Source organism: Triticum urartu, chromosome 5A (genome assembly GCF_056163025.1).
Source record: "Triticum urartu cultivar PI428250 chromosome 5A, HENAU_Tu73, whole genome shotgun sequence".
In the NCBI taxonomy this organism is placed as follows: domain Eukaryota; kingdom Viridiplantae; phylum Streptophyta; class Magnoliopsida; order Poales; family Poaceae; genus Triticum; species Triticum urartu.
In genome coordinates this window covers 629,566,548-629,638,636 of record NC_141877.1, presented here as the reverse complement: position 1 = coordinate 629,638,636, position 72,089 = coordinate 629,566,548, and the positions used below count along the sequence as shown (strand labels likewise).

Here is a 72,089-nt window from a genome sequence, read left to right as displayed (position 1 = left end):
GTAGAGGATACTGTGATGCTTGTAGAGGACAGGATTCATTTAGTGGAGCTGGATCAGAAGAAATGTAAAACAAGTGGCAATCTTGTTTTTCTGATTGCAAAGTCGGTGGCACCGAGTGGCACATTTCGGTGGTACCGAAAGGATTCGGTTGGACCGAAAATGGCAAGTCGGTGAAACCGAGTTTACACAAAGAAAAACACTTGTCACCTCAGCTCACTAGACATGTAGGATCTCACAAAGATTTGCAATGAATTTCCTGATGGATTTGCAAGGAATTAAGTGCAGAAAATGCAGAACAAAAACACAGAGAAAAGAGTGAAAGTTTCTAGATGAAGTTTTTTTTGATTGAAAAAGAAAGACACAAATATGCAAGGGACAAATGCAATAACTCAGAAAAGAACACAAGAGAACTTCATCTAGAATTGGGCGGTGACATAGTCACCTATGTTAGAGTATATTGACTTAGGAGTCAAGTGAGAACACTTGATCATAGGTCATACTCATCGTTTAAGCTCAAAATGGGGTTACCATTTTTCGTTTAAGCATCTTGATGTATTCACATCTGGTTGAGTTGCTTTGACTCATGTCTTGGAGTAAAGCTTCTCTAAGATGGAATAACATACCTTGGGTGGTGATGTGGTTCTTGCTCATGTAGTTGAACTTGTGTGGGTGCTCAAGGTTGATGTAGCTCATCGAGAGTTGGGAGCACCATTTGATGTTTGAGTTCATCTACCTACATGGGTTAGTTCTTGCAAGGAAAAGCACATGTGTATCCAAAAATGACAATCATGAAGCTTAATATAGAATTTGTCAAAGGATATGTTTGAATGGTTTTGTGCTTCCTTGTCTTCAACCACTATTGTGTAGAGTCTTGGTGATGTAGAGATCGCTCAGGATATGAGTGAGTCGCAATCTCATGGAATTAGATTCAACCAAGCACCTACATGGGTTAGACAACATGCAAGGTGCAAATATATCCAAGACATAAGATAGTTATCATAAGAGATATATCATGGATTAGTCATAAGCTCATGTCTTGCATGTATCCAATGGAGTTTCTACTCCAAGTTCGAAGCATCAATGATGTTCAATTCTCCTCTCAACCTGCAAAACACTTTCTCATCAAGTGGTTTAGTGAATATATCCGCTAATTGCTTATCGGTGCGAACATGCTTAAGATTGATGTCACCCTTAGCAACATGATCTCGAATGAAATGATGACGAACTTCAATATGCTTAGTCCGAGAATGTTGTACAGGAATATGACCAATTTTGATAGCACTTTCATTGTCACAAAGCAGTGGAACATGTTTCACATAAATCCCATAATCTTTAAGAGTTTGGGTCATCCAAAGTAATTGAGCACAACATGAACCAGCGGCAATGTATTCAGCTTCGGCGGTGGATAAGGATACCGAGTTTTGTTTCTTGGAAGACCAAGACACAAGAGATCTACCAAGAAATTGACAAGTACCCGAAGTGGACTTTCTATCAACCTTGTCTCCGGCATAATCCGAGTCGGAATAGCCAACAAGATCAAAAGAAGACCTCTTAGGATACCAAATGCCAAAATTTGGTGTATGGATTAAATATCTCACTATCCTTTTCATAGCCTTAAGATGACAATCTTTAGGAGCAGCTTGATATCGTGCACACATGCACACACTTAGCATAATATCGGGACGTGAAGCACATAGGTATAACAATGAACCAATCATAGAGCGATAAACCTTTTGATCAACCGGTTCACCATCTTTGGTTAAATCATTATGTCCACTAGTAGGCATGGGTGTAGACATACCTTTGCATTATTGCATATTGAACTTCTTGAATAAGTCCTTGGTGTACTTTGTTTGAGAGACAAATGTACCTTCCTTAGTTTGCTTGATTTGCAACCCGAGAAAGAATTTGAGTTCACTCATCATAGACATCTCAAACTTCTCTGACATTAGCTTTCCAAACTTTTCACTAAAGAGAGGGTTAGTTGAACCAAATATGATATCATCAACATAAATTTGGCATACAAATAGCTCTCCATTAACCCTTTTAGTAAAAAGAGTGGAATCAATTTTACCAATTTCAAAACCACTTGTAGTAAGGAACTTGGTCAAGCATTTATACCATGCTCTAGGAGCTTGTGTAAGACCATAAAGAGCTTTGTGAAGTTTGTAAACATGATTTGGTTTCTTAGGATTGATAAAGCCGGGAGGTTGTTTGACATAAACTTCCTCCTCTATTTCACCATTTAGAAAAGCACTTTTAATGTCCATTTGGTACAAGGTGATATTATGGTGATTAGCATAGGCAAGTAAGATGCGAATGGACTCAAGTCTAGCAAGGGAGCATACGTCTCACCATAGTCCATACCTTCGACTTGTGTGTACCCTTGGGCGACGAGACGTGCTTTGTTGCGAACCACTTGTCCATCTTCATCTTGCTTGTTGCGAAACACCCATTTGGTACCAATGATGTTGTGGTTGTTGTCGGGCTTCTCAACCAATGTCCAAACTTGGTTTCTCTCAAAATTATGTAGCTCTTCATGCATAGCGTTTATCCAATCCGGATCTTCCAATGCTTCTTCAACCTTCATAGGTTCAATGCTAGAGATGAATGAATAGTTTTCACAAAAGTTAGCTAAACGAGTTTTTGAGCGAGTGATTCTCCCAGTTTGTATATCATTGAGGATTTGCTCGACGGGATGATCTTTGGCAATCCTTGCTCGAACTCGTGAGAGCTTTTGCTTGGGTCTTCGTTGAACATCTTCTTCATCTTGTTCTTCTTCTTGGCCTTCTTCATTGTTGACGTCGTCGTTCTCTTGTCGTGGTGGAGAAGGAGGTTGTTGATGTTCGTCTTGACGTATTTCCTCGTTTTCTTCATCTTGATGTGTCCCACTTGTGGATGCTTCCGTGTCTATTCTTGGTTCACCTTGTCGTGAAGTAGAAGCTTCCACTTGGACGGATGAAGTACTCTCCTTCACCTCCGTTGGACGAATTTTGGCAATGGACAAGTCTTGAATTGCTTCTGAAGGGTCTTTGTCTCCTACATCAATTGGCAATTGCTCTACTTGCGAGCCATTAGATTACTTACAACTCGATATTACAACTCGATACTAGAACAAAGATATGACTCTATATGAATGCCTCTGGCGGTGTACCGGGATGTGCAATGATCTAGCATAGCAATGACATCAAAAAACGGACAAGCCATGAAAACATCATGCTAGCTATCTTACGATCATGCAAAGCAATATGACAATGAATGCTCAAGTCATGTATATGATGGTGATGGAAGTTGCATGTCAATATATCTCGGAATGGCTATGGAAATGCCATGATAGGTAGGTATGGTGGCTGTTTTGAGAAAGGTATAAGGTGGGTTTAAGGTACCGGCGAAAGTTGCGCGATACTAGAGAGGCTAGCAATGGTGGAAGGGTGAGAGTGCGTATAATCCATGGACTCAACATTAGTCATAAAGAACTCACATACTTATTGCAAAAGTCTATTAGCTATCAAAACAAAGTACTACGTGCATGCTCCTAGGGGGATAGATTGGTAGGAAAAGACCATCGCTCATCCCCGACGGCCACTCATAAGGAAGACAATCAATAAATAAATCATGCTCCGACTTCATCACATAACGGTTCACCATACGTGCATGCTACGGGAATCACAAACCTCAACAAAAGTATTTCTACTAATCCACAACTACACACTATCATGACTCTAATATCACCATCTTTATATCGCAAAACTATTGCAAGGAATCAAACATATCATATTCAGTGATCTACAAGTTTTATGTAGGATTTTATGACTAACCATGTGAATGACCAGTTCTTGTCATCTCTGTAAATAGATATAAGTGAAGCAAGAGAGTTTAATTCTTTCTGCAAGAGATATGCCCACGCTCTAACAAATATAAGTGAAGCAAAAGAGCATTCTACAAATGGCGGTTTTCTATGTAAAGAGAAACAGGCAATCCAAACTTTAAATGATATAAGTGAAGCACATGAAGCATTCTATAAAGCCATACTCAAAAGATATAAGTGAAGTGCAATGAGCATTCTATAAATAAACAAAGGACTATCTCATACCAGCATGGTGCATAAAATAAAAATGAAAACTAAATGCAAAAGACGCTCCAAGATTGCACATATCGCATGAACGAAACGAATCCGAAAACATACCGATACTTGTTGAAGAAAGAGGGGATGCATTCCGGGGCATCCCCAAGCTTATACGCTTGAGTCTCCTTTAATATTTACTTGGGGTGCCTCGGGAATCCCCAAGCTTTAGCTCTTGCCTCTCTTCCTTCTTCTCACATCGAGACCTTCTCGATCATCAAACACTTCATCCACACAAAACTTCAACAGAAAACTCGGTAAGATCCATTAGTATAATAAAGCAAATCACTACTCTAAGTACTGTTGCAAACCAATTCATATTTTGTTTTGGCATTGTAGCTAATGTAATATAACTTTTTATGGCTTAATCCACTGATATAAATCAATAGTTTCATCAAAACAAGCAAACTATGCATCAAAAACAGATTCTGTCTAAAACAGAACAGTCTGTTATAATCTGTACATTAACCATACTTATGATACTTGAAAAATTCTAACAAAATTAGAAAAAATAAAAAATTTGTATATAAAGACAGTGCAAAAAGAATCAGAACCATTTGACGTTCCAGTAAAAAATGTAAAATCGCGCACTACAACCAAAGTTTCTGTCCTGCACCGTACAAACCAACAAGCATTGTAAACATCCTAAAGGCAAACCTTGGCACATTATTTTTACAATACAATGGAATTGTACAAGGGGATAATTATTTTTGTTGAAAAGTTTCTGTAATCAAGATTCACAAAGTTTCTGTGAGCATGAACAAAGTTCAAGGGTAGCTCCCACTTCAACAATGCTTGTCTCTCTCACTTTCACTTTCCTTTTTGAAAAAGTTTTGGGTTCCCCTCTTTATTTTTGTTGTTTTTAAACTATATGAAAGCACTAAACAGAAATAAATGACTCTCTAAAACTTCCGGGTTGTCTCCCTGGTAGCACTTTCTTTAAAGCCATTAAGCTAGACATATAGTGCTCAAGTAGTGAATTCACCCGGATCCCAAGGTATATCAAAGCCAATTTTAATTAGCAATGATTTGTAATTTAGTAGTGAGCACAAAGTAACATATATCATGTAACAACGAAGTCTAACTCTCTTCCTATGCATCGGCATGTCATAAAAGAACAATTCATGCACACATAGTGAAGGCCAATGCATAGTATAAACAGTTTCTTGCAATTTTGTCGTTTTGGAAACATAGAGAGGCAGAGATGTAGTTCCTCTCTCATAATAATTGCAACTAGGAGCAGCAAGCACATGCATATTATATCTATCAAAATCATCATGTGTAGTAGTAAAAGGCAACCCGTCAATATAATCCTTAATAAGCACAAACTTCTCCAATATAGTGTAGTTTGGAGAATTCAAAAAGATAATAGGACTATCATGTGTGGGTGCAGTAGCAACAATTTCATGGTTAACATAAGGAACTATAGCAAGTTCATCTCCATAAGCATAATTCATATTGGCATCTTGGCCACAAGCATAGCAAGCATCATCAAAAAGGGATATTTCAAAAGAATCAACGGGATCATAGCAATTATCATAGCATTCATCCTTTGGTAAGCATGAAGGGAAATTAAAAAATGTATGGGTTGAAGAGTTACTCTCATTAGAAGGTGGGCACGGGTGATCAATCCACTCTTCCTCCTTTCATTCTTCGCTCTCCTCCTCATCTTTTTCATCCAATGAGCTCACAGTTTCATCAATTTCTTCTTCCATAGACTCCTGCAAAATATTAGTCTCTTCTTGGACAGCAGAGACTTTCTCAATAAGTGCATCAATATAGGAATTGTATTCATAATTCTCATAGCAATATTTCAATATAGAAAAATTTTCAGGCCTATAAACATCATCATCAAAAGCTTCATACTTTTCAAACAAAGATTCAATTTCATAAACACCCTTAAAAGCAACAAATTCTTCTATTTGTTCCACATCATAGTAATCATATATACCTCTAGCGTAAGAAGCCAAGGTTTCATTATCATTAAATTTGCATGAAAAGGGAAGGTGTGGAGCCTTCATCCTAGAGCAACAAGTATAATCATATCTCAAGCATAGTTGCCTAGCATACCACTTCAACATATAAATTTGACCCCACAATAGTTTCCCTTTTTGAGTCAAGCGATAATCCCTAAGGTATTCACGTTGATCCAACGTGTCTCCCATTACCAAATTGAATGGGGTTTTCTCTGGATTATCAAAGTAGTACATAATATCTGTCACATAACGAGCATCGAGGGTTTTAGGAGGTTCCTCATCTCCATGAGAAGCAAGTACACCTAATTTTTTTTGGTATTTCGTGTTCCATATCCATAACTAAAGATAAAGAACAACTAAGAACAACAAATAAAAATTACTTAGTGATAAAGAAAACAAACACACACACACACGAGAATATTCACCCCACGCTATGACTCCCTGGCAACGGCGCCAGAAAAAAGTCTTGATAACCCACAAGTATAGGGGATCGCAACAGTTTTCGATAAGTAAGAGTGTAGAACCCAACGAGGAGCTAAAGGCAGAACAAATATTCCCTCAAGTTATATCGACCACCGATACAACTCTACGCACGCTTGATGTTCGCTTTACCTAGAACAAGTATGAAACTAGAAGTACTTTGTAGGTGTTGTTGGATAGGTTTGCAAGATAATAAAGATTGCATAAATAAAAAGTAGGGGCTGTTTAGGTAAAGACACAACTAAGTTAGTTTTAGTAAAGAGCTTGTTGTTACGAGAAAGTTATTTGTCCATAGGCAATCGATAACTAGACTGGTAATCATTATTACAATTTTATATGAGGGAGAGGCATAAGCTAACATACTTTATCTACTTGGATCATATGCACTTATGATTGGAACTCTAGCAAGAATCCGCAACTACTAAAGATCATTAAGGTAAAACCCAACCATAGCATTGAGGTATCAATTCCTCTTTATCCCATACGCAACAACCCCCTTACTCGGGTTTGTGTTTCAGTCACTCACGCAACCCACTATAAGCGAATCATGAACGTATTGCAACACCCTACAGTGGGGATCCCTCACGCTTGCGTGACACGGAGAGCACCATAGGACAGCACCAATAATAAAACATGCAACTCAAACCAATCACGATCATTAAATAGCCCATAGGACAAAACAGATCTACTCAAACATCATAGGATAGCCATACATCATTGGGAAATAATATATAGCGTTGAGCACCATGTTTAAGTAGAGATTACAGTGGGTGAGAGAGAGGTTACACCGCTGCATAGAGGGGGGGAGAGTTGGTGATGATGGCGGTGAAGTTGTTGGTGAAGATTGCCGTGATGATGATGGCCCCCGGTGGCACTCCGGTGCCACCGGAAGCGAGGGGGAGAGAGCCCCCCTCCTTCTTCTCCTTCCTTGACCTCCTCCCTAGATGGGAGAAGGGTTTCCCCTCTGGTCCATGGCCTCCATGGCATGGGAGGGGCGAGAGCCCCTCCGAGATTGGATCTGTCTCTCTGTCTCTCTCTGTTTCTGCGTTCTCAGATTCTTCCCTTTCACCGTTTCTTATATTCCCGGAGATCCGTAACTCCGATTGGGCTGAAATTTTAACACGATCTCTATCCGGATATTAGCTTTCTTGCGGCGAAACAAGGGTATCAACCGCCTTACGGGGTGGCCATGAGGGCCAGGGGCGCGCCCCCCTGCCTTGTGGCCCCCTCGGCACCGTCTCGCGTGGACTTTTCTTCCCAAAAATCACATATATTCCAAAAAAATCTCCGTCGGTTTTTATCCTGTTTGGACTCCGTTTGATATGGATATTCTGCGAAACAAAAAACATGCAACAAACAGGAACTGGCACTGGGCACTGGATCAATATGTTAGTCCCAAAAATAGTATAAAAAGTTGCCAAAAGTATATGAAAGTTGTAGAATATTGACATGGAAAAATCAAAAATTATAGATACGACGGAGACGTATCATTGCCCGTTCCAAATTACCTTATCACAAAACTATCTATTACCGATAATTTCAGTGCTTGCAGAGGATATCTTACTGAAAACTGCTTGTCAATTCCTTTTGCTCCTTGTTGGGTTCAACACTCTTACTTATCGAAAGGGCTACGATAGATCCCCTACACTTGTGGGTCATCAAGACTCTTTTTTGGCGCCATTGCCGGGGAGTGAAGCGCCTTTGGTAAGTGGAATTTGGTAAGGAAAATTTTATATAGTGTGCTGAAATTCACGGTCACTTGTTACTATGGAAAGTAATCCTTTGAGGGGCTTGTTTGGGGTATCTTCACCCCGACCAGTAGAGCAAAGAGTTGCTCCTCAACCTACTGAACCTACTGAAAATGTTTACTTTGAAATTACTTCGGGTATGATAGAGAAACTACTAGCTAATCCTTTCACAGGTGATGAAACATTACATCCCGATTTGCACCTAATCTATGTGGATGAAGTTTGTGGATTATTTAAGCTTGCAGGTATGCCCGAAGATGTTATCAAGAAGAAGGTCTTCCCTTTATCTTTGAAGGGAAAGGCATTGACAAGGTTTAGGCTATGTGATGATATGGGATCATGGAACTACAACCGATTGAAATTGGAATTTCATTAGAAGTTTTATCCTATGCATCTGGTTCATTGTGATCGTAATTATATATATATATATATATATATATATATATATAATTTTTGGCCTCGCGAAGGATAAAGCATCGCTCAAGCTTGGGGGAGACTTAAGTCAATGTTATATTCATGCCCCAATCATGAGCTCTCAAGAGAAATTATTATTCAAAAAATTTATGCTCGGCTTTCTCTCAATAATCGCTCCATGCTCGATACTTCTTGTACTGGTTCTTTTATGATGAAGACTATTGAATTCAAATGGGATTTATTGGAAAGAATTAAACGCAACTCTGAAGATTGGGATCTCGACGAAGGTAAGGAGTCAGGTATAACACCCAAGTTTGATTGTGTTAAATCTTTTATGGATACCGATGTTTTCCGTGACTTTAGCACTAAATATGGACTTGACTCTGAGATAGTAGCTTCTTTCTGTGAATCCTTTGCTAATCATGTTGATCTCCCTAAGGAGAAGTGGTTTAAATATAATCCTCCCATTCAAGTAAAAGTAGTTGAACCTATTAAAGTTGAAGAAAAGACTATCACTTGTAATGTTGATCCTATTGTTCCTACTGCTTATATTGAGAAACCACCTTTCCCTGTTAGAATAAAGGATCATGCTAAAGCTCCAACTGTGGTTTGTAAGAGTAACACTAGAACACCTACACCCCCTGAGCAAATTAAAGTTGAACCTAGTATTGCTATGTTTAAAGATCTCTTGGATGATAATATTGATGGGCATGTTATTTACTTCTGTGATGAAGCTGCTAGAATTGCTAGACCTGATACTAAAAATAAACATAGACTGTTGTAGGCATGCCTGTTATTTCTGTTAAAATAGGAGATCGTTGCTATCATGGCTTATGTGATATGGGTGCTAGTGCAAGTGCAATAGCTCATTCCTTATACAAAGAAATTATGCATGATATTGCACCTGCTGAGATGGAGGAAATTGATGTTACAATTACGCTTGCCAATAGAGACACTATTTCACCAGTTGGGATTGTTAGAGATGTTGAAGTCCTGTGTGAGAAAGTTAAACAACCTGCTGATTTTCTTGTTCTTGGTTCCCCACAAGATAACTTTTATCCCATTATATTTGGTAGACCCTTCTTGAATACTGTTAATGCAAGGATAGACTGCAAAAAGGATGTTGTTACTATTGGTTTGGGGGATATGTCTCATGCGTTTAATTTTGCAAAATTTCGTAGACAACCCCATGATAAATAATTGCCTAGTAAAGATGAAATTATTGGTCTTGCTTCTATTGCCATGCCTCCTAATGATCCTTTAGAACAATATTTGCTCGACCATGAAAATGATATGTTTACGAATGAAAGAAGGGAAATAGATGAAGTATTCTTTAAACAGGGACCTATTTTGAATCACAACTTGCCTGCTGAAATCCTAGGGGATCCTCCTCCACCCAAGGGCGATCCCGTGTTTGAGCTTAAACCATTACCTGATACTCTTAAATATGCATATCTTGATGAGAAAAAGATATATCCTGTTATTATTAGTGCTAACCTTTCAGAGCATGAAGAAAAGAAATTATTGAAAACTCTAAAGAAGCACCGTGCTGCTATTGGATATACTCTTGATGATCTTAAGGGCATTAGTCCCACTCTATGTCAGCACAAAATAAAATTGGAGAAAGACGCTAAACCGGTTGTTGATCACCAACGACGGTTAAATCCTAAGATGAAAGAAGTGGTAAGAAAAGAAATACTAAAGCTTCTGGAGGCAGGTATAATTTATCCCGTTGCTGATAGTCAGTGGGTAAGTCCTGTCCATTGTGTCCCTAAGAAGGGAGGCATTACTGTTGTCCCTAATGATAAAGATGAATTGATCCCACAAAGAATCGTTACAGGTTATAGAATGGTAATTGATTTCCGCAAACTAAATAAAGCTACTAAAAAGGATCATTACCATTTACCTTTTATTGATCAAATGCTAGAAAGATTATCCAAGCATACACATTTTTGCTTTCTAGATGGTTATTCTGGTTTCTCTCAAATACCCGTGTCAAAAGAGGATCAAGAAAAGACCACTTTTCCTTGCCCTTTCGGTACCTTTGCTTATAGATGTATGCCTTTTGGTTTATGTAATGCACCTGCTACCTTTCAAAGATGCATGACTGCTATATTCTCTGACTTTTGTGAAAAGATTGTTGAGGTTTTCATGGATGATTTCTCCGTATATGGAACTTCTTTTGATGATTGCTTAAGCAATCTTGATCGAGTTTTGCAGAGATGTGAAGAAACTAATCTTGTCTTGAATTGGAAGAAGTGCCACTTTATGGTCAATGAAGGTATTGTCTTGGGACATAAAATTTCTGAAAGAGGTATTGAAGTTGATAAAGCTAAAGTTGATGCTATTTAAAAGATGTCGTGTCCTAAGGACATCAAAGGTATAAGAAGTTTCCTTGGTCATGCCAGTTTTTATAGGAGGTTCATTAAAGACTTCTCTAAAATTTCTAGGCCTCTGACTAATCTCTTACAAAAAGATGTTCCTTTTGTTTTTGATGATGATTGTGTAGAAGCATTTGAAATACTTAAGAAAGCCTTGATTTCTGCACCTATTGTTCAGCCACCTGATTGGAATTTACCCTTTGAAATTATGTGTGATGCTAGTGATTATGTTGTAGGTGTTGTTCTAGGACAAAGAGTTGATAAGAAATTAAATGTTATCCAATATGCTAGTAAAACTCTAGACAGTGCCAAGGAAATTATGCTACTACTGAAAAAGATTTTTTAGCAGTTGTATTCGCTTGTGATAAGTTCAGACCTTATATTGTTGATTCAAAAGTATCTATTCACACTGATCATGCTGCTATTAAATATCTTATTGAAAAGAAAGACGCTAAACCTAGACTAATTAGATGGGTTCTCTTGCTACAAGAATTTGATTTGCATATTATTGATAGAAAGGGAGTTGAGAACCCCGCTGCAGACAACTTATCTAGGTTAGAGAATGTTCTTGATGACCCACTACCTATTGATGATAGCTTCCCTGATGAACAATTAGCTGTCATAAATGCTTCTCGTACTGCTCCATGGTATGCTGATTATGCTAATTACATTGTTGCTAACTTTATACCACCTAGTTTCACATACCAGCAAAAGAAAAAGTTCTTCTATGATTTAAGAAATTACTTCAGGGATGAACCACACCTTTATAAAGAAGGAGTATATGGTGTTATTAGATGTTGTGTACTTGAGCATGAACAGGAATAGATCCTACGCAGTGTCACTCCGAGGCTTATGGAGGACACCGCGCTGGAGATAGAACTGCACATAAGGTATTGCAATCCAGTTTTTATTGGCCTACTCTCTTCAAAGATGCTCGTAAGTTTGTCTTATCTTGTTATTAATGTCAAAGAATTGGTAATATGAGTAGACGTCAAGAAATGCCTATGAATTATTCACTTGTTATTGAACCATTTGATGTTTGGGGATTTGATTAATGGGACCGTTTCCTTCTTCTAATGGTTATACACATATTTTAGTTGATGTTGATTACGTTACTAAGTTGGTAGAAGCTATCCCAACTAGTAGTGTTGATCATAACACCTCTATTAAGATGCTTAAAGAAGTTATGTTTCCGAGGTTTGGAGTTCCTAGATATCTAATGACTGATGGTGGTTCACATTTTATTCATGGTGCTTTTTCGTAAAATGCTTGCTAAGTATGATGTTAATCATAGAATTGCATCTCCATATCATCCACAGTCAAGTGGTCAAGAGAACTGAGTAATAGAGAGCTTAAATTAATTTTGCAAAAGACTATTAATAGATCTAGAAAGAATTGGTCCAAGAAACTTGATGATGCATTATGGGCATATAGAACTGCATATAAAAATCCTATGGGTATGTCTCCATATAAGATGGTTTTTGGAAAAGCATGTCACTTACCTCTCGAACTAGAACATAAGGCATATTGGGCCATTAAAGAGCTCAATTATGATTTCAAACTTGCCGGTGAGAAGAGGCTATTTGACATTAGCTCACTTGATGAATGGAGAAACCAGCCTATGAGAATGCCAAACTGTTTAAAGAAAAGGTCAAAAGATGGCATAACAAAAGGATACAAAAGCGTGAGTTTAATGTAGGTGATTATGTTTTGCTATACAACTCTCGTTTAAGATTTTTTGCAGGAAAACTCCTCTCTAAATGGGAAGGTCCTTACGTTATCCAGGAGGTCTATCGTTCCGGTGCCATAAAAATCAACAACTTCGAAGGCACAAATCCGAAGTGTTGGGTTTCGTAGTAATTTCAAAAAAATTCCTACGCACACGCAAGATCATGTGATGCATAGCAACGAGAGGGGAGAGTGTTGTCTACGTACCCAACGCAGACCGACTGCGGAAGCGCTGACACAACATAGAGGAAGTAGTCGTACGTCTTCACGATCCAACCGATCAAGCACCGAAACTATGGCACCTCCGAGTTCGAGCACACGTTCAGCTCGATGACGATCCCCGGACTCCGATCCAGCAAAGTGTCGGGGAAGAGTTCCGTCAGCACGACGGTGTGGTGACGATCTTGATGCACTACAGCAGCAGGGCTTCGCCTAAACTCCGCTACAGTATTATCGAGGAATATGGTGGCAGGGGGCACCGCACATGGCTAAGGAATAGATCACGTGGATCAACTTATGTGTTTCTGGGGTGCCTCTGCCTCAGTATATACAGGACTAGAGGGGGAGGCTGGCCGGCCATAGGAGGCGCGCCAGGAGAGTCCTACTCCCTCTGGGAGTAGGATTCCCCCTCCCCAATCCTAGTTGGAATAGGACTCCTTGAGGGGGGAAAGAGAGAGAGGGGGTTCGGCCACCTCTCCTAGTCCTAATAGGACTAGGGGAAGGGGGGAGGCGCGCGGCCACCTTGGGCTGCCCCTTTCTCCTTTCCACTAAGGCCCATCAAGGCCCATATGGTTCCCGGGGGGTTCCGGTAACCTTCCTGGTACTCCGGTAAAATCCCGATTTCACCCGGAACACTTCCAATATCCAAACATAGGCTTCCAATATATCAATCTTTATGTCTCGACCATTTCGAGACTCCTCGTCATGTCCGTGATCACATCCGGGACTCCAAACAACCTTCGGTACATCAAAATGCATAAACTCATAATATAACTGTCATCGTAACCTTAAGCGTGCGGATCCTACGGGTTCGAGAACAATGTAGACATGACCGAGACACGTCTTCGGTCAATAACCAATAGCAGGACCTGGATGCCCATATTGGCTCCTACATATTCTACGAAGATCTTTATCGGTCAGACCGCATAACAACATACGTTGTTCCCTTTGTCATCGGTATGTTACTTGCCCGAGATTCGATCGTCGGTATTCCAATACCTAGTTCAATCTCGTTACTGGCAAGTCTCTTTACTCGTTCTGTAATACATCATCCCGCAACTAACTCATTTAGTTGCAATGCTTGCAAGGCTTAAGTGATGTGCACTACCGAGAGGGCCCAGAGATACCTCTCCGACAATCGGAGTGACAAAACCTAATCTCGAAATACGCCAACCCAACATCTACCTTTGGAGACACCTGTAATGCTCCTTTATAATCACCCAGTTACGTTGTGACGTTTGGTAGCACCCAAAGTGTTCCTCCGGCAAACGGGAGTTGCATAATCTCATAGTGATAGGAACATGTATAAGTCATGAAGAAAGCAATAGCAACATACTAAACGATCGGGTGCTAAGCTAATGGAATGGGTCATGTCAATCAGATCATTCAACTAATGATGTGACCTCGTTAATCAAATAACAACTCATTGTTCATGGTTAGGAAACATAACCATCTTTGGTTAACGAGCTAGTTAAGTAGAGGCATACTAGTGACACTTTGTTTGTCTATGTATTCACACATGTATTATGTTTCCGGTTAATACAATTCTAGCATGAATAATAAACATTTATCATGATTATAAGGAAATAAATAATAACTTTATTATTGCCTCTAGGGCATATTTCCTTCACGAAGGTGGTGAACGGTCAAAGAATCAAACATTATATCTCAAGTACTCCCATAAATGTTGAAACCAATGTTATTGAAACCGTAACCCCGGAGGAATACATAAGGGACACTTTCCAGAATGTTTCAGACTCCGAAAAGGAATAGGTATGTGGTACGGTAAGTAAACCGACTCCAAAACAGTTCCAATAGCAATTTTCTCCGTTTTGGAATATTTAAGAAAATAGGAAAATAAGAAGCAGTCCGGGAAGGACACGAGGCATCCACGAGGGTGGAGGGCACGCCCTACCCCTGGGCGCGCCCCCTTCCTCGTGGGCACCTCGTGAGCTCTCCGGACTCCGTTTTCTTGCACGATACTTCTTTTGGTCGGTAAAAATTCATTATATAATCTCCCGAAGGTTTTGACCACCATACACGCAAATATCCTCTGTCTTTGTTTCGAGCTGTTTTCTGCCAGAGTTGTCAAAGGCCAGGAATCATGTCGCCCCCTCCTCCAACAATGAGGGCAACGATGCTTGGGTAATGAAGATAGAGCTGAAGAGAGAAGAACCCGGGGAGATCAACAAGGATGATGGGATCAAGAAGGCCATGGAGGATCAAGCTCCGGCAACAGAAGACGAAGACATCCTCCAATCTCATTACAATATTCTTACCCCAATGGATATTGAAGCTTTCAAGATGATTGAGTTAGCTCGCATACAAAATAAGTATCTCACACGTGAAAATATTTTGTTGAAGGAGCATATCACCGCACTCAAGGGCATTATCCGCAAATTGGAGGATCTCCTACGCTCGATGTGCGACTATCCATCATCACCACCATCTTCTTCACCAGCAAAGGAGAACTAAGTATTTGGTATGGGCACTCCCCTTGGCAACTGCCAAGCTTGGGGGAGGTGCCCCGGTATCGTATCACCATTACACTTTTATCTTTACTGTTTTCTTAGTTCGATCCTTTTGGTTATATCTTGATCTAGTAGAATAAAGTTTTAGTATTATCTAGTCTTGTGTTTTGCTTTATGATCCTTCTATGTAATCGAGTCCGTGAGCTATATATAATAAAGATTAGTTTTGAGTCGAGGGCTTGGTTATCTTGCTATGATCTTAAGGGAATAAAAGAGAAAATAAAGTATAAAAATAAATAAAGAGATCATATTGATCTTATGAAGAGTAATGACTTCACATATAAAGAGTATGATGAATAAAAGTTGTTGAGAGTTGACAAACATAGTTTTGGTCATCGTTGCAATTAATAAGAAGTAATAAAGAAAGAGAGGTTTTCACATATAAATATACTATCTTGGACAGCTTTTATGATTGTGAGCACTCATTAAAATATGACATGCTAAAAAGTTTATGTTGGACAAGGAAGACAACGTAATGGGTTATGTTTTCTTATATCCGAAATAAATTATATTGTCATGGATCATCCAACATGTCGAGCATGCCTTTCCCCCTCATGCTAGCCAAATTCTTTGCACCAAGTAGAGATACTACTTGTGCTTCCAAATATCCTTAAACCCAATTTTGCCACGAGGGTCCACCATATCTACCTATGGATTGAGTAAGATCCTTCAAGTAACTTGTCATTGTTGCAAGCAATAAAAATTGCTCTCTAAATATGTATGATTTATTAGTGTGGAGAAAATAAGCTTTATATGATCTTGTGATGTGGAACAAATAAAAGTGACGGACTGCATAATAAAGGTCCATATCACAAGTGGCAATATAAAGTGACGTTCTTTTGCATTAAGATTTTGTGCATCCAACCATAAAAGCACATGACAACCTCTACTTCCCTCTGCGAAGGGCCTATCTTTTATCCTTGTCTTTTACTTCTTACAAGAGTCATGGTGATCTTCACCTTTCCTTTTTACATGTTATCCTTTGGCAAGCACAATGTGTTGTAAAGATCCTGATATATATAGCTAATTGGATGTGAGTTTTCATGAACTATTATTGTTGACATTACCCTTGAGGTAAAAGGTTGGGAGGCAAAACTATAAGCCCCTATCTTTCTCTGTGTCCGATTAAAACTTCATACCCATAATTATTGCGTCACTGTTAGCAATTGTGAAAGACTAAATGATAGTTGAGTATGTGTACTTGATGAAAAGCTCTTATATTGACTCTTTCCGATGTTATGATAAATTGCAATTGCTCCAATGACTGAGATTATAGTTTGTTAGTTTTCAATGAAGTTTTTGATTCATACTTGAAATTGTGAATGAATTGTTACTTTAGCATAAGAAATCATATGACAATATATATATATGGACAATATATGTTGTTGTTCTAAGAATGATCATGATGCCCTCATGTCCGTGTTTTATTTTATCGACACCTCTATCTCTAAACATGTGGACATATTTTTCGATATCGGCTTTCGCTTAAGGACAAGCGAGATCTAAGCTTGGGGGAGTTGATACATCCATTTTGCATCATGCTTTTATATCGATATTTATTGCATTATGGGCTGTTATTACACATTATGTCACAATACTTATGCCTATTCTCTCTTATTTTACAAGGTTTACATGAAGAGGGAGAATGCCGGCAGCTGGAATTCTGGACTGGAAAAGGAGCAAATATTAGCGACCTATTCTGCAAAACTCCAAAAGTCCTAAAACTTCACGGAGGCACATTTTCGAATATATAAAAAATACTGGAGAAAGAATCAACCAGATGTTGGGTTTCGTAGTAATTTCAAAAAATTTCCTACGCACACGCAAGATCATGTGATGCATAGCAACGAGGGGGAGAGTGTTGTCTACGTACCCAACGTAGACCGACTACGGAAGCGATGACACGACGTAGAGGAAGTAGTCGTACGTCTTCACGATCCAACCGATCAAGCACCGAATCTACGGCACCTCCGAGTTCGAGCACACGTTCAGCTCGATGACGATCCCCGGACTCCGATCCAGCAAAGTGTCGGGGAAGAGTTCCGTCAGCACGACGGCGTGATGACGATCTTGATGTTCTACAGCAGCAGGGCTTCGCCTAAACTCCGCTACAGTATTATCGAGGTATATGGTGGCAGGGGGAACCGCACACGGCTAAGGAATAGATCACGTGGATCAACTTGTGTGTCTAGAGGTGTCCCCTGCCTCCGTATATAAAGGAGTAGAGGGGGGAGGCTGGCCGGCCAAGGAGGGAGGCGCAGGAGGAGTCCTACTCCTTCCGGGGCTAGGACTCCCCCCCCCCCAATCCTATTCCAAGTAGGATTCCCAAGGGGGGAAAGAGAGAGAGGGGGCCGGCCACCTCCTCCTAGTCCTAATAGGACTAGGGGAGGGGGAAGTGGCGCAGCCACCTTGGGCTGCCCCTTTCTCCTTTCCACTAAGGCCCATGTAGGCCCATATTGCTCCCGGGGGGTTCCTGTAACCTCCCGGTAACCCGGTAAAATCCCGATTTCACCCGGAACACTTCCGATGTCCAAACATAGGCTTCCAATATATCAATCTTTACGTATCGACCATTTCGAGACTCCTCGTCATGTCCGTGATCACATCTGGGACTCCGAACAACCTTCGGTACATCAAAATGCATAAACTCATAATGTAACTGTCATCGTAACCTTAAGCGTGCGGACCCTACGGGTTCGAGAAGAATGTAGACATGACCGAGACACGTCTCTGGTCAATAACCAATAGCGGGACCTGGATGCCCATATTGTCTCCTACATATTCTACGAAGATCTTTATCGGTCAGACCGCATAACAACATACGTTGTTCCCTTTGTCATCGGTATGTTACTTGCCCGAGATTCGATCGTCGGTATCCAATACCTAGTTCAATCTCGTTACCGGCAAGTCTCTTTACTCGTTCCGTAATACATCATCTCACAACTAACATATTAGTTGTAATGCTTGCAAGGCTTATGTGATGTGTATTACCGAGAGGGCCCAGAGATACCTCTTCGACAATCGGAGTGACAAATCCTAATCTCGAAATACGCCAACCCAACATCTACCTTTGGAGACACCTGTAATGCTCCTTTATAATCACCCAGTTACGTTGTGACGTTTGGTAGCACCCAAAGTGTTCCTCCGGCAAACGGGAGTTGCATAATCTCATAGTCATAGGAACATGTATAAGTCATGAAGAAAGCAATAGCAACATACTAAACGATCGGGTGCTAAGCTAATGGAATGGGTCATGTCAATTAGATCATTCAACTAATGATGTGACCTCGTTAATCAAATAACAACTCATTGTTCATGGTTAGGAAACATAACCATCTTTGATTAACGAGCTAGTCAAGTAGAGGCATACTAGTGACACTTTGTTTGTCTATGTATTCACACATGTATTATGTTTCCGGTTAATACAATTCTAGCATGAATAATAAACATTTATCATGATTATAAGGAAATAAATAATAACTTTATTATTGCCTCTAGGGCATATTTCCTTCAGTCTCCCACTTGCACTAGAGTCAATAATCTAGATTACACTGTAATGATTCTAACACCCATGGAGCTTTGGTGCTGATCATGTTTTGCTCGTGGAAGAGGCTTAGTCAACGGGTCTGCAACATTCAGATCCGTATGTATCTTGCAAATCTCTATGTCTCCCACCTGGACTAGATCCCGGATGGAGTTGAAGCGTCTCTTGATGTGTTTGGTCCTTTTGTGAAATCTGGATTCCTTTGCCAAGGCAATTGCACCAGTATTGTCACAAAAGATTTTCATTGGACCCGATGCATTAGGTATGACACCTAGATCGGATATGAACTCCTTCATCCAGACTCCTTCGTTCGCTGCTTCCGAAGCAGCTATGTACTCCGCTTCACATGTAGATCCCGCTACGACGCTTTGTTTAGAACTGCACCAACTGACAGCTCCACCGTTTAATGTAAACACGTATCCGGTTTGCGATTTAGAATCGTCCGGATCAGTGTCAAAGCTTGCATCAACGTAACCTTTTACGGTGAGCTCTTTGTCACCTCCATATACGAGAAACATATCCTTAGTCCTTTTCAGGTATTTCAGGATGTTCTTGACCGCTGTCCAGTGATCCATTCCTGGATTACTTTGGTACCTCCCTGCTAAACTTATAGCAAGGCACACATCAGGTCTGGTACACAGCATTGCATACATGATAGATCCTATGGCTGATGCATAGGGAACATCTTTCATATTCTCTCTACCTTCTGCAGTGGTCGGGCATTGAGTCTTACTCAATTTCACACCTTGTAACACAGGCAAGAACCCTTTATTTGCTTGATCCATTTTGAACTTCTTCAAAATTTTGTCAAGGTATGTGCTTTGTGAAAGTCCAATTAAGCGTCTTGATCTATCCCTATAGATTTTAATGCCTAATATGTAAGCAGCTTCACCGAGGTCTTTCATTGAAAAACTTTTATTCAAGTATCCCTTTATGCTATCCAGAAATTCTATATCATTTCCAATTAGCAATATGTCATCCACATATAATATCAGAAATGCTACAGAGCTCCCACTCACTTTCTTGTAAATACAGGCTTCTCCGAAAGTCTGTATAAAACCAAATGCTTTGATCACACTATCAAAACGTTTATTCCAACTCCGAGAGGCTTGCACCAGTCCATAAATGGATCGCTAGAGCTTGCACACTTTGTTAGCTCCCTTTGGATCGACAAAACCTTCCGGTTGCATCATATACAACTCTTCTTCCAGAAATCCATTCAGGAATGCAGTTTTGACATCCATCTGCCAAATTTCATAATCATAAAATGCGGCAATCGCTAACATGATTCGGACGGACTTAAGCATCGCTACGGGTGAGAAGGTCTCATCGTAGTCAATCCCTTGAACTTGTCGAAAACCTTTCGCGACAAGTCGAGCTTTGTAGACAGTAATATTACCATCAGCGTCAGTCTTCTTCTTGAAGATCCATTTATTCTCAATTGCTTGCCGGTCATCGGGCAAGTCAACCAAAGTCCATACTTTGTTCTCATACATGGATCCCATCTCAGATTTCATGGCTTCAAGCCACTTTGCGGAATCTGGGCTCACCATCGCTTCTTCATAGTTCGTAGGTTCATCATGATCTAATAGCATGACTTCCAGAACTGGATTACCGTACCACTCTGGTGCGGATCTTACTCTGGTTGATCTACGAGGTTCAGTAGTATCTTGTTCTGAAGTTTCATGATCATTATCATTAACTTCCTCACTTATTGGTGTAGGTGTCGCAGAAACAATTTTCTGTGATGTACTACTTTCCAACAAGGGAGCAGGTACAGTTACCTCGTCAAGTTCTACTTTCCTCCCACTCACTTCTTTCGAGAGAAACTCCTTCTCAAGAAAGTTTCCGAATTTAGCAACAAAAGTCTTGCCTTTGGATCTGTGATAGAAGGTGTATCCAATAGTTTCCTTTGGATATCCTATGAAGACACATTTCTCCGATTTGGGTTCGAGCTTATCAGGTTGAAGCTTTTTCACATAAGCATCGCAGCCCCAAACTTTAAGAAATGACAACTTTGGTTTCTTGCCAAACCACAGTTCATATGGCGTCGTCTCAACGGATTTTGATGGTGCCCTATTTAACGTGAATGCGGCCGTCTCTAGAGCATAACCCCAAAATGATAGCGGTAAATCAGTAAGAGACATCATAGATCGCACCATATCTAGTAAAGTACGATTACGACGTTCGGACACACCATTACGTTGTGGTGTTCCGGGTGGCGTGAGTTGCGAAACTATTCCACAGTTTTTCAAATGTACACCAAACTCGTAACTCAAATATTCTCCTCCACGATCAGATCGTAGAAACTTTATTTTCTTGTTACGATGATTTTCAACTTCACTCTGAAATTCTTTGAACCTTTCAAATGTTTCAGATTTATGTTTCATTAAGTAAATATACCCATATCTGCTTAAATCATCTGTGAAGGTGAGAAAATAACGATATACGCCACGAGCCTCAATATTCATCGGACCACATACATTGGTATGTATGATTTCCAACAAATCTGTTGCTCTCTCCATAGTACCGGAGAACGATGTTTTAGTCATCTTGCCCATTAGGCACGGTTCGCAAGTACCAAGTGATTCATAATCAAGTGGTTCCAAAAGTCCATCAGTATGGAGTTTCTTCATGCGCTTTATACCGATATGACCTAAACGACAGTGCCACAAATAAGTTGCACTTTCATTATCAACTCTGCATCTTTTGGTTTCAACATTATGAATATGTGTATTGCTACTATCAAGATTCAATAAGAATAGAGCACTCTTCAAGGGTGCATGACCATAAAAGATATTACTCATATAAATAGAACAACCATTATTCTCTGATTTAAATGAATAACCGTCTCGCATTAAACAAGATCCAGATATGATGTTCATGCTCAACGCTGGCACCAAATAACAATTATTTAGGTCTAATATTAATCCCGAAGGTAGATGTAGAGGTAGCGTGCTGACCGCGATCACATCGACTTTGGAACCGTTTCCCACGCGCATTGTCACCTCGTCCTTAGCCAATCTTCGCTTAATCCGTAGCCCCTGTTTCAAGTTGCAAATATTAGCAATAGAACCAGTATCAAATAGCCAGGTGCGACTGCGAGCATTAGTAAGGCACACATCAATAACATGTATATCACATATACCTTTGTTCACTTTGCCATCCTTCTTATCCGCCAAATACTTAGGGCAGTTCCGCTTCCAGTGACCAGTCTGCTTGCAGTAGAAGCACTCAGTTTCAGGCTTAGGTCCAGACTTGGGTTTCTTCTCTTGAGCAGCAACTGGCTTGCTGTTCTTCTTGAAGTTCCCCTTCTTCTTTCCTTTGCCCTTTTTCTTGAAACTAGTGGTCTTGTTGACCATCAACACTTGATGCTCTTTCTTGATTTCTACCTCCGCAGCTTTCAGCATCGCGAAGAGCTCGGGAATAGTCCTGTTCATCCCTTGCATATTATAGTTCATCATGAAGCTCTTGCAGCTTGGTGGCAGTGATTGGAGAATTCTGTCAATGACGCAATCATCTAGAAGATTAACTCCCAATTGAATCAAGTGATTATTATACCCAGACATTTTGAGTATATGCTCACTGACAGAACTATTCTCCTCCATCTTGCAGCTATAGAATTTATTGGAGACTTCATATCTCTCAATCCGGGCATTTGCTTGAAATATTAACTTCAACTCCTGGAACATCTCATATGCTCCATGACGTTCAAAACGTCGTTGAAGTCCCGATTCTAAGCCGTAAAGCATGGCACACTGAACTATCGAGTAGTCATCAGCTTTGCTCTGCCAGACGTTCATAACATCTGGCGTTGCTCCAGCAGCAGGCCTGGCACCCAGCGGTGCTTCCAGGACGTAATTCTTCTGTGCAGCAATGAGGATAATCCTTAAGTTACGGACCCAGTCCGTGTAATTGCTACCATCATCTTTCAACTTTGCTTTCTCAAGGAACGCATTAAAATTCAATGGAACAACAGCACGAGCCATCTATCTACAATCAACATAAACAAGCAAGATACTATCAGGTACTAAGTTCATGATAAATTTAAGTTCAATTAATCATATTACTTAAGAACTCCCACTTAGATAGACATCCCTCTAATCCTCTAAGTGATCACGTGATCCAAATCAACTAAACCATGTCCGATCATCACGTGAGATGGAGTAGTTTCATCGGTGAACATCATTATGTTGATCATATCTACTATATGATTCACGCTCGACCTTTCGGTCTCCGTGTTCCGAGGCCATATCTGTATATGCTTGGCTCGTCAAGTATAACCTGAGTATTCTGCGTGCGCAACTGTTTTGCACCCGTTGTATTTGAACGTAGAGCCTATCACACCCGATCATCACGTGGTGTCTCAGCACGAAGAACTTTCGCAACGGTGCATACTCAGGGAGAACACTTCTTGATAATTTAGTGAGAGATCATCTTATAATGCTACCGTCAATCAAAGCAAGATAAGATGCATAAAAGATAAACATCACATGCAATCAATATAAGTGATATGATATGGCCATCATCATCTTGTGCCTGTGATCTCCATCTCCGAAGCACCGTCATGATCACCATTGTCACCGGCGCGACACCTTGATCTCCATCGTAGCATCGTTGTCGTCTCGCCAATCTTATGCTTCCACGACTATCACTACCGTTTAGTAATAAAGTAAAGCATTACATCGCGATTGCATTGCATACAATAAAGCGACAACCATATGGCTCCTGCCAGTTGCCGATAACTCGGTTACAAAACATGATCATCTCATACAATAAAATTCAGCATCATGTCTTGACCATATCACATCACAACATGCCCTGCAAAAACAAGTTAGACGTCCTATACTTTGTTGTTGCATGTTTTACGTGGCTGCTACGGGCTTAAGTAAGAACCAATCTCACCTACGCATCAAAACCACAACGATACTTGTCAAATAGACTCCGTTTTAACCTTCGCCAAGGACCGGGCGTAGCCACACTCGGTTCAACTAAAGTTGGAGAGACAGTCGCCCGCAAGCCATCTATGTGCAAAGCACGTCGAGGGAACTGGTCTCGCGTAAGCGTACGCGTAAGGTTGGTCCGGGTCGTCTCGTCCAACAATACCGCTGAACCAAAGTATGACATGCTGGTAGGCAGTATGACTTGTATCGTCCACAACTCACTTGTGTTCTACTCGTGCATATAACATCAACATAAATAACCTAGGCTCGGATGCCACTGTTGGGTTTCGTAGTAATTTCAAAAAATTTCCTACGCACACGCAAGATCATGTGATGCATAGCAACGAGGGGGAGAGTGTTGTCTACGTACCCAACGCAGACCGACTGCGGAAGCGATGACACGACGTAGAGGAAGTAGTCGTACGTCTTCACGATCCAACCGATCAAGCACCGAATCTACGGCACCTCCGAGTTCGAGCACACGTTCAGCTCGCTGACGATCCCCGGACTCCGATCCAGCAAAGTGTCGGGGAAGAGTTCCGTCAGCATGACGGTGTGGTGACGATCTTGATGTTCTACAGCAGCAGGGCTTCGCTTAAACTCCGCTACAGTATTATCGAGGTATATGGTGGCAGGGGGCACCGCACACGGCTAAGGAATAGATCACGTGGATCAACTTGTGTGTCTAGAGGTGTCCCCTGCCTCCGTATATAAAGGAGTAGAGGGGGGGAGGCTGGCCGGCCAAGGAGGGAGGCGCAGGAGGAGTCCTACTCCTTCCGGGAGTAGGACTCCCCCCCAATCCTATTCCAAGTAGGATTCCCAAGGGGGGAAAGAGAGAGAGGGGGGCCGGCCACCTTCTCCTAGTCCTAATAGGACTAGGGGAGGGGGAAGTAGCGCAGCCACCTTGGGCTGCCCCTTTCTCCTTTCCACTAAGGCCCATGTAGGCCCATATGGCTCCCGGGGGGTTCCGGTAACCTCCCGGTAACCCGGTAAAATCCCGATTTCACCCGGAACACTTCCGATGTCCAAACATAGGCTTCTAATATATCAATCTTTACGTCTCGACCATTTCGAGACTCCTCGTCATGTCCGTGATCACATCCGGGACTCCGAACAACCTTCGGTACATCAAAATGCATAAACTCATAATGTAACTGTCATCGTAACCTTAAGCGTGCGGACCCTACGGGTTCGAGAAGAATGTAGACATGACCGAGACACGTCTCCGGTCAATAACCAATGGCGGGACCTGGATGCCCATATTGGCTCCTACATATTCTACGAAGATCTTTATCGGTCAGACCGCATAACAACATACGTTGTTCCCTTTGTCATCGGTATGTTACTTGCCCGAGATTCGATCGTCGGTATCCAATACCTAGTTCAATCTCGTTACCGGCAAGTCTCTTTACTCGCTCCGTAATACATCATCTCACAACTAACATATTAGTTGTAATGCTTGCAAGGCTTATGTGATGTGTATTACCGAGAGGGCCCAGAGATACCTCTCCGACAATCGGAGTGACAAATCCTAATCTTGAAATACGCCAACCCAACATCTACCTTTGGAGACACCTGTAATGCTCCTTTATAATCACCCAGTTACGTTGTGATGTTTGGTAGCACCCAAAGTGTTCCTCCGGCAAACGGGAGTTGCATAATCTCATAGTCATAGGAACATGTATAAGTCATGAAGAAAGCAATAGCAACATACTAAACGATCGGGTGCTAAGCTAATGGAATGGGTCATGTCAATCAGATCATTCAACTAATGATGTGACCTCGTTAATCAAATAACAACTCATTGTTCATGGTTAGGAAACATAACCATCTTTGATTAACGAGCTAGTCAAGTAGAGGCATACTAGTGACACTTTGTTTGTCTATGTATTCACACATGTATTATGTTTCCGGTTAATACAATTCTAGCATGAATAATAAACATTTATCATGATTATAAGGAAATAAATAATAACTTTATTATTGCCTCTAGGGCATATTTCCTTCACCAGAGGGGGCCCACACCCTGGCCACGAGGGTGGGGGTGCGCCCTACCCCCTGGGTGCGCCCCTGCCTCGTGGGCCCCCTGGCAGGCCTCCGGTGCCCATCTTCTGCTATATGAAGTCTTTCACCCTGGAAAAAAATCATAAGCAAGCTTTCGGAACGAAACTCCGCCGCCACGAGGCGGAACCTTGGCGGAACCAATCTAGGGCTCCGGCGGAGCTGTTCTGCCAGGTAAACATCCCTCCGGGAGGGGGGAATCATCACCATCGTCATCACCATCGATCCTCTCATCAGGAGGGAGTCAATCTCCATCAACATCTTCACCAGCACCATCTCCTCTCAAACCCTAGTTCATCTCTTGTATCCAATCTTTGTTTGAAAACCTCAGATTGGTACATGTGGGTTGTTAGTAGTGTTGATTACTCCTTGTAGTTGATGCTAGTTGGTTTATTTGGTGGAAGATCATATGTTCAGATCCTTTATGCATATTAATACCTCTCTAATTATGAACATGAATATGATTTGTGAGTAATTACGTTTGTTCCTGAGGACATGGGAGAAGTCTTGCTATAAGTAGTCATGTGAATTTGGTATTCGTTCGATATTTTAATGAGATGTATGTTGTCTTTCCTCTAGTGGTGTTATGTGAACGTCGACTACATGATACTTCACCATTGTTTGGGCCTAGAGGAAGGCATTGGGAAGTAATAAGTAGATGATGGGTTGCTAGAGTGACAGAAGCTTAAACCCTAGTTTATGCATTGCTCCGTAAGGGGCTGATTTGGATCCATATGTTTCATGCTATGGTTAGGTTTACCTTAATACTTCTTTTGTAGTTGCGGATGCTTGCAATAGGGGTTAATCATAAGTGGGATGCTTGTCCAAGGAAGGGCAGCACCCAGGCACCGGTCCACCCAACATATCAAATTATCAAAGTAACGAACGTGAATCATATCATATGAACGTGATGAAAACTAGCTTGATGATAATTCCCATGTGTCCTCGGGAGCGCTTTCCTTCATATAAGAGTTTGTCCAGGCTTGTCCTTTTCTACAAAAAGGATTGGGCCATCTTGCTGCACCTTATTTACTTTCATTACTTGTTGCCCGTTACAAATTACCTTATCACAAAACTATCTGTTACCGATAATTTCAGTGCTTGCAGAGGATACCTTACTGAAAACTGCTTGTCATTTCCTTCTGCTCCTCGTTGGGTTTGACACTCTTACTTATCGAAAGGACTACGATAGATCCCCTACACTTGTGGGTCATCAGTGGTGCACGCATTGAAAATTTTGCAGCATTACCTCATCGAACAAAGTTGTGAAATATATACCGATAACAAGAGTCTCAACTATATTTTCACTCAAGCCAACCTCAACATCCCACAACAAATATGGCTTGATTTGATCAAGACTATGGCCTTGGAATTGACTATCACTCAAGGAAAGCTAATGTGGTCGCCGATGCGCTCAGTCGAATGGCAGGAATAGTTAAAGGAGTAATCCAATACAAGCCTGACTCTGCAAGATGAATTTGCGAAACTCAACATGATCATCTGCGGCCCGTTAAAATTGAAAATCCTTGAAATCAAGCCTACCTTGGATGAGGAGATCAATAAAGATCAAGAAAATCATCCTAGCTTGGAGGAATTCAAGGAGAAACCTCGCCAGGGGAAGTCCAAGCACTTCCAAATTGATGAATAAGGCACGTATAGTTTGGCACCGTATAAGCATACCCGATCAAGCTGAGCTTAAATAACAGATACTCCAAGAAGCGCATGAGCCCGCATACTCTATCCACCCTAGGGGCACCAAAATGAACCGATACTTGAGAGAGGTATTTTGGTGGAGGGTGTGAGAAAATACATTGCATACTCTTGCGATGTATGCAATAGAATCAAGGCAGAACATCAGAACCCCACCGAAATGCTTTAGACCTTACAAGTTCCACAGAGGAGTGGGACGACATCAACATGGAATTTATCATGGGGTTACCCAAGACCGCCAGAACCATGAGTCCATATGGGTCATCATGGATAGGCTAACCAAAGTAGCTCACTTCATCTCAGTGAAGACCATGTACCGACCAGACAGTTTGCACAACTGTACATGTCAAGGATTGTTAGTCTCCATGGGGTACCCAGGTCCATCGTATCAGACCGAGGTTCTCAGTCCACCCCTGCGTTTTGGCTACGTCTTCACCAAGCCGTGGGAACCAGACTAAAGCACAATACCCGATATCACTGTACTAAATATCTATTTACCATGTTCAATAAATTCGTAACTGGGAACATACTATGCTTACGCTGATTATCTAAGAGTTCCACTATGCAACTATACAAGAATAACTGACCGACAAATGATATGCAAAACTTTCCAAATTATATCCATTTAAACAGTTTTTCCAATGCAAATGATTATCAAACATGTGAAACCCATCAATAATTATGGAAGGTATACTTAATTCTATTACATCCATCATCCAAACAGTTTGAGACAATCATTGAAGAGATCATGGCACAAACTAAGATTTATTACAACAATACTAAAGCTCTACTGATTTAGGTTCATTGTGCAGCAGTGGTTCACCCTTCATGGTGGCTACTTTACCCACCCTCCTATTAGGCTTCTTGTTGAGAATGTCCTCATTTTTTTCCTTTGGTTTCACCTTGCAAAAGTAAGTATTCCAATTATTGATGATTTTAATAGCAATCATATGTTGGTATAAGTGAAAAGACATACATTTTTTATCCACACATGTTTTCTTATTAAATTCTTTGATTAGATGTTGAATTTTGCTACTTCTTCTTACCTCGGATGCAATAAGATCCACAAGAGGAGCTCTCTTCTTCCTTTTTCCTTTCACGCGCATTTCACTTGTGGTGGAGATCTGCTCTGGTGTTTCTCCTGGTGTTAGAAGGATAGTAGGTTTGTTTTGATGGGTGGAAAAAGTAATATCAACATCATCTTTTTCCACATTAGGTAGCTGCATCTTGGGTGTGGGAGCCTGTGAGGATTGACGAGAGTCAGGAACAAAAAAAGATAGGAACTACTAACTTTCAAGGCCTTGTTGAATAATTCCCTACATTTGAGAGGACATGAACTTCGTGACCTAGTCAAAAATTTCTAGAGTTAAAAAAGCATTGGAGATGAAATTAGCCCAATCTAAAGGTACCTGAACCACCTTAGAGCTATCAACCCCAGGAGAAAAACGAGCTTCGGAAATGAGGATTCCTTCACTTCCAACCACATAAATGTCTATGAAAGCATGACCCGAGTTAGAATCTAAATTAAATTAAATATATTGGTTGACCAAATGTTTACCTTTTATACAGAAACCAAGGGGACCATCTCCAGCATGGGGTTAGAAGAGTCCTCCCTAGTGCCCACAACAACATTCTTTGAAGGACCATTAGTGATATTAGGCTGAGTGTCCAGCTTGTCAGGTTGAATCGGATCATTGAGTGACAGAACCTTGTTCTCCTGAATAATCTTCTCTTTAGTTTGTGGTATGGAGGGATGAACAATTTGGAAATTAACAGAATGGGAGTGAATGATTCCCACCTGGATAGGTGCCAAAGCAAGAGATTGGATTTTACGTTCTCCTTCATTTACGATTTCAATACTCTCATCTACAAGCTCGCTTTCATCAGCATTGGGTGCATAATTCACAAACAAATCTACAACAACAACACCTTGTATTAGGATAGGCTCTTCAAATAAAGGTAAAATAAACATTTTGCAACTTTGGTAAAATATCCAAATGATTACTCTGTACTGTCATGTTGAGATCAATATTCAAAATATCTTGCTCTTTCTTCACATTCAGATCAGCGTTGATATGGGCCTGTAAGGCTTGAAAACCAACCTCCGAGGGACCAAGAGGTAAATTTAAATCTGGTAGGCGATTAAAAATATGTTTGGTATGGCCCAATAGATTTAATGCACCTGCACTAGCCCCAAATTTAGCAGCGTCTGCACTCTGAGAAGGCAAGAGTAAGGAATAAGTTACTATTTTTCAAAAAAAAATATGAAAACAACACCTTAATTTGTTACCAAAAGTCTATGCTTTATCAAATTCATAAATAAGATGAATGCTGGAGAAAATATCAGGAGAAGATTTATCCCTAAAAGCGCAAGCAAGAAACTAGGAAATCAATAGCTGAAGGCTTACCTAGACTATAAATATACATGTATATCCACTCCACCACAAAAACGAAGTGGCATATGATAAAAATGCACTCTAAAAAACAAATAAGATGTTGCTATGCACTATGTTTGGAATTAATTGATGAATATATCATAATGAACCATGATAGAGTTACATATGAAAGGAAATAAATTACTATTTACCATGTTAAAAAAATCGGAACTGAGGTAATAACATACTTACATAGGACTAGGTGAGTTAAGGTGGACACACTTCCACACATTGTCGAAGATTTCGACTATGCAAGAATACTTTACATGGACATTATATGCTTCATTCACCTAAAAACATGGTCTTTATTTTTTAAAATGTGCAAGAAATGTTAATTTTAGGATGGGTGCATGCACTTATGAATTCACATATTTATTTCACACTAGTAAAAGAGCCCCTGCGTTGCAACAGGAAAAACCACATGTCCCTAGTACAATAATCATGACTGAAGACCTCAACGGGTCCACGTGCATCACATCTATGATGCCGCTTATCCTCCTTCCCACCTTTGTCGACGGTGGGATCAGTGCTCACACAATCAGAACACGTTAGGATGTGGTCAATTCTAAGGTTTCTTTCTTTCTCTCCAAAAAATGAGAGATCTACATTTTCACCAGGAAGTTTTGCCGAGGCGTGCATTAGTGGTTATAGATGGTTTCTTTCTTCTCCAAACTGATTTGCCGAGGTGTTGATTTCCAATCCGGATGTAGCAAGTACGAAAGAAAAGCGAATCATGAACTATTGATTAAGGTTGTCCCCTAAATAGTTTTTAAAAATATTTAACAGTTAAAAAATATCATATTCAATTCTACACATTTTTCTAATCAATTTTCATATATAAGATGTCAAAATTGGAGTTAGGATTTAGAAGATATGAATATTTTTAAAAGCATTTGAATCACATTTTTAAATATTTAACGGGTAAAATAACATCATATTTATATTGTACACATTTTTCTAATCAATTTCCATATATAATATGTCTAAATTAGAGCTATGACTTAAAATATATGGATATTTTAAAAAATTATTTAAAACTGTAAAAAATAATAGATGGATGATGGGTTGATTAACCAAAAGATCAGGGGGTTTCCAAGAAAAAGTGAATCATTTTTTCCATGGGTTGATTAACTAAAGATCAGAAGGTTTTCTGAAAAAAAGAAGTGAATCATTTTTTCTCACTTAACAATGTACCGCAGGTTGATTTCGAAGGAGTACAGGATTTTTTTTTGGCAAAAGTGACGACGGACGGATAGAAGCACTCCTCACTTTACTATTAGGTAGAGATATATTTGTACGAGGACCCACATGCCAGGGAGCTGGTCAAATTGTCAGACAACTAATTGCAAATGTGATATGTTATTACTGTCTTGTATATATTTGAGGAGGAGGGATGGATTCTTATACTATAAATACGAAGTCAAATGATTGAAAGAACTAAATATAGACTTAAGAGTTAATATAGAGGAGGAACCATTCACCTTGAGAGGGGTTACCAAATTCTGTGGTGCAGCCACCACGTACGTCCCCTTGTTTAGAAACTCATGGACGGAGGAGCACCCCGACGCCTTGGCAGCTCGGGTTAAATTCCCGGTCGGCTTCTCTCCATTGTTGGTCCTACCAATAAAAACCATAAAACTATGAAATTTACCTAAAATTCAAATTTCCATAATCTCTCATGTATTGTATTAGCTTCTCATCGCTCACATGCATACACTGCAATTGCATTCTCCCCTGCATTTTGGACAGCTCCAGGCATCTTGCAGCCCCACTCTTATATAATTCTCGCCGTACCTAATAAACAAACCAATAAGAAACAAGAACAATACATCATATGGTCGGCCCCATGGAAACACAAAAATTACATAGCAGAAACTCTTGTAATACCCATTATGCAAGCAATTTCGACAGTACTTGAGTGAGCACAACCGAGACTTCTTCATATTCTTGCAAGCTGCCATTAAGTTGATTGCCATTTTCTGACGGCACTGCAGAACGGAAAAGTATTAAATCCACGAGGAGTTGCCAGTGTAAAAGAGGGGGGAGGGCCAATAGTAATAGGTGGTCAAAATCCACGAGGAGTTGCCAGTGCAAAAGAGGCGGGAGTGCCAATGGTAATAGGTGGTCACTCACTCACCTGGTGGCAGGTCTTCTGGATCTGCAGCAAAACGCCGTTGCTCTCCATGCTGTAGGAACCCTTGCTAGTCTTTGTGGTGACCCTCTCCATGCTGTAGGTGTAATTGTTCTCCTCGCCATGGGCATCATCCCTATCACGGGAGACATTCTCCATGCCGCCGACGCCATTCCACTCAAGGGGGCAAGGGACCATGATGTCCATGGAAGAGCTCCAGAAGTTTGGTAGAGCAAGGGGGAGAAGCCTAAAATCTTTGACAAAAAATAGGAATGGGAATGAAGAGATAAATATTGGCTCGCGTGTGCCTCTAAAAAAAGTAGGAGATGCTAGTAGTAACTGATGCCACCAGCCAGTTGCCCTAATCTTATTTAGAAATCATTCATTTTGTGTGACATTGAACTGTCTTCCCTCGTTCATCCATGTATGTGCATGTCTATCATTATTGATGAAAGGGGTTAATAAATAAGGGTCAAACCATCTTTTTCCTTTTCTTGTTTTACTTGGGTCTGACTAAAATCTCAAAATATGCCTTTGTCTCATCTCCATTAATATTATTTTCGTTGTATACCATTCTAAAAGTTTACCACCAGACCCATTGTACAAACTTTATTTACCCAATATAATGTCCTGGAAAAAAATATTTTCCCCCCGAAGCACCAAAAAATGTGTGTACAAGATCTCTTATTCCAGAGTGGTAGAATGTTGGCCATCCAATGTGCAACACAACACAAGCATTGTGTGACTTAAAGGTGGTGGAAGAAGGGGATGTGCCGTCCATAGAGAGTATTTTGAATCTTGGGAGGCCCGCCGGTGTTTTCGCATTCCATTTTTTGCTTCCACTATTACGCTTCATGCCCGACCTCCTCCTCGATGCCAACTCCTTGTTATTTATTTCTATGGTTCTCTAGCACTGGCTCATTGGAGAGGAAGGATTTGGGTTCATGCAAGGCAATGTGTGTGTGCTCGCTCTCGACCCTATAGGGTAGCGAAGGGGACCAGAATGCCATGTGTGGCTGCAAAATGTTCGTTATTGAGGGGTGTCCATGCTTGCCCTCGACACGAGGTGTGTGGCATAGATGATCGAGAAGGAAACACGCGACTGAGAGAGACCCTCCACGTGATGATATGACAACACCCTACATATGACATAGAAGACGCCCTCCATGCGACGATGATTGCGAGCCGTTAGGTGCTCGTGTCAGCCCATGGGCCTCTGACTCGAAGGAAAGATAATTTCCCACCGCCGAACCTCCTCTAAACCTTCTTTTTTTGCAAGCAAAGGCTTAATCTTCTTCCTTCGCTCAACCTGCCCCTCCTTCACCCTTCTTCTCCCCCATGTCCTGGTCCCGAGAAAAGAAATTGCCCCACCCCATCTCTTTCACCATCTAACTAGATTGATTGCCGACCTCCAACCCTCCCCAATATTCACTAGCATCTTCGAGGTAAAACGCCTGATAAATTATTACGATAACGACATACAACTTGGCCATCCAAACAATCGGACAAAATTTGCTAAAATCCAAACACTAAAATCAGCTCATGTACACATTTTATATATTGTAGCTAGACCCACATATATATATACTTCTATATATAGCTAATGTATGGATATTGACATCTCTATATAAAACTAGCGAGATCTGTAGAACGGCAGCAGCTCGCGTGGATTAGAATGTGAGGGATAGGAGGGAATCCGGAAGAGGAGGAGGGTTTACCGGGAGGGGCGGCGGCCGCGGCACTCGATGCTAGTTGCTCGCCGGCGGCGACGTGCAATGTGTCCCCAAAAGGGCTGGCGGTGGTGCGAGCTCCCACTCGGTCGGGTGGAGAGGCGAACGAACGCTTGGGTGAGGCGAACGGGCATAGATGGCTTTCGGGAGCGCCGACGGCTGGCCTCCGGCTGCAGCGATCGAACTGCGCGGCCAGGGGCCATCAGATCTTGATCTGGAGCCGCCGGATCACGGGAAGAGAATTGGCTGGTGGGCAGATGCCAAGTGGCAGCTAGGGTTAGGAGGGGCGCGAAAAATGAGGAGGGGTTAGAGTTTAGTCCGTATTTGGTAGGGAAAGGGCTACTATTTATAGGAAGGGTTAATGGGGCTATTTGGGCTAGTATTTAGGTGGGCTAACTGGACTAGGATTTAGGTTGGCTGATTGGGCTGTGTAGATGGCTATGCTTAGAGAAGAGGGGAGTAAAGGCCCATGACATTTTATTTAGCAAAATTGTTTAGTATTTATCCGCCCACTATCTCCTCCCATATTCAAATGTTTGGGTAGCAAACGGACTTCAAATCACATGAATTCAATGTGCGGCCTTGGTATAATATAATTAGGCCACATGCAAACGTACAACTTGTATTGAGAACATTTAATTTCTATTTACAAAATAAGTTTAAATGGTGCCACACGGCTATGTGCAATGTGTTCGGTGAGTCTCGGAGAAACCGGCAAATGGGGAGAGGATACTATTCACCTTTCCGGAGGAATGACGAAATAAATAATGCTCGAGGTTTAATAAAGACACCCAAATAATTTGATACGAAGGCAACGTGTTGCCAACAACAACAACGACAACAACAACAATATTTTAATAATTAGGATTAGTCTAGGCTATTAGGTAGGAAACAAAAAATATGCATGTGCATGAAAATGCCAAAAAGAAAGGTTTGCGAAGTATTCCCTTCGTCCCATAATATAAGAGTGTTTTCTACACTAGTGTAGTGTAACAAATGATCTTATATTATAGGACAGGGGGAGTAGCTAATTCATTGAAATGAAAGTTGACATGGCGGTGCATTTTTTTATAAGAAAAATACAGATAAAGTTAACACCGCTAAGACCGTAATGTTGTGTGAGGGCATGAGTGATGTGTTGACGTTATACCTGGGTTGCTTATTGTCTTTTTTTGAAACGGAGGTAAAAGTTTTGCCTCATCAATTAATTACGACTAAGAGAATTGTCCAGTTAATTAACGAAAAACCGAGCGAAAACCAATACAAATGAAGCACGAACAAACTACTCACACGGCATGAAACCCCACAACAGCATGAGTGGCCCATCACACTTGCTGAATACACAACATCCAAAAACCCCGACGCACCTCTTAACCCAGAACGTCAAACCGATCAAGTAGCCAAAGACGTTTTGTCTTTGGCGCCACTCTTGGCTTTGCCTACCTTCTTTTGTTTGTCCCTTATTGGCGCCCCCGTTATGCGGCAAGCAATTGACCTGCCCAAATCAGGTCTAGCAACCTCCACACTGGCTAGCAAGTCACAAAGTTCCTTTGTGAGGAGAGCATTTGAATTTGAGGTAGGTGCTAACACAAGTGGCTCAATGGTCATGCCACTCGCAAGCATCACCTGCCCGATGGTCACATACGAGGGAATGGCGACAACATCTAAAACTCTGCGCTCCATGATGCCGAGAGGTAGGTTGTTTGATGCCTGACAAGGCTCCATGGGGGGTGAGGACACCAGGTCCACCTCCAAAGTCTGGAGAGAGTCCAACCTGAACTGCTCCATCGACAAGGGCGAAACAGGTTCCCCACACAACACCTGTAGCTCAGGCATGAACTGCAGCATCTGGGACACAACCTCGGCGGTGGCCTCACCCTCGAAGTCCGGCAACACATGAGGCGTCAAACTAGACCCAACACGGGGCAAGAATCCCGAAGCACGAGGGGAGAAGCAGCCATAGAGATCCACATTTTTGTCGCCCTCGAAGTCAACAACAGGTTTTGGTATAGGAGGCGACATAGGAGGGAGTGGCGCCTCAGCCGTCATAGGAGATAGCCTGCCCAAAGCAACCTCCGCACGCTCTAGAAGGCTCCCAGCCCACAACAACCATCGTGCATTGAATCAACCACATCACTCAGAGGCCGAATCGCCTTCACCATCTGCAAGGAAGCCATGCCTTGCAGCTCGGCTTGTGCAGCAAAGACAAACTGAAGCGTCACCTCAGCAGAGGCTAGAGAACCAGCAGATGAAGAAACAACCGATGCCCAGGAGTCACGTCGGATCTCCTTGGAGGGAAGCGTGTGTGGCATCAAACCGGGCCTGACATGAAGGTGGATGAAGATGATGGATGGTGTCGAGGTGGGACAATGACGAAGCAGAAGGGTTATCGAGCAAGCTGAGGGGACGCCAAGCGTTCCGACACTCACAGGCCCGATGATCGCTCCCCAAGCAGCGCGAGCATCGAAAGGGATCCCTGCACTTCGCCGCATGATGTACAGTAACAAGGCACCTACAACATCAACCATGGAGCCACGCCGAGATGGGCCTAGGGGACGAAGCCAGAGCTGGAGACACTAGACGATGTGGACCATGTCGCGGCTGCACCTCCTGCCAACCCTTGCAGGTAGCTGCCTCACGCTCAACGCTCACACCGCTGGAGCACTTGGAAGCCAGCGGCGTTTGCGGGGCCAGCTCTACGCCATCCTCATCATCTTCATCATTGTCGTCATCAAAGGAGCTCCACGAAGACACCATATCCGTAGCCAAAGCATCAAAAGCACCCAAGGCAGCCAGCAGTTCTCCAGCCCTCATGTGGTAAGAGGGCCCAGTGACATGACCGCCATCTCCAGCAGCAATGATGGGTAATGCGATATGCGTTGGCGTCGCGAGGACCAGATTGGAGCTGGCCTGCGACTCGAGCGTGGACGGAACCTCACACATGACCAATTGTCCATGCTGAAGGAAATATGCCCTAGAGGCAATAACAAAGTTATTATTTATTTCCTTATAATCATGATAAATGTTTATTATTCATGCTAGAATTGTATTAACCGGAAACATAATACATGTGTGAATACATAGACAAACAAAGTGTCACTAGTATACCTCTACTTGACTAGCTCGTTAATCAAAGATGGTTATGTTTCCTAACCATGAACAATGAGTTGTTATTTGATTAATGAGGTCACATCATTAGTTGAATGATCTGATTGACATGACCCATTCCATTAGCTTAGCACACGATCGTTTAGTATGTTGCTATTGCTTTCTTCATGACTTATACATGTTCCTATGACTATGAGATTATGCAACTCCCGTTTGCCGGAGGAACACTTTGGGTGCTACCAAACATCACAACGTAACTGGGTGATTATAAAGGAGCATTACAGGTGTCTCCAAAGGTAGATGTTGGGTTGGCGTATTTCAAGATTAGGATTTGTCACTCCGATTGTCGGAGAGGTATCTCTGGGCCCTCTCGGTAATACACATCACATAAGCCTTGCAAGCATTACAACTAATATGTTAGTTGTGAGATGATGTATTACGTAACGAGTAAAGAGACTTGCCGGTAACGAGATTGAACTAGGTATTGGATACCGACGATCGAATCTCGGGCAAGTAACATACCGATGACAAAGGGAACAACGTATGTTGTTATGCGGTCTGACCGATAAAGATCTTCGTAGAATATGTAGGAGCCAATATGGGCATCCAGGTCCCGCCATTGGTTATTGACCGGAGACGTGTCTCGGTCATGTCTACATTGTTCTCGAACCCGTAGGGTCCGCACGCTTAAGGTTACGATGACAGTTACATTATGAGCTTATGCATTTTGATGTACCGAAGGTTGTTCGGAGTCCCGGATGTGATCACGGACATGACGAGGAGTCTCGAAATGGTCGAGACGTAAAGATTGATATATTGGAAGCCTATGTTTGGACATCGGAAGTGTTCCGGGTGAAATCGGGATTTTACCGGGTTACCGGGAGGTTACCGGAACCCCCCGGGTGCCATATGGGCCTACATGGGCCTTAGTGGAAAGGAGAAAGGGGCAGCCCAAGGTGGCTGCGCCACTTCCCCCTCCCCTAGTCCTATTAGGACTAGGAGAAGGTGGCCGGCCCCCCTCTCTCTCTTTCCCCCCTTGGGAATCCTACTTGGAATAGGATTGGGGGGGAGTCCTACTCCCGGAAGGAGTAGGACTCCTCCTGCGCCTCCCTCCTTGGCCGGCCAGCCTCCCCCCCTCTACTCCTTTATATACGGAGGCAGGGGACACCTCTAGACACACAAGTTGATCCACGTGATCTATTCCTTAGCCGTGTGCGGTGCCCCCTGCCACCATATACCTCGATAATACTGTAGCGGAGTTTAAGCGAAGCCCTGCTGCTGTAGAACATCAAGATCGTCACCACGCCGTCGTGCTGACGGAACTCTTCCCCGACACTTTGCTGGATCGGAGTCCGGGGATCGTCATCGAGCTGAACGTGTGCTCGAACTCGGAGATGCCGTAGATTCGGTGCTTGATCGGTTGGATCGTGAAGACGTACGACTACTTCCTCTACGTCGTGTCATCGCTTCCGCAGTCGGTCTGCGTTGGGTACGTAGACAACACTCTCCCCCTCGTTGCTATGCATCACATGATCTTGCGTGTGCGTAGGAAATTTTTTGAAATTACTACGAAACCCAACAGTGGCATCCGAGCCTAGGTTATTTATGTTGATGTTATATGCACGAGTAGAACACAAGTGAGTTGTGGACGATACAAGTCATACTGCCTACCAGCATGTCATACTTTGGTTCAGCGGTATTGTTGGACGAGACGACCCGGACCAACCTTACGCGTACGCTTACGCGAGACCGGTTCCCTCGACGTGCTTTGCACATAGATGGCTTGCGGGCGACTGTCTCTCCAACTTTAGTTGAACCGAGTGTGGCTACGCCCGGTCCTTGGCGAAGGTTAAAACGGAGTCTATTTGACAAGTATCGTTGTGGTTTTGATGCGTAGGTGAGATTGGTTCTTACTTAAGCCCGTAGCAGCCACGTAAAACATGCAACAACAAAGTATAGGACGTCTAACTTGTTTTTGTAGGGCATGTTGTGATGTGATATGGTCAAGACATGATGCTGAATTTTATTGTATGAGATGATCATGTTTTGTAACCGAGTTATCGGCAACTGGCAGGAGCCATATGGTTTTCGCTTTATTGTATGCAATGCAATTGCGATGTAATGCTTTACTTTATTACTAAACGGTAGTGATAGTCGTGGAAGCATAAGATTGGCGAGACGACAACGATGCTACGATGGAGATCAAGGTGTCGCGCCGGTGACAATGGTGATCATGACGGTGCTTCGGAGATGGAGATCACAGGCACAAGATGATGATGGCCATATCATATCACTTATATTGATTGCATGTGATTTTTATCTTTTATGCATCTTATCTTGCTTTGATTGACGGTAGCATTATAAGATGATCTCTCACTAAATTATCAAGAAGTGTTCTCCCTGAGTATGCACCGTTGCGAAAGTTCTTCGTGCTGAGACACCACGTGATGATCGGGTGTGATAGGCTCTACGTTCAAATACAACGGGTGCAAAACAGTTGCGCACGCAGAATACTCAGGTTATACTTGACGAGCCAAGCATATACAGATATGGCCTCGGAACACGGAGACCGAAAGGTCGAGCGTGAATCATATAGTAGATATGATCAACATAATGATGTTCACCGATGAAACTACTCCATCTCACGTGATGATCGGACATGGTTTAGTTGATTTGGATCACGTGATCACTTAGAGGATTAGAGGGATGTCTATCTAAGTGGGAGTTCTTAAGTAATATGATTAATTGAACTTAAATTTATCATGAACTTAGTACCTGATAGTATCTTGCTTGTTTATGTTGATTGTAGATAGATGGCTCGTGCTGTTGTTCCGTTGAATTTTAATGCGTTCCTTGAGAAAGCAAAGTTGAAAGATGATGGTAGCAATTACACGGACTGGGTCCGTAACTTGAGGATTATCCTCATTGCTGCACAGAAGAATTACGTCCTGGAAGCACCGCTGGGTGCCAGGCCTGCTGCTGGAGCAACGCCAGATGTTATGAACGTCTGGCAGAGCAAAGCTGATGACTACTCGATAGTTCAGTGTGCCATGCTTTACGGCTTAGAATCGGGACTTCAACGACGTTTTGAACGTCATGGAGCATATGAGATGTTCCAGGAGTTGAAGTTAATATTTCAAGCAAATGCCCGGATTGAGAGATATGAAGTCTCCAATAAATTCTATAGCTGCAAGATGGAGGAGAACAGTTCTGTCAGTGAGCATATACTCAAAATGTCTGGGTATAATAATCACTTGATTCAATTGGGAGTTAATCTTCCAGATGATTGCGTCATTGACAGAATTCTCCAATCACTGCCACCAAGCTACAAGAGCTTCGTGATGAACTATAATATGCAAGGGATGAACAAGACTATTCCCGAGCTCTTCGCGATGCTGAAAGCTGCGGAGGTAGAAATCAAGAAAGAGCATCAAGTGTTGATGGTCAACAAGACCACTAGTTTCAAGAAAAAGGGCAAAGGAAAGAAGAAGGGGAACTTCAAGAAGAACAGCAAGCCAGTTGCTGCTCAAGAGAAGAAACCCAAGTCTGGACCTAAGCCTGAAACTGAGTGCTTCTACTGCAAGCAGACTGGTCACTGGAAGCGGAACTGCCCCAAGTATTTGGCGGATAAGAAGGATGGCAAAGTGAACAAAGGTATATATGATATACATGTTATTGATGTGTACCTTACTAATGCTCGCAGTAGCACCTGGGTATTTGATACTGGTTCTGTTGCTAATATTTGCAACTCGAAACAGGGGCTACGGATTAAGCGAAGATTGGCTAAGGACGAGGTGACGATGCGCGTGGGAAACGGTTCCAAAGTCGATGTGATCGCGGTCGGCACGCTACCTCTACATCTACCTTCGGGATTAATATTAGACCTAAATAATTGTTATTTGATGCCAGCGTTGAGCATGAACATTATATCTGGATCTTGTTTAATGCGAGACGGTTATTCATTTAAATCAGAGAATAATGGTTGTTCTATTTATATGAGTAATATCTTTTATGGTCATGCACCCTTGAAGAGTGGTCTATTCTTATTGAATCTCGATAGTAGCAATACACATATTCATAATGTTGAAACCAAAAGATGCAGAGTTCATAATGAAAGTGCAACTTATTTGTGGCACTGTCGTTTAGGTCATATCGGTATAAAGCGCATGAAGAAACTCCATACTGATGGACTTTTGGAACCACTTGATTATGAATCACTTGGTACTTGCGAACCGTGCCTAATGTGCAAGATGACTAAAACACCGTTCTCCGGTACTATGGAGAGAGCAACAGATTTGTTGGAAATCATACATACCGATGTATGTGGTTCGATGAATATTGAGGCTCGTGGCGGATATCGTTATTTTCTCACCTTCACAGATGATTTAAGCAGATATGGGTATATTTACTTAATGAAACATAAATCTGAAACATTTGAAAGGTTCAAAGAATTTCAGAGTGAAGTTGAAAATCATCGTAACAAGAAAATAAAGTTTTTACGATCTGATCGTGGAGGAGAATATTTGAGTTACGAGTTTGGTGTACATTTGAAAAACTGTGGAATAGTTTCGCAACTCACACCACCCTGAACACCACAACGTAATGGTGTGTCCGAACGTCGTAATCGTACTTTACTAGATATGGTGCGATCTATGATGTCTCTTACTGATTTACCGCTATCATTTTGGGGTTATGCTCTAGAGACGGCCGCATTCACGTTAAATAGGGCACCATCAAAATCCGTTGAGACGACGCCTTATGAACTGTGGTTTGGCAAGAAACCAAAGTTGTCGTTTCTTAAAGTTTGGGGCCGCGATGCTTATGTGAAAAAGCTTCAACCTGATAAGCTCGAACCCAAATCGGAGAAATGTGTCTTCATCCAAAGGAAACTATTGGATACACCTTCTATCACAGATCCGAAGGCAAGACTTTTGTTGCTAAATTCAGAAACTTTCTTGAGAAGGAGTTTCTCTCGAAAGAAGTGAGTGGGAGGAAAGTAGAACTTGACGAGGTAACTGTACCTGCTCCCTTGTTGGAAAGTAGTACATCACAGAAAATTGTTTCTGCGACACCTACACCAATAAGTAAGGAAGTTAATGATAATGATCATGAAACTTCAGAACAAGATACTACTGAACCTCGTAGATCAACCAGAGTAAGATCCGCACCAGAGTGGTACGGTAATCCAGTTCTGGAAGTCATGCTATTAGATCATGATGAACCTACGAACTATGAAGAAGCGATGGTGAGCCCAGATTCCGCAAAGTGGCTTGAAGCCATGAAATCTGAGATGGGATCCATGTATGAGAACAAAGTATGGACTTTGGTTGACTTGCCCGATGATCGGCAAGCAATTGAGAATAAATGGATCTTCAAAAGAAGACTGACGCTGATGGTAATATTACTGTCTACGAAGCTCGACTTGTCGCGAAAGGTTTTCGACAAGTTCAAGGGATTGACTACGATGAGACCTTCTCACCCGTAGCGATGCTTAAGTCCGTCCGAATCATGTTAGCGATTGCCGCATTTTATGATTATGAAATTTGGCAGATGGATGTCAAAACTGCATTCCTGAATGGATTTCTGGAAGAAGAGTTGTATATGATGCAACCGGAAGGTTTTGTCGATCCAAAGGGAGCTAACAAAGTGTGCAAGCTCTAGCGATCCATTTATGGACTGGTGCAAGCCTCTCGGAGTTGGAATAAACGTTTTGATAGTGTGATCAAAGCATTTGGTTTTATACAGACTTTCGGAGAAGCCTGTATTTACAAGAAAGTGAGTGGGAGCTCTGTAGCATTTCTGATATTATATGTGGATGACATATTGCTAATTGGAAATGATATAGAATTTCTGGATAGCATAAAGGGATACTTGAATAAAAGTTTTTCAATGAAAGACCTCGGTGAAGCTGCTTACATATTAGGCATTAAAATCTATAGGGATAGATCAAGACGCTTAATTGGACTTTCACAAAGCACATACCTTGACAAAATTTTGAAGAAGTTCAAAATGGATCAAGCAAAGAAAGGGTTCTTGCCTGTGTTACAAGGTGTGAAATTGAGTAAGACTCAATGCCCGACCACTGCAGAAGGTAGAGAGAATATGAAAGATGTTCCCTATGCATCAGCCATAGGATCTATCATGTATGCAATGCTGTGTACCAGACCTGATGTGTGCCTTGCTATAAGTTTAGCAGGGAGGTACCAAAGTAATCCAGGAATGGATCACTGGACAGCGGTCAAGAACATCCTGAAATACCTGAAAAGGACTAAGGATATGTTTCTCGTATATGGAGGTGACAAAGAGCTCACCGTAAAAGGTTACGTTGATGCAAGCTTTGACACTGATCCGGACGATTCTAAATCGCAAACCGGATACGTGTTTACATTAAACGGTGGAGCTGTCAGTTGGTGCAGTTCTAAACAAAGCGTCGTAGCGGGATCTACATGTGAAGCGGAGTACATAGCTGCTTCGGAAGCAGCGAACGAAGGAGTCTGGATGAAGGAGTTCATATCCGATCTAGGTGTCATACCTAATGCATCGGGTCCAATGAAAATCTTTTGTGACAATACTGGTGCAATTGCCTTGGCAAAGGAATCCAGATTTCACAAAAGGACCAAACACATCAAGAGACGCTTCAACTCCATCCGGGATCTAGTCCAGGTGGGAGACATAGAGATTTGCAAGATACATACGGATCTGAATGTTGCAGACCCGTTGACTAAGCCTCTTCCACGAGCAAAACATGATCAGCACCAAAGCTCCATGGGTGTTAGAATCATTACAGTGTAATCTAGATTATTGACTCTAGTGCAAGTGGGAGACTGAAGGAAATATGCCCTAGAGGCAATAATAAAGTTATTATTTATTTCCTTATAATCATGATAAATGTTTCTTATTCATGCTAGAATTGTATTAACCGGAAACATAATACATGTGTGAATACATAGACAAACAAAGTGTCACTAGTATGCCTCTACTTGACTAGCTCGTTAATCAAAGATGGTTATGTTTCCTAACCATGAACAATGAGTTGTTATTTGATTAACGAGGTCACATCATTAGTTGAATGATCTAATTGACATGACCCATTCCATTAGCTTAGCACCCGATCGTTTAGTATGTTGCTATTGCTTTCTTCATGACTTATACATGTTCCTATGACTATGAGATTATGCAACTCCCGTTTGCCGGAGGAACACTTTGGGTGCTACCAAACGTCACAACGTAACTGGGTGATTATAAAGGAGCATTACAGGTGTCTCCAAAGGTAGATGTTGGGTTGGCGTATTTCGAGATTAGGATTTGTCACTCCGATTGTCGAAGAGGTATCTCTGGGCCCTCTCGGTAATACACATCACATAAGCCTTGCAAGCATTGCAACTAAATGAGTTAGTTGCGGGATGATGTATTACAGAACGAGTAAAGAGACTTGCCGGTAACGAGATTGAACTAGGTATTGGAATACCGACGATCGAATCTCGGGCAAGTAACATACCGATGACAAAGGGAACAACGTATGTTGTTATGCGGTCTGACCGATAAAGATCTTCGTAGAATATGTAGGAGCCAATATGGGCATCCAGGTCCTGCTATTGGTTATTGACCGAAGACGTGTCTCGGTCATGTCTACATTGTTCTCGAACCCGTAGGATCCGCACGCTTAAGGTTACGATGACAGTTACATTATGAGTTTATGCATTTTGATGTACCGAAGGTTGTTCGGAGTCCCGGATGTGATCACGGACATGACGAGGAGTCTCGAAATGGTCGAGACGTAAAGATTGATATATTGGAAGCCTATGTTTGGACATCGGAAGTGTTCCGGGTGAAATCGGGATTTTACCGGGTTACCGGGAGGTTACCGGAACCCCCCGGGAGCCATATGGGCCTACATGGGCCTTAGTGGAAAGGAGAAAGGGGCAGCCCAAGGTGGCTGCGCTACTTCCCCCTCCCCTAGTCCTATTAGGACTAGGAGAAGGTGGCCGGCCCCCCTCTCTCTCTTCCCCCCTTGGGAATCCTACTTGGAATAGGATTGGGGGGGAGTCCTACTCCCGGAAGGAGTAGGACTCCTCCTGCGCCTCCCTCCTTGGCCGGCCAGCCTCCCCCCTCTACTCCTTTATATACGGAGGCAGGGGACACCTCTAGACACACAAGTTGATCCACGTGATCTATTCCTTAGCCGTGTGCGGTGCCCCCTGCCACCATATACCTCGATAATACTGTAGCGGAGTTTAAGCGAAGCCCTGCTGCTGTAGAACATCAAGATCGTCACCACGCCGTCGTGCTGACGGAACTCTTCCCCGACACTTTGCTGGATCGGAGTCCGGGGATCGTCATCGAGCTGAACGTGTGCTCGAACTCGGAGGTGCCGTAGATTCGGTGCTTGATCGGTTGGATCGTGAAGACGTACGACTACTTCCTCTACGTCGTGTCATCGCTTCCGCAGTCGGTCTGCGTTGGGTACGTAGACAACACTCTCCCCCTCGTTGCTATGCATCACATGATCTTGCGTGTGCGTAGGAAATTTTTTGAAATTACTACGAAACCCAACACATGCATGGTCGGGGCAGCCTTGCGGGAGGCAAGGGAGGCCACAACGAAGCCGCGCGCAGATGGCGGTGGCAGACGGGAGGGGGCGACGCAGACAGTAGGAGGAGCCGCAGAGGACAGGGCGACTCCCATCGTCGGAGCAGTAGGAGGGCGAGACCGGCCCGAAGTTCGCCATGAATCGGCCGTTGGAGAAGAGACATGCGGGAAAGGATGCGTCGGAGCCTGGCCGCCACACGCAGAGCGAACGGAGGTCGAGGCGGAGCAGTAGTAACCGGACGAGGCCGCTGCACTGGAGGACTGCCGAGGAAGAAGCGGGTGGCGGCGGCGCGCGCCCACCCGCGAGCGCGGACGGGAGGTGCCCATCTCCTCACATAAGGCATGCAGCTGAGCAAGGGCACCGGATCTGGCCTCGGCAGCCACAGGAGGAGGACGGATGAGGCGGATCTAGCGACGCCGTGGGCGGACACTCACCCGACGAAGGAGCTCCGCATCACTTGGGTTGCTTATTGACATCTTATGAATATGTACCAGTTAAGACATAAAACGTAAAACATCTATGCATCAGTAATAATAATGAATAGATGAATGCAGGCTCTCGAACCTGCAGCAACATTGCCCAGGCTTGTTGCCTCATCATAATTAAGGGCCTCACATTGCCACGTATAGAACTCACTATTAGAAAAAGGGCTATAGCTAATATGGACATTAATGGCGCATCACATATGTGATGCGCGACTGCTACATTAATGGCGCACCACATATGTGATGCGCGACTGCTATATAGCAATGCGCATCATGTGTAGGTACGCCATTAATGTCCATACCACTAATGGCACACCACACCCACGGTGCGCCGCTACTAACAATTTTTTTTCCAAAACTAGTAATGGCGCATCAAGTCATAGTACGCCATTACTAGTTTTAACTAGTAATAACGCACCACACACTCTGTACGTCACTACTAACAATTTTTTTATACTTTTTTTTCAAAACTAGTAATGGCACACCAGTGTATAGTACACCATTACTAGTTCAAACTAGTAATGGCGCACCACAACCACGGTGTGCCACTATTAACAATTTTTTTTTTGCAAAAACTAGTTACTAACTTTCTTTGCACCCCCCTCCCGGACAGCCTTTTCAGTTTTAGAAAGAATAAAAGAAAATGATGGAAATGTAAAAAAAGAAAAGAAAAGAAGTTTCTCATGTGATATGTGGTCTAGTTGTTGGGAAAATTTACAAATATGAATTTCGACTTTATTTGCAAAATCTCTCTGGAATTTAATAAAATGGGCATAACTTTTGCATACGAACTCGGATTAAAAAGTTTTTTATATGAAAAGTTACATCCGAATTCAACAGGGGAACCCCGTTGAAAATTTTTAGAATCACCAAAAAACTAACAGAACAAAAGATACGGGGCTTTTAAGATCTAGAGGGGGAATAATGAAAAATAATTCAAACCTAGTAGTGGCGCATCATTTGCTAGGTGCGCCACTTGTAACCAAAAAAAATTGGTTTCAAAAAAAAATTTGGATTTTTTTCAAAATATGATACGTAATATGACCGAGAAGTTTGAAATATTTTTTCAAAATTTCATCACACTCATGAACATGAATAAAGTCCTAGACATCAACAAGGTTTAATAGGATTCATATGATAGATATATCAAAAAGTGCCTGTTAAGTGAGTTGGTGCTGGGGTTGGATAAAACTGCGAAGTTAAGCATGTTCGGGCTGGAGTAGTGTGAGGATGGGTGACCTTCCGAGAAGTTTGACCACGAAGTGCGATTTAACTTGAGATTAAGCACATTGAGCCGAGATTAAGCCATAGTGACCCATTACTATTTGTTACTAGTGGCGTAGTAATAATGGGGCATATATAGTGCGTCATCAATGATAAAAATAGGTGCGCCGCTAATTAGTCTTTTCCTAGTAGTGACTGACCTGTGAGTTGCAATGTGACGAGGGGGTTTACACACTCTGCTCTGCAACAACGAAGACGTAAATCAGACGATTATCTAACCCACGAATCAAGGCGACCAACGGAAGTCCGGACAGGAACGCGGAACCTTGGCACCAACGCCGGCGAACCACGCCACCTTCCTCGAGCGAAACCCAAGTTCTGACAAGCCACCGAATAACACAAAACATTGCGCTGGGTCAGTAACAATAGCTTACGAGGCCCGACCCTAGAAGAACTGAATAATCCCACAACTGGAGCAACGCGTCGGGTGCGATCTTATGTCATGCACGACTGCTCATTGGCGTACTGATCGGTGTGCTGTGCGGACGTTCTGACAGCTGACGCATTAGCATTAAGATTTGGATTATCCGTGACGCAAAGGGCGGGAGTTTAACCGTCTTGTTATCAACTCAGATAATTTGAAAGTCATTGACATCATGAGGAACAAAGAATGTTATGTGGGAGTGGCGGCAGTTGCCTTTGATGATTAACATTATATGTCTTGTGATTTCCCTGGTACGAGTTTCAAACATTGTAATAAAAAAACAAACAAGAGCATCTCCAATAACAACCTGCAAAAACCTCCCACATTTGTCCGCGGACGATAGAGGGGCCAGTCTGCGGACATAGATGCGAAAGGTCAACATCCAATGCTAGCCGTATACATTTCAAACTATTTTTCAACAAACCGTATGAAATTTATGCAAGTACGGCCAGATTTCGTACAAACATGAAGGATTTCACATAAACAGGACGGATTTAACTACATTTAGAACAACAAAAAAAAGATCCGCCCCTAAACCTATCCCACGGCAGCGGCGGCCGGCGTCCAACCCCGTGTCGTCCTCCTTTTGCCGTCTCCATGAGCACTGGCAATAAGACCAATGAAGTAAAGGTGTGATCTTTAGTGAGGAAGAGTAAAACACAGGAGACGGACCGGCCAACATGGGACACTAGGCCCTGCCGCCTCCCGTGGCCTACTCATCCTCGAAGGAGTCCGCGCCTTGTCCGTCGCCTGTGGACGTAAGGTCCACGAGGGAAATGGTGGTGCCTTGGTTGTTGTCGTCCCACCCGGTTGGCTGATGGTTCGTCGGCGGCGTGTAGGAGGCGCAGCTAGCTATGTTCTCCTCCGCGACCGCCTGCAGCTGCGCCTCCCCGCCCGCCGCTTCCTGACGAGCGGCGGCTTGAGCGTGGACGGCATCGTAGATGCCATGCTGCTCCATGATGAAATTTGGGTTCGTCACGCCCATGGCCGCCACGGCCTCCTCGCTCGCGCGCTCATCGCAGATCTAGCCCTCCGCCAGCCGATGCTGCTCCAGGAGGAACAGGCTGTACCACTGTTCCTCCTGAGCCTGCTCCATGGTGAAGTCGGCGTGCACAGCAGGCACTGGAGCCGGGGCGGAGTTGTCAGAGCCTGTCACCATCGTGGTGTCGTCCTCGTCGTCGGAGACCTTGGGCAAGCTGGCCGGCAAGCCGGCCTCGATCTGCCTGGCACGGTGGCTATGCCAGGCGGCGGCAAAGGCGGCCACCGCATGCTTCATCCCCAGCCACAGACTGTCCCACAGTGCTTTCCCGCTGGCGGTCATGGCGAAGGATGTGGAGGGGTTGGTGTTGTGGTGTGGACTTAGCCGGGTGTGGCCGCCTTTATATAGCAGATTCCGATGAGGCGGGGCGTCCGGGTGCGTCAATGCGAGGCGCCGGAATGGGTTTCTCCGCTGGCGAGCCTGCTTAATGGCGGCAGATGGACGAACCGCTGCATTGAACGGATGCCGTAGATATATGTCCCATTCCGTCCAGTCACGTGTCTCCAGCATTAAACAGGCGCGGACACCGGGAACACATCGCGGGCCGCGCCCTCGGTCGGTGGGCCACTTTAATGGCGGAGGCAGTGAGAGGCCGCATTCGCCCTGAGCCGTCTTTAATATTGAAGGCGCGCTCTACAGCAGCATGAATGCGGTCAGCTGGTGTCTGGCGGGAGCGCGTGCGGGAGGGGGATGGTGGGTCAGGGCGGTCAGAAACGGGTTTGGGATCAGTCCGGATTCTCGCAAACCTCCCCTACGTTTGTCTTTGATTTATAAGAGAAATCGCATCCGGACCGCTCCGTGGACCAATACAGGTCGCCGTTGGATAGCTTCCGCGATCCAGACAATGCTATCTGGACGGTTGCGGGAGGTCTACGGATCCACCTTGAAGATGCCCTAAGGTCGCTTGTGAGCTTGCTAGGTTCGCTTGATATTTTATGGCTTATGCTCCTCGTAGATGATGTAAGCGGTTATTTCAAATTAATAAAGTTATATTTGTTTGAAAGAAATGGACCTGAGCTGCCGACATACCCGCAGTGGGTGACTGCTCTGATCTGAATTCCCCATCGCTTTTGACTTCTGCGACTATGATTCGAAACCAGTCGTTGGTTATGGAATTTCACGCGCTAAAATTAGGTGGTGGTCCAGTCGTGGAGACTTCCTTACACGAACCACATGTGGTGCATTTCGCTGTCACTAGCTACGCCCTCGATCGAGTGGATGATCCAACTGCTGCCGGGTCCTTAAATATAGCCATCGCCACTCCACAAGGCACTACGAACACACCACACAAGTACCAAAAATGGCCAGGCCAAGGCAGCTGGTCCAGGCTACGGTGATCCTCCTCCTAGCGACATGGTTCCTCCGGAGCTCGTCAGCTCCGGCCATGCTTGCGCTCCCGCCGCCACCACAACCACCGGACACCCTCTGCATCCCCTACGAGCGGGATGCACTTCGCGAGTTCAAGGCTAGCCTCACCGACCCGGGCAACTACCTCTCGTCGTGGCGAGACGATGAGTGCTGTCGATGGATAGGCGTCGAGTGCAGCAACCGAACCGGCCACATCATCAAGCTCGAGCTCATCGGGTCTAACACCATGGGTTGGCCTATGGGAGGTGAGATAAACCCCTCCTTGCTCACTCTACGACATCTGAGGCATCTTGATCTCTCGTTCAACGACTTTGGTGGCATGCCCATTCCGGAGTTCATCGGCGGTCTTGCGAGCCTGACGCATCTCCTCCTCTCCGGCTCGTTTTTCGGCGGGCAAATCCCTCCCCACCTCGGAAACCTCTCCAACCTGCTCATCCTTGACCTATCAAATCAGATGCACAGTTGTTACTCGCCCGACCTCGCATGGGTCTCGCAGCTATGGAAGCTACAGTACCTTGGCATGTCTCAGGTGGACCTCAGCGCCGCGGTCGACTGGGCTCATGTTGTTAACATGCTCCCCTCCCTCATAACTCTTGAACTACAATCTTGCGGGCTTCGGAGCACTATGCCTCCACCGTTGAACTCCAACCTCACATCACTAGAGAACCTCTACCTCGACTCCAACTCCTTTAACTCATCCTTTGGAGCCAACTACTTGGCTTGGGATCTCCCTGCTCTTAGAGTGCTTTCAATGTATAGCTGCGGGATTTGTGGTTATATCCCTTCCGCGGTCGGAAACTTTACCTCCATCCGATCATTGGTCCTTGACAATAACAACTTCTCCGGGATGGTGCCATTGACCTTCAAGAAACTCAAGGAACTACAAATGCTCAAATTATCACACAACCTCATTAGCGGGGCCATAGAAGATCTATTGTTGCATAGATTGCCAACAGATGAGTTACAAGAGTTGCACTTGGACCACAACAGCTTGACAGGGAGAATCCCAGCTCGTTTAGAGCACTTTAGCAGCTTGACCACACTTCGGCTGAATGACAACAAACTATTTGGAGAGGTACCCGTTGGTATACGAGAACTCACAAATTTAAAGGAGTTACGGTTAAACTCAAACAACCTACATGGAACAATCACTGAAGACCATTTCATGAACCTGACTAGCCTAGAAGTGTTGTGGCTCTCCAATAATTCCTTAACCGTGTTGGTTAACAACACATGGAACACTCCATTCAAATTAACTTCAGCGAGCTTTAGATCTTGCATCCTAGGACCACAGTTTCCAATATGGATTAGCCAAACAACACTCGGCACTCTTGATATTTCAAACACAAGTATACATGATTCCATTCCTGATGAGTTTTGGACTGCAGTTTCCCGTGCTAAAATTTTGGATTTGTCGGGAAATCAAATTGTTGGCAGGCTTCCCACAGTTTTTCTGTTTGGTGGATTGGAAGCTATGATATTGGATATCAGTTCTAACCAGCTTGTTGGCCCGATTCCAACACTCCCAAAGAGCCTTCTCTACTTGGACCTCTCTGGGAACAACCTGTCAGGCAAACTGCCAACAGATATTAGAGCACCAGAGATGCAAGTACTCATGCTCTTCAAAAATTCCTTTTCTGGCATCATTCCATGCTCCCTGTTTGAGTTGGAACAATTGAAGTTCTTAGACCTATCAGAGAACCAACTAAATGAGACATTGCTGGATTGCCCTCACGCACCAGAAACTTCAAATCTTTTCATGCTTAGCTTGAATAACAACAATCTTTCGGGAGAATTTCCATCGTTTCTTCAGAGGTGTAAAGAACTGAAATTCCTTGATCTAGCATACAATCAATTTTCTGGGAGCTTGCCGACGTGGATCGGTTCAAAGTTACCATACTTGGCATTTATGCGGTTGCGGTCAAACATGTTCTCTGGTGGTATCCCTGTTGAACTCACCGGGATGAAGGGGCTTCAGTATTTAGACATTGCAAGTAATAACATCTCAGGGGACATACCAATGTCATTTGGGAATCTCATGGCTATGGCTCATACTCCCAACCAACAAGATGCCCTTTTCCAAATTGTCCACTTTCGATCGGCTTCCACATATATGTTCCTCATCGATCCCTCTGATATGAATAGTTTGGTGGTGGTCACAAAGGGTCAAGAGCTCGAATACACAACAGGAATCGCGTACATGGTGAACATTGATTTTTCCTGCAACAGATTAACAGGGAAGATTCCTCGGGAAATCGGCATGCTTGTAGCATTAACAAACCTAAATTTGTCTTGGAATCATCTCAGCGGCATGATACCCCAAACTATTGGTGAGCTACAGGCAGTGGAATCTTTCGACCTCTCTCATAACGAGCTCTCTGGTGAAATCCCTACAAGTTTGGCATCTCTAACATCGTTGACCCATTTGAACTTGTCATATAACAACCTGACGGGAACTATACCATCTGGAAATCAGTTAAGGACTCTGGATGACCAGCCATCCATATATGTTGGCAACCCAGGTCTCTGTGGTCCACCTATATCAAGCAACTGTTCAGGAACTGGAATCACCCCACGGGCTCTTGAAGATGGGCATGAGGGCGTGAGCGATGGGTTGTCACTATACCTCGGTATTGGCACCGGGTTTTTAGCTGGTCTCTGGATTGTCTTTTTTGGCTTCTTGTTCAAGCAGAATTGGAGAATTCGTTGGTTCTCATTTTGTGACAGCGTGTATGATTGGATTTATGTGAAAGTGGCACTGAGTCGGGCTTCACTGGCAAGAAAAATGCCAGTAAGGGCTGGCTGAGATCATGGCTAGGTGGAACTTCTGTTCTTACATAGTATGAATCTGGGATTAGTATTAAGCCCCTTTTGTCTTATGTAATGCTTTTCTTTGCCATCTAAGTTGTAGCATGATAAAATGTGCATGTTTTCTTCTTATGGATATGTATATGAACTAAGACATGTGTATGGCTGTATTACCAAATTTCAGTGATAATAAATATTGTCCTGTGAGTTGCCTCATCAGAATTCAGAGGCTCTCGAACCTGAGGCGACATTGCCCAAGCTTGTTGCCTCATCAGAATTCAGAGCCTCACAGTGCCACGTACGGTATTGACCTGTGAATTGCAATGTGATGAAAGGATCTTCAATCTGCTCTGCAACAACCGATCAAGCACCAAATCAGACGATTATCTCACGCGCGAATCATGGCGACCAAAAAAAAACTGGACATGAACGACTCACCTTGGCACCAACGCCGACAACCACACCTTTGGCACGAAACTATACACGCATGAACACACACTTATTACATGGAGCTGGTACCCTGAGGATATGCCGCCCGGCCGGGTAGGGCCGCCATGGTAGATGAGCAGGATAGCATGAGCGATGCATTGTCATTGTACCTCGGCATTGGCACGGGGTTGGTAGCAGGTCTCTGGATTGTCTTTTGTGGCTTGTTATTCAAGAGGAATTGAAGAATTCGCTGGTTCTTGTTCACTGACAGAGTGTATGATTGGGTTTATTTGCAAGTGGCACTGAGTTGGGCTTCACCGGCAAGAAATAAACCCGTAGGCTCTGGCTGAGATCAGTGATTTCTGTTCTTACATAGTATGAATCTGGGATTGGTATTAAGCCTCTTGCCTTCTGTAATATTCTTCTTTTGTATGCAAGTTATAGCATGATAAAGTTTGGTCGTTGGCATCTTATGAATATGTATATGTATTCAGACATGTGTATGACTGTATGACCAAACTCCAGTAAGAATAAATAGACGAAAGCAGTTGGCTCTCGAACCTGCGGCGACATTGTCCAGGCTCTGCTTCTTCATCAGAATTCATAATTTAGAGCCTCACGTTGGCAGTTTGACACGTACTGTACTGACCCGTGAGTTGCAGCGTGACGAGGGGATCTTCGCATTCTTCTCTGCAGCAACCGAGCGCCAAACCAGACGAGCATCCCGGCCATGAATCACAGCGACGGATGAATCGTCCTTCACCTGGAGCCACACCGTTGGTGAGTGGATTGGGGGCGCACCCGTTGGTGAGTGGGACGGCACCGGGGGCGACCAGCTGGATCGGCTGCGAGGGCAGAGCGAAGCGGGTCGGTAAGAAATTCACTGAAGGCGGAGAGCGCGCGCACGTGTTGGTTGGGGAGGGAGTGAGTCGCTGACCTTGAAGGCGGGCGGTGGAGGAAGTCGGCGGAGCCCGTCGCGCCGCCGAGCCAAGAAAAGTGGCGACAGGGGGATTGCTAGGATTTTTCTTTTATTTTCGGCCGTTCCGCGGGAGCCGTTGGGCCTTTGCAGTCCGCAGTTACATGGATGGGCTGCTAATGTGAGCAGAGACATGGGCTCGGCTAGTTTGGTTGGACTAAAACCACCTGGGTTTGCCGTCCTTTCCTCTTCCCCCGTTCTCCAAAAAAAAAAACTACCAGTACTACTTACTTTATGTCAAAAAGAAAAAAAAACTATAATTAGAGGGTTTGTCTTACATAATTGGAGGATACTCTTTGCAAAGTTCACCCATTTCTTTAATGGTGACGACTAGTGTAGTACTACTTTGCGACATTTGTTGCTACAGAGGAGTTTTACGGTTTTTTCACACATTCGTTTTTCAAAATATTTAATCTATTGAACCGTGTGTGTCCAAATCATGAACCGTTTTCACCGTTGCATTTCCCGCGTCGAGATCTTTGAAACTAGGTCCACGTGTGGGTTGGAGAGGGAGTGAGTTATTGACCTTGAAGCCGGAATTTTTCGGAAGTCCGCGGAGCCCGTCGCGCGGCGATGAGCGAAGAGTGGATGGTGAAATGTTGCCGCAAAACTCACAGCAAACGCTTATGCAATACACAAACTATTCAGTAATATAAGTTGAAATGGTCATTTATTTAAAAATTCAAATGTTCATGACTTCTAGAAGAAATGTTCATGTGTGCCATGTATCTATCATGGAGAAAAGTGAAGAAGAAAATAAAACATTTTTTATCTAATAACATAAGTCAATGGTAAAAAATTAAAAAGAAGAAGCAAAACTCTAGAATTCATTGAGCTGATAGCAATGTCTTCATTGACTGCGTCATGTGTGTGGCACGCATCCCCACGAAGCCCAGGCAACGCCCATCCCTTTTCCTCCCTTGTTTGCATGTTGCACAACAACCATTCCTTCCTTTGTTCCCCAGTGAGATCTGTTTCTCATCTCCTACCTTCTACCTTCCGCTATGGACGCACTCTCCCTCTTCCTATCCCCTTCTGAACTTGCCGCCATGGGACACACTTTCCCTCTCCCTCTCCCTTCCGGCGTCACCCCCAATCCTGACGCGCCATTTTCTAATCCCTACTTAAGCCGCCCAACACTCCTCCCCAAGTGTTTGATCCCATTGACGATGGAGAAGTTGTCCCCATGGCCGATGGATGGTGCGGCTGGGGGGGGACCTACTAGTCTTTTCTACAACGGTTGTCGTGCGACAATGGGAGCGGCGACCTGCACGCATTTGCAACACCGTCGATGTTGCAAAGTGGTCATCACAACATCACCTTTGTTGCTAACAAGGGGGGACGTTCACAACACCACCGGTGTGATGTCTACTATACAACTTATTCTTGTAGACTCCTGTTGGGCCTCCAAGCACAGAGTTTTGTAGGACAGTAGCAATTTTCCCTTGAGTGGATGACCTAAGGTTTTATCAATCCGTGAGAGGCGTAGGATAAGATGGTCTTGATGGAAATATGCCCTAGAGGCAATAATAAAGTTGTTATTATTATATTTCCTTATACATGATAAAGGTTTATTATTCATGATAGAATTGTATTGATCAGAAACTTAAATACATGTGTGCATACATAAACAAATATCGTGTCCCTAGTGAGCCTCTGCTAGACTAGTTCGTTGATCAAAGATGGTTTAGGTTTCCTAACCATGGACATGTCTTGTCACTTGATAACGGGTTCATATCATTAGGAGAACTAGATGATAACCCGCACGTTGTTGCGGGAATCGGTTGCAGTATATTTAGATGATATTTGATTGTGTGGAATATAAATATTTGGATTAGTAACATGTGAACCAAAATAAAAAAATGTATACAACTTAGTATATTTTATTAGGTACAACTGTAAAATATTTGTTGAATGTAAGTAGAATAATAGAATGAATTTTTTTTCCATGCATGGTTGCATGTGGGGGTTGGTTTTTTCCCATGCATGGTTGCATGATGATGTGGGTCTTATCACATTCATAATTGTATGGTGATGTGGCATGCTTGCATGTTGAGATAAATAAGTTTGTGGGAATGAATCTCTTAGGTATATAGGATGATGTGATGGACAAGACCCATCTGTTAGCTTAGCATATGATCGTTCAGTTTATTGCTACTGTTTTCTTAGTGTCAAATACATATTCCTTCGACCATGAGATCATGCAACCCCCGGACACCGGAGAAATGTCTTGTGTGCTATCAAATGTCACAACGTAACTGGGTCATCATAAAGATTCTCTATAGGTATCTCCGAAGGTGTCTGTTGAGTTGGCATGGATTGAGATTAGGATTTGTCACTCCGTGTATCAAAGAGGTATCTCTCGGCCCTCTCGGTAGTACACATCACAAGAAGCTTGCAAGCAAAGTGACTAAGGAGTTAGTTACGAGATGATATATTACAGAACGAGTAAAGAGACTTGTCGGTCATGAGATTGAACTAGGTATGACGATACCGGCGATCGAATCTCGGGCAAGTAACATACCGACGGACAAAGGGAACTGCGTATGTTGTCATAAAGGTTCGACCGATAAAGATCATCGTAGAATATGTAGGAACCAATATGGGCATCCAAGTCCCGCTATTGGATATTGACCGGAGAAGCGTCTCGGTCATGTCTACATCATTCTCGAACCCGTAAGGTCCGCAGGCTTAACGTCCGTTGACGATATAGTATTATATGAGTTATGTATGTTGGTGACCGAATGTTGTTCAGAGTCCCAGATGAGATCACAGACTTGACGAGGAGCTCCGGAATGGTCATGAGGTAAAGATTGATATATGGGATAATAGTGTTTGGTCTCCGGAAGGGTTCTGGAATTCACCGGAATTGGGGTTTCGGATGTTTACCGAAATGTTCTGGTGCGAGAACACTTTATGTGGGCCAAGGGTTAAAGCCCACGGGGTTTTAGGAAGGTGGAAAAGGAAGTTTTGCGGAGGCGAGGGGCTAGACGCCAGGGACCCTGGCGTCTGGGGCTAGATGCCGAGAACCCTGGCGTCTGGTCCTGTAGTCCGAGAAGGACTCTTGCCTTGCGGGCTAAACCGGCTTTGAGGAGGCCCTTTCTCCAATAAATGACCCCAGGGCTCAACATATAAATAGAGGGGCAGGGCTAGCAGCCGGAACACATCAAGATTCACCAAGCCGTGCGCCGACAACCCCGCCCCTTCTAGTTTATCATCCATCATAGTTTCCGTTGTGCTTGGCAAAGCCCTGCGGAGATTGTTCTTCACCATCACCGTCACCACGCCGTCGTGCTGCCAAAACTCATCTACTAATTCGCCCCTCTTGCCGGATCTAGAAGGCGAGGACGTAATCAAGTTGAACGTATGCTGAACGCGAAGGTGTCGTACGTTTGATACTTGATTGGGATGGATCGTGAAGTTGTACGACTACATCAACCGCATTGATAAATGCTTCCGCTTAGTGATCTACAAGGGTATGTAGATGCTCTCCCCTCTCGTAGCTGTGCATCTCCATGTATAGATCTTGCGTGTGCGTAGAAAAAATTTATTTTCCATGCAATGTTCCCCAACAGGTCTCTCACAAACAACCCTGCAACCAAATACAAGAAATCTTTTGTGTCCCCAACACACCCAATAAAATGGTAAATTGTATAGGTGCACTAGTTCTGCGAAGAGATGGTGATACAAGTGTAGTATGGATGGTATAAATATATTTTTATAATCTGAATAAATAAAAACAGTAAGGTAACTAATAACAAAAGTGAGCAAAAATGGCATACAATGCTTGAAAACAAGGCCTAGGGTTCATACTTTCACTAGTGCAAGATCTCTCAACAATGATAACATAATTTGATCATATAACAATCCCTCAATGTGCAACAAAGAATCACTCAAAAGTTCCTATCACGGAGAATATAAGATGAAATTGTTTGTAGGGTACGAAATCACCTCAAAGTTATTCTTTCTGATCAATCTTTTGAGCTATTCCTATAAGTGTCACAAACAACACTAGAGTTCGTACTAAAATAACACCACATGACACGCATCAATCTACCCTAATGTCATCAAGATACTCCAATGTCACCATTAGTATCCATCGGTTAATTATACGATGTGCATCACACAATTTCAGATTCATAATATTCAATCCAACACAAAGAATTTCAAAGAGCACCCCAAGATTTTTAGGAGAAAGGAATATGAAAACATGTATCAACTCCTATGCACAGATTACCCCAATGTCACCACGGGAATCTGCAAGTTGATAACCAAAACATACATCAAGTGAATCGATAGAATATCCCATTGTCACCATGGTCCCGTCGCAAGACATACATCATGTGCTCTCACATCCAAAAGATTCAATCCGACATAAGAAAATCTCAAAGGAAAAGATTCAATTCATCACAAGAAGGTAGAGAGGGAAGAACACCATAAGATCCAAATATATTAACAAAGCTCGCGGTACATTAAGATCGTGTCAAATCAAGAACACGAGAGAGAGAGAGATATCAAACACATAGCTACTTGTACATACACTCATCCCTGATGGTGAACTACTCACTCCTCATGATGGTGGCCGCCGGAAAGATGAAGATGGCCTTCGGTGATGATTTCCCCCTCCGACTGGGTGCCAGAACAGGTCCCGATTGGGTTTTCGTGGCTACAAAGACTTGCGGCAGTGGAACTTCTCATCTAGCGTTTTTTTCAGGGGTTTTGGTATATATAGGATTTTTTGGCATAGGTTTCATGTCAAGGGGGCCCACGAGGGAGTGACAAGCTCGCCCGAAGCACCCTAGGGGGTAGGGCGCGCCTAGCAAGCTTGTGGCTTCCTCATGAGGCTTCTGGTCCTTCCTCGAAGCTTCGGCGGTCTCTTTTGGTCCACAAAAAATCATCATAAATTTTCATCTCATTTCGAGAATTTCTATTTCTGCACACAAAAAAAAAAGACATCACGATAGTTCTGCTGAAAACAGCGTCAAATCCGGGTTAGTTCTAATCAATTCACACCAAAACCATATAAAATTATTGTAAGCATGGCATGAATACTTCATAAATTATAGATATATCGGAGACGTATCACGGTGTTACAGGGTGGTCACTGCAAACATCACAGAGGAGGAGCGGCATTGAAAGATCATACAAATATGAGGGATGAAAGTGGTCCAACAGAGCGCACCACGACTCGTGTTGCGAAGCCCCAAGGGCAACATGAGTCATGTCGCAAGCGAGGGGTTGACATATATAGATTGGACAACTATCACATGCGTCATCCAATGGCTGCCAAGGCAGCCAATGCGATTCGACTATAACTCGGCTGACATGTATCTTGCCCAAAAAAGAAAAGGAAATATGAAAATAAAAAATAAAAAATGGAAAAAAGAAAAAGAAAAGAAAAAGGAAAAGAAGAAGGGAAACAAATTGCACCTAATCTTGTTGGCCAACTCCCACAGGTGGAAAACAGGGTTTTCCGTTTTTCGTTGCCTTCACTAGTGTTTTTTGCGAGAAAAAATATCCGATCTATTCATTAGGTAGTATAAAGAACACCAGAAGTAAAAAAATACATCTAGGTCTGTAAACTACCTACCGACGACTGCAAGCACAGGAGCGAGCTGAAGGCATGCCACCATCTTCACCCCTCCCACATCGGAGCCGGACAGACCTTGTCGTAGTAGATAGTCATGAAATCGTTGTGCTAAGGCCCCATAGGACAAGCACACCAGAACAATAACCGTCATCGATGAAGAGAAGCATAGATCGAAAAGATCCAATCTGTAGCCACACAAATGCAGAAAAATGAAGACGTGATCCACGTGGATCCACCGAAGACAAACGCCCGCAAGATCCGTCAGGGTTTTTTTGACGGTAGAAATATCACCATACAGAATAGATTGGTTGTTGTTAATGTAGGTGATAGTTTTATCCAATGCATCGGCATATCTTGCCAGGGATGAGTTTGCATCCAGATCTACCCGTTTCATTTTTTTACTATTTTCTACTCCTTGAATTTTCATGACAGTTTGCTTAATGGTTAACGGATTGCGGTGGACGACTTGCGTGGCTATTCAAAACCTTTGATATTATTGCAAATTTTTTGTTCACTGGTTTCTTCATGGGAGATGCATAGAACAAAACTATAGAAGGAAACTTTGAAGTATATCTTTATTTAACTTTTTGCTCTATTAGGAACTCTTATATTAGTTTTATTATTATTCTTTATATTTGTTATCCTGTATGTTAAGTATATCAATATAGTTTGGTTATTTATAAAACTAGCAGAACGCCCGTGCGTTGCAATGGGGCCACATTAACTTTAAGAGTTCAATATCAATTATATGAATATTATATTTAATATTCTCATACATATTAAGTGACATTGATGACCTTTTTTACCATCAAATTCTCACACACACACCCTCTCCCTCCCTCTTCCTCACTCTCTCTCCTCTCTCTCTCTCTCTAACACACACACATATCCATCTTATTGGGTACGGGACCATAATCCATCTATTTCACGCGCACACGCGCTAGTGCATAACAATATGAATTATGTGTATTACTAGTACATAATGGCGCGCGTTGCCGCGCTCATCCCTCAACAGTCATTTGTGGTTTAGTTGAATGCATATCATTCACATTTTTGAATGAATTATTAGTAGTACTAATCATGCATAGCTTGATCCAAAAAGCAGTAGGTATACACGTGAGCTTAATTGCCTGACCTTCCATGCCGATTCTTGGTACTTGAAGTAGCGTTAATGGCCAAGTTGCTCAGAAAGGCCCTTGATCAAGCATACCCTGACCTGGAGGCAACTAACATTCATCGATTCTTTTTTCCTCGCGGTCTGTAAACCAGATACTACATTTGATTAGATAGGCAATGAATTAAGAGTGTGCAAACAAATTGCATCAGTTGGCTTGTATCTGCCTTCCCACCTGAACGCCACTTCTCCGTGCATAAACCGTTTTCTTAAAACAAAAACTTCATTAGTAAAACTGGATTTGTAGAAAAAGAGTAGTAGTATAGTTGGAATGGGTTAAGCAAATAATTCCTATCATGAGCCACGGTGACAGGAAGGATGAGCTGGGTACTGAAATAAATGAAATCAGAAGTTCAGAACATAGAGCCAACAGTGCATCTCTATCGTCAGTGACTTTTTAAAAAAAAAACAAAAGAGAGTTCTGGAAGTTCCAAAAATACCAGCCTTAACAAATATAGTACTCACATATTCTTGCAAAACTGCACAGAATGTATTATTGCTACATATCCAACATCGCATGAAGTAAATAATTAAGATTTGCTTGATTATCAACTGGCCATGAAGCAACCTTAGAAAATTACTAATAGCACTAATAAAAATGCCTCTCGATAGCCCATAATTCAATACTTTGGATGACTCTGTATGTACCATAACTAATATGATGATCTGGCAACTGAAAGTTTGCTTACCAATGAGATGCATATATCTGACGTTTGACTACATGTACACTTGAATCCTTACTACAATACTTCAATCTCCTGCGGATGGGGCTGATCCGCTACTTGCAGCTCTTCTCCGGCGGCTGGTTAGGTCTATTGCCCTGCTGATATTTATCGGCCGGACAAAGTAATCCCCGCCTTCTATCTACATGGGCGTGGGGCAGCGGCGGTGGGTTATCATTATCACCCTTACAATCTTAAAGAGTGATGAGATGAAGAGAAAAACACAGTATAGAAAAAAGAGCGGCATTAAGGCATATAGCATACTTACACGTGCAGAGCTTCCAAGCCCTCCATTAGTTGGGGATCCAAGATTCTTAGATCTGATACAAATCAGCATAAACCAGTTAGCAGTAAATTAGTAAATAAAGTCAATATAGCATATTGGGTGGGAAGCAAACAAAGATAGTCTCGTTGTTTGGATGCAACCCGGAACCTTGAGATGCCATGTGGTTCAATGAATACAGCACATCGCAAACGAAATTAGGTGATAGCAATGATAAGCAACCAATACATGTTTAAGATCCGCACGTGAAAACATGGTAGAGGACCAGAAGATTCGGACGGAGGGGACCGGAGTCCTCGAAGGAGCACCATCGTCGCGAAGCTCGCCCACGGCGGGACGCCGGCGCATCGAGGAGGGACAGAGAGAAACTGCGATGGGAGGGATAGCGCTCGAAACTGTACGACGTGGGCTGTTAGCAGCGAACTGGAAACAAGTGGGCCTTGCACGGCCCGATTAAGGAGAGAAAGACCAGGTCACTCCGTGGAGAAGCGGCCCGCGAGACGGTATGTGAGGCAAGCGGGCGAACTGAGACGACCAGCGCTAATCTGGATCATAGATTGAAAGATCTGACGGTTGAGACAATCAAATGGCTGTGGAGGCTCCTAACTAGTCTCGTTATACTATTTCTCAATATTTGCCATCACAACTGAGGGAATTAATTTCATGTAATCGGCCAGCCACAGCTCCATGACAAACAATCTCTACTCCTAATGGAGCAGTTGGTAGTCTCCGCCGGTCAATTTTCATCACACCTCCCCTGGTTTTTTTTGGTACTTCGTCCCACTTCCCACTTTCCACCGATCCCCCGCATTTTACCTCCCAACCGATAAAAAAAACATCAATATACAACTACAGCCATCCTGAACCGCGCCGGTTCACAGATAGAAAAAACCCCTACAACGATCAATCACGGTTAACCTACGAAATGACGGGCTGATCGATCTGATCGTCTTGACCTCGATCCCATTGCGAGTCGCGGTCATTCGTCCCCGCCCCTCAAACCCTTGGCCGCCGTCACAAACCCTGAAACCCTTGTCCGCCGCCACAAGCGCTCATACTATAGGTCTCTTTCACAGCGTGCAGTCTTATCCCGGCGACGACGCCATCCGAGTGCAAAGACAGGCTCACGTCCCCGAACCGTCGCTCTTCAGCGGACCTGCGTGCGATCCAGTTGCCGCCGGAGTGGCGATTGCAAAATCAGGTGTCAGGTGTGGCGTTTACATATTCCTACCTTTACAATTACTACTCTTACAAATCTGCATCTCTGATCGGTTCCGTGGATCCAGTCGCCGCCGGAGTGGCGATTGCAAAATCAGGTGTCAGGTGTGGCGTTTACATATTCCTACCTTTACAATTACTACTCTTACAAATCTGCATCTCTGATCGTTTCCGTGGTCGTACTGGCATTGTGATCTCGGTTCAACATCCTCAACTGTGCCATACCTCTTGCTCTCATTTTATCAGCCCTAAATTGAATCATCTCATTGCAAGGAACTCAGTTTTCGTGCACATAACTGACAGTAGTTTGGGCCTGGTGCCGGCCCCAGGGTGGGGTGTCATCAGCAGCAGCATCTGGAGGTTAGTTGACACAAACATAAGGTAGGTAAGAGGCTTGACTCTAATTGGTGACATGCAAAAGTTAAGGTTTCTATGCCAACAGGAAATAGTCAGATGGTTGAATATAAATCGTTCAGAGTGGGAAATAATGTCATCCTCCCATATGAACCACCGCTTTGAATGGGAAATGTTTGTCACTATTTGACAGCCATACCTGTTTATCACTATTTGACAGCCCCAAATGCTTGCAGGTGATGAATCATCAAGTGGCAACAGGCATCGGGGACGGTGTCATCAAGTTTGCATCTCACAACTTCAGAGGATCTCCATTGTCCATCCTCGAAACAGCATCACATGCAAAAAGTGACACAAACATAAGGTAGTTATAACACTTTAATCTAATAGGTTCCATGCAATAGTAAACAATCTAGGTTTCTATGCCATCTGAAAAAAGTCAAGGGTCTTATGCCAATGTGAGCATCAGGTGGTTGAAATTGATTTAGTCCAAATACGACTCCGTAACCAACAATCCATGTTACATTGATGGGAGACCATAATTGTTTTTGCATAGCTAACATTAATTTCCCATCAGAATTCACTTGCCTTTTCGAACTACTAGCAAAACCACCGTTTTTTATATATCTGGTCCAGTATGTGCACACAACCTGTTTTGGTGCCAATTAAATATACTCATGCCAGCTTACAGTATATTCTCATTGCCAATACAGCAGTTAACTGATGTATAGCAATTAATTTCATAGGTACACATGGGTAATTCAAGAAGCAGGGTGGTTGAAAAGCATTATGCATTAATTATGTGAATACGAAAAGCGCACATAACTCATGCGTAGCAGATTATGATAGGTTAAAGCATGCCCGTAGAATTAACTTCAACAGTTATCACGCTATGAAAGCTTGCGAATGTTCGTTAACACATGTGTAGTACTTTCTCATAGAAATGCTGCATACCTGTAGAAACGTCCTCTTCTAGTAGCTGATCAACCGCCCTGCTTTTTGAATTACCCATGTGTACCTATGAAATTAATTGCTATACATCAGTTAACTGCTGTATTGGCAATGAGAATATACTGTAAGATGGCATGAATAGGTACAGGCTGGATGAATAAAATCGTTCAGAGTGGGAAATAATGTCATCCTCCCATATGAACCACCGTTTTGAATGGGAAATGTTTGTCACTATTTGACAGCCATACCTGTTTATCACTATTTGACAGCCCCAAATGCTTGCAGGTGGTGAATCATCAAGTGGCAACAGGCATCGGGGACGGTGTCATCGAGTTTGCATCTCACAACTTCAGAGGATCTCCATTTTCCATCCTCGAAACAGCATCACATGCAAAAAGTGACACAAACATAAGGTAGTTATAACACTTTAATCTAATAGGTTCCATGCAATAGTAAACAATCTAGGTTTCTATGCCATCTGAAAAAAGTCAAGGGTCTTATGCCAATGTGAGCATCAGGTGGTTGAAATTGATTTAGTCCAAATACGACTCCGTAACCAACAATCCATGTTACATTGATGGGAGACCATAATTGTTTTTGCAAAGCTAACATTAATTTCACATTAGAATTCACTTGCCTTTTCGAACTACTAGCAAAACCACCGTTTTTTATATATCTGGTCCAGTATGTGCACACAACCTGTTTTGGTGCCAATTAAATATACTCATGCCAGCTTACAGTATATTCTCATTGCCGGTACAGCAGTTAACTGATGTATAGCAATTAATTTCATAGGTACACATGGGTAATTCAAGAAGCAGGGCGGTTGATCAACTACCAGAAGAGGACGTTTCTACAGGTATGCAGCATTTCTATGAGAAATTACTACACATGTGTTAACGAACATTCGCAAGCTTTCATAGCGTGATAACTGTTGAAGTTAAATCTACGGGCATGCTTTAACCTATCATAATCTGCTACGCATGAGTTATGTGCACTTTTCGTATTCACATAATTAATGCATAATGCTTTTCAGTCCTTACAAGATCTACAATAGTTGAAGATAACAATGCAAGCATCTTACCCATAGCGGAGACTGATATGAATACTTAGATAATAACTGTATGGGGTCTTCTATAGACATATGTTCACAAATTTTAGGATTTTTTGGTATTATCAAACTATTCAAACTTTATGGTGTTTTGGTATTATTGAAGTTTGGTTTTATTACCATATTGTTGGATTATTAATTGATTTTGTTGCAACGTCCTGAATGAATCATTCGGTTGTTTGCCATGAATGAGCCGTTAGCCCCATCTGTGCAAGCTGTACATGGGTAATACTGCTTGACGCTATATGAGATGAGTCGCTAGGGTTTAATGTTTTTCCTAAACTAGGCAAATGCATGTGTGTGCACAGGATATTTACATCCTTCGGCAGCAGCATTGCGCCTCGAATTGTGTTAATATCTATACTACTCTTAACCAAATGAACATTTTCTTTTCTATGACCACCCCATTATGTGTACCAAGATTAATTTGGTCCACCAGATTATCTAACGGCCTAAAACGAAGGTTATGATTGCACGTAGCATTTAACTGACGGACTATACTCTGCCGAGCGGACGAATATTCCCCCCTCGTGCCACGCTCCATTCATGAAATTTTTTGCCGAGATCCCCGTGCCCCTCTCCCTCACGTAGCTCTGTCCCTCAAAACCCCCACTGGTTTCCAGCGCCTCCAACCACAGCTAGCCCTCGCCCCCAGCTCTCAGGTCGCCTACGGCAAACCGAAGAAGGATGTGGAGGCGGACGTGGGTTAGATATAGTTCATGCGTGTCTTATGTATGCGATCGGTCGTTCATGGGGCGGGGGTGACGCATCAGGAGTTATCCATCTTCCTCCATTATCCTATACCACTCGATTGCCGGTACCATGCGCCTCTACCTAGCCCTTTGCTGTTACCTCTGCCATGATAAGAATTTAAGATGTGCATGAATACTTTAAGGAATAAGATAACGAGCAAGAAGCCGAGGTAGTGGATTCGGCATCTGGGTCGAGAGTAGGTCTTAGCCATGCTTCATGGTGCATGTGAAGATAAATTCAGCCACTGCCTCTGACAGGCTTTGTTCCGTCGGCAGCGCGGTGAGATAGTAAATGGCAGGAGCGCGCGGCCGGCCTGCTGTACGCTTACGGTGCCTTGGTGTGCAGGGGCACGACTGCGCCCGAGTATGGAGAGTGGTTTCCTTTAATGGCTTGAAGCAGGCGTATTGTCTTGGTGCCGGCTTTGATCTGCTCTGCTCACGGAGGATGCAGAGGGGTTGGCGGCTTTGGCGCTGGGAAGAGGAAGCTGGTTGTGCTTTCTCTTGTGTTTCAGAGAATATACTGTGCAACCTGTACTAATCCTCTGTGTCTTCCTGCTAATTCCTCTGTCTATGAAAGTTAATTCCTGACTACTTGTGTGCACCGATCGAAATAACGGTAGCAAGGAAAACTAGGTATATGTGGGACCATGATTAAACTCGATCTTTTTGTCTCCCTCACAAGTCTCAGTTTGGTTTGTACACCATATATGTTGTAGCTAATGTTGATGTGTAGTGATTTATCATCCATTTGATTGAAAGTTCAGGTGGTCTTGGGGACCTCTATGTGGCAGAAGATAGAGAGTTGGTGCCTTTTTGTTGCAAAATTTTATAGCTTTCTAGGTAGTTCTGAACTTGATGCAATATTAAGTTGTTGTATGTGGTCCTAGGCTCACAACAAATGTTGAATTATAGCAGTGAATGCAAGTTTTATTCCATGTACAGTACGTAGCAGAAGTATAGCTTACTATACTTGTATAATTACTACAACTCCCACATTAACGCACGGGCAGCCCTAAATAGTAAAGTCCATACACGATATTGCAAAAGATCCATAAAGTCATGAATTATATTTGGCAAAAATAACTATATGTACTTATCATGTCAATGCCTACTGATCAACATCAGCGCTAAAATAAGTAGTTGATTTCATGCATCCAGAATTAGTATTGGTTACCTTTGGCATTGGGAAACCATGGAGAAACTCGAATTGAAAGCATTCATCGAACTTGTGTGGTCTCTCAGATATTACAACTGCAAAAAGTAAATTGAGACTGTACATTACTACCATAATATGGAATGAAGTATTAGTACAAACTGTTAAATCATACAAAAGTATCTAAGCAGGAAAATGATTATTGTGCATGCCGTGAATTTATTTTTGCTGTAGCTAAACTTTGGCATGCAAGCAATGAAAATCTTTTTATTTAATTATTACAATAATTTAATTATTTAGTAAGATATGATTTTTTACATCTTTTATTATTTATTAACAGGTGTGCATTTGATGGAAAAAGGAAACAGATCTGCACCATCAACAATGGTATATATGGTAGAAAACAAGGTTATATATGGTATAACTATATTCAGCCATGATCTGCTACCCAGTTATTCTCCGCATGTCCTACCTATATATGTTAACCTTGTCTGCCATCCGTCCTCCCCCTCCTTGCTGTTCGTTCGGCCATCACAACAGCAGACCTGGAGGAAAATTACCCAAGGAGTACCTTGTGTAAGCAAGGACCATCTAGAAGGCGAGTTCCTCTAGGTACGAACAATTCTGGATCTTTATCTTCTCTAAAATTGTAATAGTTGTTATATTAGTATGTTTTATCTTGCATTTTCTGTATGTTCACCTTCAAAATTATAGCATGGATTCATAACACGTGATTTTCTGAAGCACATTTTATATCAATAAAAGCATGCATGCAATTCTTAACATGGCAGACAACAAACAAATAAACAAACACTTATGAAAATCTTGAAATTATGACTGTCAGGATAATAAGTCCTTTCATGTAATAAAAGCCCTGTGCGTTGCACCGGGTCTACAAAATGTAAATCTATGCTTACACAGTTCGAAAAAACTACGAACAATCATCATTGCAATCAGTCAAACAACCATATCAGAACAAATAATTCAAACATTTTTGGTTAAAAATATTTGTCAAATATGTAGTATCTTTTAAGTTTGTAAATCCCGTACCATTCATAGGAAACATACACATGGATATGCTCTAACTAGATTTTCCACATGGCAAGTTGAAGTAATTTTTGTTGTATCAAAATTAGTAAGTCAAATTAAATTGATGGTCATGGTTGGCTGTCAATTAGTGTCAGTGTTGGCAGGCAATTATACAACTAACCATCGAGAAATGAAATTGCTACTTAAATTCATTGCTGGTTAGAATAATAGATCCATTATATAGTTTACAGAAGCTCTTAGAGATGAAGACTCATCTTAGTATAGTCGTAGGTCCGGCCGGTGACAGCGTTGGGGACTTGGTGACGACCTGGCAAACCACGCCATGCCTGGTAAACACTGCAACATATCAATTTCCTATGTGTGAACTAATTATCCATAACAACCTTAATTAAAGTAGTAGTTGCTTAGCTCAAAAACTAAAAAACATTTTCCATACCCCACAATAGTTCCATCTACAAATAAACAGCCAAACATCCATTGACAACCACAGTGCTAACAAGTATCAAAATGCGCACACCTCATAGCAGATCATATTTATGCTATACATATATATGATTGAGTGGAATAGTTAAGAGCTCGTGAAAAAGGAATACTGAACATTCCAGTTTTGTATTTGATGAGCAATATGGAATGTGATGAGCAATAACAGCATACCTAGAGCTCTCGTTCTTTCTCAGTTTTACATATTGCCCGGACCTATCCAGTATATATGTATTGTACTGCCACCATCAGTTATATATTGGCTACTTCCTAAAAAAATATTTGTTAGTGTTGGTTCACTAATAACATGTATGGCAAGCTGTTTTCATGCATCCAGTATTAGTATTGGTTACCTCTGGCATTGGGAAATCATGTAAAATATGGAATTGAGATCATTCATCGAACTTGTGTGATCTCTCATATATTACAACTGCACAAAGTATTTGTAGACTGTACATTACTACAAAAATATGAAATTAAGTAATATTACAAAAATAGCTAAGCAGGAAAAAGATCAGTGTGCATGTCGTGAATTCGTTTTTGTTGTAGTTAAACTTGGCATTCAAGCAATTAAAAGTTATTTATTTAAATAATACAAAATTTTAGGTCTTTAGTAAGTTCTGATTTTGTACATATTTTCTAATTTATTCCCAGGTAACCTTTAGTTTGAAAAAGGAAATAGAACTGCACCTTACAGGCATATATGGTAGATAGTTTTTAAGCCATGTTATGCTATCCAGTTATCCTTCGCATGGCCTAACCTTATATGTTAACCTCCTCTGCCATTCCTCGTCCCCCTCCTTGCTTTCCCTTCGGCCATCACAACAGCCAGACCTGGAGGAAAATTTCACAAGGAGAACCTTGTGTAAGCAAACAACATCAAGGAGGTGAGTTCCTCTAGGTATGAACGATTCAGGATCATTAGCTTATCTTAAGGTATAAAAGTTGTTATATTAGGATCAAGTTTGGTTGATGTATAGTATCGAAAGTATGTTTTATCATTCATTATGCATGCAAATCTGAACACATGATTTTTTGAAGCACATCTTATGGCAATACAAGCATGCATGCTATTATGAACATGGCAGATAACAAACAAATAAACAAGCACATTACAAACCCTGGATACCAGTAAAATTCATTAGTTCCTTTTCTTTGTTCAGTTTGTGGTCTTAAAAAATTTTGACCAAAGAAAAATACGAGAAACTATGATATGTCTGGAAGTATAATGGAAGAAAGGTGTCTTGTAAATATGGCAGCAAATTATCATATTGATCATGTACATCAATAAATAAATGCATACCAACCAGTTTATCCTATAACTAAATGCATATCAATCATGTACACCAAATAAGAACACTTATCTTCTTTCTGGTGTTGCTGAGTATTTGCATTTAGTGAGCATCACTGGTAGGCCTCAAGCGTCCCATAGATGTCCAACATCAGTAGATAAAAACATGCTTAGTCAGATTGATACTCAAAAAATTGCCCTTCGTGCTGAAAAGGCGGCAATATGCTCCATGAGTTAGTGTCGCAATGGGAATAGATAAAAGCTACGGTCAATCCCTAAAAAGTTGTTCCTTTATGTTCGCAAGCAAGTCCTCTGCATTGGGCAACTATAGGTCGCATTATCAAAAGTCACAGATATAGAAGTAAAGGTGTTGATCGACGACACGGAGTGCCCAAGCAAAAATAGTGCAATGAATATATTACACACATAGATTTTTAATTCTTTTTGTTAGAAGACAACATTCCATATTCTAGATAAGAAACCATATATGTAACTAATTCACACACTTTACTGTTGTGTGTGCACCATATAACCTTGTGTATGTTGACCGTATAGCATTGTGTATGTTCACCATATAAGACGCAAGAAGCCGACAAGAAAACTAGCCACACCTAAATAACTGAGGTACAAAACTTAAACTGCAGCTAGCCGCATGCATGTTTCACACTAAGTTGATGCTTTTGCTACATACCTCATTAAAAGTGCATGTAAACCCCCTTGTTGCTATGTCAGTCAATACTTAGATGTAATGGTCTATTGCTATGTTCAGTTAGACTTAATGCAATTGTATCTTAATTTGATTTCAAGCTTGGAGCTATTTTTTAATCAAACCTCCAAATTATGCAGAATAAAGAGTCTGATCAAGTAACTAAACTGTCCTAAATACTTAGCAAAGTTGGCCAGTTCGCATCTGTAGGATCATAAATTATAAAAATAGTAAGAAAATAGGATAAAATACTAAACAAGATTAAAACATGCATGTCCCCAAGACAAGAAAATGGAAGGTATTACGTAGGTACACTGCATGACCGAGATTGTATCTACCAGGGGAGTATTTGTAGTAGCTTGGGCAATCGTCATAAGAGTTGACCATGCGCAAGCAATCTGAAAACACTTCTCGATCGATTGATAGTCTCAAATCCATCTCTCTTCTCCTAAAGCTAACGTAGTAGCAGTACACGCTCAAGTAGCTAGCCCTAAATTACAGCAAACTGCGGACCTCCGGCCATTAGAGGGGACGGGGGAGGGGGGAGGGTCCGTTTGTCTCACCTTGCCGCGGAAGTGGGTGTGGGGGA

At 42.6% G+C, this 72,089-nt stretch overlaps 2 protein-coding genes, 1 long non-coding RNA gene and 1 pseudogene across 3 annotated transcripts; 1 reads left to right on the top strand and 3 right to left on the bottom strand.

Annotated features, from left to right (window-relative positions):
• Positions 1-28,512: 28,512 nt before the first annotated feature.
• On the bottom strand, positions 28,513-32,631 carry LOC125511190 (uncharacterized). The gene is made up of 9 exons (XM_087524717.1): positions 32,431-32,631; positions 32,208-32,281; positions 32,001-32,087; positions 31,775-31,910; positions 29,864-30,074; positions 29,657-29,772; positions 29,268-29,575; positions 28,905-29,099; positions 28,513-28,760 (listed from the first exon to the last, which is right to left on the bottom strand). The coding sequence occupies exons 1-7, from the start codon at positions 32,629-32,631 to the stop codon at positions 29,420-29,422; spliced, it is 981 nt and encodes a 326-aa protein (XP_087380843.1). The 3' UTR covers positions 28,513-28,760; positions 28,905-29,099; positions 29,268-29,419.
• Positions 32,632-35,546: 2,915 nt separating this feature from the next.
• On the bottom strand, positions 35,547-36,466 carry LOC147973550 (uncharacterized; annotated as a pseudogene).
• Positions 36,467-50,358: 13,892 nt separating this feature from the next.
• On the top strand, positions 50,359-53,762 carry LOC125532229 (receptor-like protein EIX2). Its single transcript, XM_048696367.2, has one exon. It carries the CDS (start codon positions 50,385-50,387, stop codon positions 53,256-53,258), a length of 2,874 nt encoding a protein of 957 aa, XP_048552324.2. The 5' UTR covers positions 50,359-50,384; the 3' UTR covers positions 53,259-53,762.
• Positions 53,763-63,605: 9,843 nt separating this feature from the next.
• LOC147973549 (uncharacterized) lies at positions 63,606-70,660 on the bottom strand. Its single transcript, XR_015602947.1, has 7 exons — positions 70,265-70,660; positions 69,857-69,933; positions 69,678-69,773; positions 68,446-69,349; positions 65,206-68,071; positions 64,206-65,024; positions 63,606-64,006 (listed from the first exon to the last, which is right to left on the bottom strand). It is a non-coding gene; the product is annotated as an uncharacterized LOC147973549 (long non-coding RNA).
• Between the last annotated feature and the right edge of the window lie 1,429 nt (positions 70,661-72,089).

What these genes read in the sequence shown, in the direction of transcription:
- LOC125511190 (XM_087524717.1), bottom strand. Translation starts at nt 32,631, where the DNA reads ATGGACATCATGGTCCCTTGCCCCCTTGAGTGGAATGGCGTCGGCGGC. An exon ending in TCCAGAAGACCTGCCACCAG is followed by an intron (nt 32,282 to 32,430) that starts GTGAGTGAGTGA and finishes TCCGTTCTGCAG; the next exon opens with TGCCGTCAGAAAATGGCAAT. An exon ending in TCTCAACATGACAGTACAGA is followed by an intron (nt 29,773 to 29,863) that starts GTAATCATTTGG and finishes TTGTTGTTGTAG; the next exon opens with ATTTGTTTGTGAATTATGCA.
- LOC125532229 (XM_048696367.2), top strand. Translation starts at nt 50,385, where the DNA reads ATGGCCAGGCCAAGGCAGCTGGTCCAGGCTACGGTGATCCTCCTCCTA.